Source organism: Centroberyx affinis, unplaced genomic scaffold (assembly GCF_046629955.1).
Source record: "Centroberyx affinis isolate AG114_WGS23_722 - 3 ecotype Tasmania unplaced genomic scaffold, CSIRO-AGI_Caff_v1 ptg001455l_1, whole genome shotgun sequence".
In the NCBI taxonomy this organism is placed as follows: Eukaryota; Metazoa; Chordata; class Actinopteri; order Beryciformes; family Berycidae; genus Centroberyx; species Centroberyx affinis.
Window position 1 is genome coordinate 218,058 of NW_027279928.1, and position 72,089 is coordinate 290,146.

The 72,089-nt window shown below is 41.1% G+C and overlaps 2 protein-coding genes and 1 long non-coding RNA gene across 4 annotated transcripts in view; 1 reads left to right on the forward strand and 2 right to left on the reverse strand.

The window, feature by feature from the left end:
* Positions 1 to 19,659, forward strand: part of sec24d (SEC24 homolog D, COPII coat complex component) — a 21,898-nt gene extending 2,239 nt beyond the window's left edge. The window contains exons 3-23 of the mRNA XM_071526762.1: positions 26 to 128; positions 665 to 801; positions 1,153 to 1,446; positions 1,620 to 1,741; positions 1,905 to 2,016; positions 2,488 to 2,615; positions 5,112 to 5,250; positions 5,435 to 5,550; positions 6,625 to 6,749; positions 8,875 to 9,066; positions 10,466 to 10,559; positions 11,742 to 11,858; positions 12,270 to 12,440; positions 13,088 to 13,184; positions 13,342 to 13,487; positions 13,709 to 13,847; positions 14,528 to 14,646; positions 14,846 to 15,025; positions 15,843 to 16,034; positions 16,357 to 16,446; positions 17,133 to 19,659. Coding sequence (XP_071382863.1) covers positions 26 to 128; positions 665 to 801; positions 1,153 to 1,446; positions 1,620 to 1,741; positions 1,905 to 2,016; positions 2,488 to 2,615; positions 5,112 to 5,250; positions 5,435 to 5,550; positions 6,625 to 6,749; positions 8,875 to 9,066; positions 10,466 to 10,559; positions 11,742 to 11,858; positions 12,270 to 12,440; positions 13,088 to 13,184; positions 13,342 to 13,487; positions 13,709 to 13,847; positions 14,528 to 14,646; positions 14,846 to 15,025; positions 15,843 to 16,034; positions 16,357 to 16,446; positions 17,133 to 17,273 — 2,954 coding nt within the window. The 3' untranslated portion in view covers positions 17,274 to 19,659. The remainder of the gene's footprint in view (positions 1 to 25; positions 129 to 664; positions 802 to 1,152; positions 1,447 to 1,619; positions 1,742 to 1,904; positions 2,017 to 2,487; positions 2,616 to 5,111; positions 5,251 to 5,434; positions 5,551 to 6,624; positions 6,750 to 8,874; positions 9,067 to 10,465; positions 10,560 to 11,741; positions 11,859 to 12,269; positions 12,441 to 13,087; positions 13,185 to 13,341; positions 13,488 to 13,708; positions 13,848 to 14,527; positions 14,647 to 14,845; positions 15,026 to 15,842; positions 16,035 to 16,356; positions 16,447 to 17,132) is intronic.
* Positions 19,660 to 23,186: 3,527 nt separating this feature from the next.
* kcnip4a (potassium voltage-gated channel interacting protein 4a) lies at positions 23,187 to 54,473 on the reverse strand. 2 transcript variants are annotated; one of them, XM_071526763.1, is made up of 8 exons: positions 54,362 to 54,473; positions 33,742 to 33,866; positions 26,559 to 26,628; positions 25,304 to 25,374; positions 23,826 to 23,933; positions 23,591 to 23,695; positions 23,414 to 23,476; positions 23,187 to 23,314 (listed from the first exon to the last, which is right to left on the reverse strand). In XM_071526763.1, exons 1-8 carry the CDS (start codon positions 54,471 to 54,473, stop codon positions 23,267 to 23,269), a joined length of 702 nt encoding a protein of 233 aa, XP_071382864.1. In that variant the 3' UTR covers positions 23,187 to 23,266. The 2 variants fall into 2 exon arrangements, with proteins under 2 accessions (XP_071382864.1, XP_071382865.1); XM_071526764.1 differs by lacking the exon at positions 54,362 to 54,473 and adding an exon at positions 42,675 to 42,732 and having other exon boundaries at positions 33,742 to 33,872.
* A 14,656-nt stretch (positions 54,474 to 69,129) lies between these two features.
* On the reverse strand, positions 69,130 to 71,248 carry LOC139650181 (uncharacterized). Its single transcript, XR_011695636.1, has 4 exons — positions 71,150 to 71,248; positions 69,643 to 69,698; positions 69,384 to 69,410; positions 69,130 to 69,185 (listed from the first exon to the last, which is right to left on the reverse strand). It is a non-coding gene; the product is annotated as an uncharacterized lncRNA (long non-coding RNA).
* Positions 71,249 to 72,089: the final 841 nt, after the last annotated feature.

Below are 72,089 nucleotides of genomic sequence, written 5' to 3' on the forward strand. Positions count from 1 at the left end.
TGTCTGACAATGTTACTTGTTGTAGGTATGATGAAATCACCAGTGTCGTCTGCCCCTGGTATGCCTCCACCACCAGTGTCCAGTCATTACAGTCCAAACGCCCAGCAGAATGGAGCTCATCCACAAAGGTAACAATCTCCACTCAAAAATGAGTGGAGACTTCAATTTTAAGTATTCTGCTCTCGTTGGACGATGCCTCACCAGTACTGGTGTGCGTTTTCACAGTGTTTTTTTAACAACTCCACAGAAACTGGTTAGCCTGACAGAACAGTTTTCTCTAAAATCAATCAACAAGCAAGGAGGTTATGAATGTGCAAGAAGTGTGGTTGAAATTACATTCCATAGTATTGTAAACAGAGTAAAAATGCATTTTATTATGTGGATAATGTTTCACTTTGTTAGGCTGCATAAAGAAAACTATAGCCTTCAAAGCTTCACAAACAACATACCATGGGAAACCACTGGAATTTGTGTCTCCTTACTGTTAAACTGAGTCATTGTCTTAATTACTGGCTGTGAATGAGCTAGCATTAGAGGCAACAGAGAAAAATTAAGGTCTAATCCAATGCTGCCTGGTAAAAGCAACTCTGAGTATTTTGCACTATGGCAGCATGAGACTACAGTACATAGTACCTGTGTTACTAGCTGTTGTTTCACCCCTCAGGTACCCAGCTCCCCCAGCTGCCTCTGCTGCCTATGGACAACCTCCACAGGCCCCATACCACACTATGGCCTCTCAGGCCCCGCCTCCAGCACAGCAGCTCACCAATCAGATGAGTGCTATGAACTTGGGCAACTATGGTAAGTTTGCTAATCACTGATTTATATGTGCAATCAGGCTTACAACAGGGTGTGGGATACATAACAGCAAACATAGTGCAGTCAAGTAGTCAGCCTTACTGATAATGTTTTCGTAGATGAGATGAGTTATAGTTTATGTGGATGCCTTTACTGTTTAATGAAGTACTGCTGGCAGTCTTTTCTACTTAATTAACAATCGTCTGTCAATGGATGCCATTGACTGGCTGTACAGCTGGTGTCTCAAGGACTAAAATGGTATCCTTTGCCCCTGGTGTCATTTGACAAAAAATGACAGTAAAAACTAAACAGAGCCATGATTAATATATTGCTTCCCCTTTCCGAAATGTGTAGCCCCAGGACCCATGCAGAGCCCTCCTCCCCCAACTAGTCCTGCAGCCCAGCAGCCTTTCCAGGTGCCGCCTCCCCCAGCCATGGGCCAGCCACAGATGCCTCCAGGCCCCCAGTCACCCCACATGCCCCCCCAGATGTCTCCACCACAGTCACCCCCAGGAAGCATGGCAATGGCAGGCCCCCCAATGGCAGGCATGGGCAGACCCTTCCCTGGGCCGCCTCCTCCAGGCGCTGGGGGTTTCCAGCAGCCTGGCCCTGGAGCTGCCGGTCCACCAGGTTACCCTCAGCCTCCAGGTAACGTGACCCTGTAACCCAAAAGAATTTGAACCCTCACCATGCAAACCCTAAACCCTCTGTACTGCTGGATAGGTTTTAGTCAACAAAACAGAGTTCTACACAAATATAGAACTTTAGACCATAGCTAATAATTAGCCAATAACTGCCAATACTTTCTGCTTTCTGTCCAGGTCAGTTTGGAGGCCAGATGGCTGGGCCCCAACCAGGCTTCCCCGGGGCCTTCCCTGGAGCAGCAGCCCAGATGGCTGGTCCACCTCAGAAGAAACTGGACCCTGACTCTATTCCCAGCATAGTGAGTAGACGACTAATCCTCCTGGGACAGCATACCTTCACATACCCACATACCAACATACTGCATATGTCATTCCACATTTTCTGCCCTGAAAAAGTAGCTTACTCAACAACTCTGAAGAAATCAGCTTGTAAGGCATAAATTTAACTCTCTTCTGTTTTAGACCCAGGTCATTGAGGATGACCAAGCAAAACGAGGAGGACAGCTCTACACCACAAACCTCAGAGGCCAGGTTCCACCTCTGGTCACCACCGACTTCACAGTACAGGACCAAGGTAACCTATGATAACATCACAACTTCCCTTCATGCACAAAATGTTTGTAGTAAATACTTTTCAGCAGCAGCTGCAGGTGAACCTCCATTCATTTCCCTTAAAACTGTATCTATATAAGTTTTCCTTGTAAAGAAGATTAAAACATTTGTCAAACAGCTTTAATTTCTACATACCTATACAGCCTTTGTTCTTGTTAAGCTGTGCGACATCAAGTTGAATCATTTCCATGTCGTTAACTCTGTAATTTATGGGCTTTCGCTCAAAGGGTAGACATTTCCTTAAGGATTAGTACTGTAGACTACTTCTAATAATCACATATTAATGAAAGAATTAATATTTAATGGTGATATTAACATTTACACAGGAACAAGTAGAGCTACAGTGCCCACTTATTTCTAAGAGAGCAATATTGGAAATGTTATCTATTACAACACTGAAGTCATCTACTCTTCCTTGTGCTTCTAATCCCAGGCAATGCCAGTCCCAGGTTCATGCGCTGCACCACCTACTCCTTACCCTGCACCGCTGATCTGGCCAAACAGTGCCAAGTGCCCCTGGCTACCATCATTAAACCCTTTGCCAGTTTGCCAAAGAACGAGGTAAGTCAGGGTTGTTACGTATAACATACAACTAATTTCCCCAACTAAACATTGGCAAGTCCAAAACATAGGAGGTTCCAATTAATTGCTCTGGAAAACTCCCAGAAAATAAATAGGCACCTGCTACATACATACAGGAAAAAAAAGAAAAAAGAAAAAGTAAAAGAAGGATATGGTGAATAGATTCCTGGAAGCTCAGCTGTGGTATCGAGTGCATTCTGACATGCTTTAAGTTAATTCAAACTCTTTCCAGGCAAGATAAATGCACAGTCACATTCTTCCCACACCAAAACATGTCTGTCCTGGGAGTGGTCACTACGTGTTTCTGACATTTTGTAAACCACATCCCTTTGCCATCTCAATTTTCACATCCTAACCTTATTTGAACACTTATGGGAGATTATGGGTTCATATGTTTTGTTTTGGTGTTTTTGTTTTGTTGTTTCCCTTTTTTTGGGTGGGCATGTCTTCCTGAAAATGTGTTTTGGTATATATATATTTTGCATATTTGTACATGGATGATTTTGAAGTTATAGGACCCCATGGGGTATTTATATACTATAGACTTGGGCTATGTCTTATATATATATATACCACTAACCAGAGGAAAAAAAATGTTTTGCTTGTTAGTAATATCAAAAGGATTTTGGATGTTTACGATTGTGGATGTTGAGGGAATCTTGAATGAGTGAGCTGTTGTATGGGATCATGGACACACCTCCAACACAGCTGTGGACTGTTATGCAATCATGGGCTGTATTTAAGCACTAATGTCACTTTATGATTGATATGTCTTGAGAAAGGTCCTTGTGACCGAAACGTCAACTCTTTTTAATAAATCAATGCAGAGGTGATAAGTGTGTGCGGGAATTGACTTTTTTTCTTTGGAATTGGATCTTCGGGGTATTTGGTTCCCTGCACCACAAAAAGAAACAAAGCAAGTGGTGTGCGTGTTGCCTTCAACTCATTTCATATACTGCTGGAACATAGAATAATTGCATTTCTTATGGAGGAATGGTATTCTATCCTTCCAGTATAGTTTCAGATATTTGTAAAATCTATATCAAGGTGCAGCTGCAGTTCTGGCAGTTGGTGAGTAGCCCAGTGCCGTATTAAGATGCTTATGATGATAATTCTTTTATTTTGGGCAGTTGCCTGTAGGATAGAGAGGGGGACATTTTACAGTTGCTTCTCTTATTTAAAAAAGAGCTAAGTGTTTAAATTGAAAGTTAAGCTGGGACACCATAGTATAGTAAGGGGCCTAAATGAAAGGCATGCTTGAGAGTAAAAAAGCATTAGTTCTCCTTGGATAGACATCTCTCCTTTACGTAACATCAATGCAAGTACTGTAAAAGTTTAATTGTCCTGCGGGTGACCTCCTTTTGGATCCTGTGTGGTCCAAGAATCTTGCCTTAGATATTCTCCCCCTCCACTCTCCTTGTCCCAGGCGCCAATAGGCCTTTTTAGGCAATGTTAGCTTTCTCTCCATCTCGCTTTGGGCTAATTAGCTAATGTCAGATCCACAGGGACTGTTGCAGATGAAAGGAGTTTATACAAAAAGACTCAAACTTAAGTGTATTGAATTCTCAGATTTGTTTTCATCCAGCACCTGCAACGTGGAGCGTTTTCCCACCAGTATGATACCATAATAGTAAAACCTCTTAGTCAATGCCAAAATGCTCTGCAAGAGAGCATGCTGTTGTGCTAGGATGTTATACGTGTTGTTTTATCATTTGACAGATTGGGTTCACTGCATTGGGTAAACGTTTTTTGGATATTGTAAACACTGAAGTCTCCCTTAGATGAACTGGTCTAATAATAAACCTGCTTGGCTGCCTTGTCTGCATGTGTTTTGTGGTAGATCAGTGCATTTGAATGGATAACAAACTAAGTAGAGAGAGTGCAAGTGTTTGTAATATTTTGTTTGCTTCATTTTGTTTGCTACATGTTCTGTGTCTTGTCTAGATAGCGTTAAGTCAGTCTCCAACATCTGTGGGTCTACATAATCACCACTTAGTGTGAAAAACTGTTCCATGCTACATTAAACAAAGGAGAAGCGTAGCATTTACAGTCCACCATGGATGAATGTTCTGTATATGAATGTGCAAAGCATATGGTTATCGTGTTATGGGATTATTATTGCTTAAGAGACAGCAGTGTTTATGTGGACATATGTGCTATTGTACCCGTTATGGATATGGATGAATGATGGACACATCATCATTGACGTAGGTACAAGTAAGCTATTGCATCGCTGAAAATATGGGAACTAAATTCAATCTTTGATTTACATGTTGTGTTAGGTGTGCTTTCCCTCTTCATGTCAACCCTGAGCTGTTGCAGTCTTTATCTTAGAGCTAAACAGTTAGAATAATCCATTGCCTTGTTAGAAACAGTTAGGTGAGATCTTTTCGAAATACAAGGGCCTGAATTGATATGGGAGTAGCTCTTGAGAACTTGACTCTAATGTTCTCTTTTGTGTTTACCCCTGCTCAGACTCCTCTGTATGTTGTGAACCACGGCGAGACGGGCCCCATCCGCTGCAATCGCTGCAAGGCCTACATGTGTCCCTACATGCAGTTCATTGACGGTGGTCGTCGCTACCAGTGTGGTTTCTGCAACTGCGTCAATGAAGGTACAGCAGTATGCAAGAGAAGCTGTCATGGCCTGAATATTTTAGCAGGCAGCAAAAAATGTGTCTCATCACTGAACTGAAGTGAACATGATCCCAAATACCACCAATGAACAACTGGCAATGAATGAATAAATGTGAACAGTTGTACTTCTATATTAAACTGTTTCTCTGTGTCTTACCCCAGTGCCAGTCTTCTATTTCCAACATCTTGACCACATGGGCCGGAGGGTGGACTTCTATGAGAGGCCTGAGCTGTCCCTGGGATCCTATGAGTTCTCAGCCACCATGGACTACTGCAAGGTATAAAACAACTACTACAGAACTGTTGTTGATTGCCAGTCAATACACATGATGCACAGTGGACTCAATTGATCAATGGAGACAAACAGTTTCCAAGCAGAATTTACACTTGGAGAATCTGGCACCAAGAGTGTCATGAAAGACTTTTGTCAGTTGAAATAGATAGTCCCCACCGGAGTCTGTCATGCCATGGACAAATATGGAGCAAGGATAAAAGTGATTAGCATCTACAGCATTGCATTAGTGATTGTCCTGAAGGGGCTCTCAGATCCCCTCACTTGGCAGCTATCGAGGTGAGGTGCTCACCTTTTGGCAGGCACCTTGCATTTTATTCAGCACCAGATGATTAGATTGCTGCTGAACGCAGGCCAGAAAGCGTTTAGCTCAGTTCTGTCGAAACCACCGAAAAGACAACGATGCCAATCTGTGTCCCCATGGAGGCTGTGGTTTTTGTTGGGGACAACACTGTAGGGTAAGAGAAAGCTGGCAAAGCAGTGACTCACTCCCTTGGCCTACTTGTGCTCTGTTTATTAATACTTGGAAACAGCCTCTGCAGGCCAGATATTAAACAAAAGCCTGCAAGGTGAGTCCCTTGTCATGGGCTGTAACCGTGGAAACATAACAATGTCTCATTGACTACCCCCCCGCACTGACTCCATCGCTATTGCCCTCCATTTCCTAGGAATGTATAGCCGTTACAAACGGTCTCCTCACAACTACACCAAATTATAAACAAGCTAAAATGGAAACACCGTATTTGAGAAGGAAGTGCAGAAACTGAAGGTAGGTTGGTTGACCCCAAGTTGGGGCCCTGTGTTGTTACGCTAAGATTTCAGAGATTAGGGGATAAAAGAGTTCAAAGAGGAAGAGAGAAATAATTATGTTGCTCACTCTTGACCAATGTATGCAGGATCAACTTTACTTTGTCAATTTACTCAGTTTTTATGTTTGTAATATTCTCATTTTATCTTGAAATGAGGTATTTTTATGCTGTAAGCCTACCAAGCCATCTCAACCTTGAAAGATATTAAAAACAGAGCACTGAATGCTTTCTACCTGCTGCCTTTCCCACAGAACAACAAGACTCCGAATCCTCCTGCCTACATCTTTATGATTGACGTGTCCTACTCCAACATCAAAAGTGGACTGGTCAAACTAATCTGTGACGAGCTGAAGACTCTGCTGGACAAGCTGCCCAGGTACACACACACACACACACAACCAGAAAAAACACACACATACAGTTAGGACTAAAAGATGCATAACTGGCACAAGCACACTCCATCTGCTAGGTGTTATGTATCCTCTATACCAACTTGCAGTGACTTAAAAGAAAATGACAAGAGCCTAGTGTCCACTAACAGAAACTCCCCTACAGCCTACATTAGATCTATGAAGATGGTTGTTGTCAGCACCCCGTCACTTGCAATGCTGGACACAGGTAAACCTGGGTGGTTTATCCAGGTTGCAGAGTGGCAGAATCTGCTTAAAATGTAACTGAATACTGTTAAAAAGCTGCCATATATGCCTTGCCAAATATGGAGTTCCCACATGTCTTAAGCTTAGAGGGGAAAAAACTTTAAGCCAAGTATTCAAGTATCTCATCGGTTGAAAATTCTTGCTCGAAGGTTTGCAGGGGGTGGGTATCGGGCAAGGAGGGTGCCAAGGCTGCCGAAAACGGAAAATATTATAGAGCAGACTCCCATCCCTGAAAGGCATCCAGAGCAAACAAAACAAAAAGCTCCGTGGTACAGATGGCCCTGGTTCCGTGGTAGCCAGTCCAGAAGTGAGTTTTTGATTTATCATGGAGGACTGGATAATATACTTCACCTGGACACTCCTGAAATACCTTGGAAACTTTCTTTTCTCCTCTCCGTGTCTTCAGCACCAGCAGCAATATGTCCATATTTGTCTGCAGCCATTACATCATTCCTCAAACACTTAGTTGTAGTGCACTCCAAATAAGCCCCCCCGCCCTCCCCCACTTGTGTTTTAAATCTGTCTTTTCCTCCTTGCTCTTTCTTTTTGGGGTACTAAATTGAAAACATGTTAGACACGCTCTACTTTAACATGGTTCAAGCAGTGCTGCAGTATTTGTCAATGTTGAACTCACTCAAGGAAAAGCAAGGGCTCAGAGAAAGTAAAAACAGATGTGGACTACTTCTCGCAGTGGCATTTTCTTTATCATCACAGCCATTTTTCAGCACTTCTGCCTGGTATGAGAATGAGCAATACAAACTCCTCCATTCCCCATCTGTTATTTGTAGCAGTACCTGTGAATAATATTCACAGAAGAGTCTTCCTTTGGGCTCACAGTTGACCAATGGCACATTTACTTCAAAGGCCATCTGATTTAAGCCACATTACATATTCCTTACTGCGTCTGTATGATTTAGGAAGAGAGACCTACAAACTCCAGTTAGCAGTGTCAGTAAGGAATGCTTTTAAATTATTGTCATGATGGCAAAGGGTTTTGATGTACGGTTTTCGTTCAACCGAGCTACCAGTTCCACAGGCCAATTTAGGGCGCTCTGGTAAATGTCAGGGTTGCTCACTTCCTTTCGTCTTTTTTTTTTTTTGGCCTTAATAGATCAAACTTCTGTCAACCATAAACACTGAGTGTGGGAGTGAGAGAAAAAGAAAGAGAAAAAAATCTAAAGATAGCAGTCATAATACTCAGCAGAAATGGGTATTATTGTTTGCTGCACCAACCAATATTTAGTTGGATCTCTTTAATCTCCAACAGTTACTTCCTTCCTCCTTTCTCTCATCCCCACTTCAGACACACACACACACACACACACACACACACTCTATAAACTATTCCATATTGGATGTTATTACACTCCTGGATGGATGTTTATGCTTGCCCGTTAGACATGGCGGGGTAATGGCCCTTTTAATTGGTGAAATAGTGCTTGGAAGTGATGCCCATCCCAAAGTTAAACCAGATTCCCCTCTTCTGTTTTCTTTTGCGCTAGAAAAGAGCCAGATTTAGTCTCTGAATGTTTCTAAACATCAGCTGCTATGCTTCAGTGATTTATAGAACGGGGAAGTTATCTTGGTAGTGCAAATATACAAAAGGTCCCGAACGCAGGCATGCAGTAGGGCCTCAGCTATGACTTCAGGGGTGCTGGACAGTGGAGTCTTGTAAACATGGCAGCTGGCACAAACAGAACTTTGACATCGCCGCCCGCGTGCCATAATATTTATCATCCTCTGTTGTAGAAAGCGCTGCATGCATGCAGCAGTGAAATCGCATTTAAACTGAATTGCCAGCTACATCATGGAACTTACAGATGCTTCTTCTCTACCGTTCCCCAGAGAGGAGGGTGCGGAGAGCTCAGCGGTAAAGGTCGGCTTTGTCACCTACAACAAGATCCTCCACTTCTACAATGTGAAGAGCGCCTTGGCCCAGCCCCAGATGATGGTGGTTTCAGACACGGCCGAGATGTTTGTCCCGCTACTCGATGGCTTCCTTGTCAACTACCAGGACTCAAGGGCCGTTATCTACAAGTAAGATCCAGTCGATCGTTGATTTGGGGAAGTATTGTTATTCTGAGATTCCCCGTTGTACAGTATGGGGAGAAGCAACCTGGCATGTTATCCCTCAAGCTCATCAAATTATCTGGGATCTCTGGGATCCAGCTATACAAAAATCAATTTATTGAATTTTGTCAGGCCAACAGAAATTGAATATCTGTTGGCTGGACACAGCTTAAATTGGCAGGCTACAGTACAATCCACATTGCTGCAGTTTAATATTAATCAAGTGCGTATTGACAGCTCTTTCTGACCTTTTGCCAAAGAAAAGGCTCTAAATCTTGTTTGCCTCAAACTGTCTCATTATTTTCCATCAAGCTAATAAATGTCAGGAATATTGTAAGAATGTTAAGGGGTGCTTCTGCGGAGATTTTTATGGAAAAAATGACCATTGATTTACACAAGCTTATCTATGTAGTTAGATAGTTGCAGATGGATCACGTCATTAGTTAATTCCAGCCTAGTTTAAGTTCTTTCAGTCCATGGCAGACTTCACATATTATTTGTTTCACATATTACATGTTCATTCTTTTTGGCATAATCCCTTATGATGATGTGGCACTCTGTCATCATCAGACAGGCTCTCCCATAGGCAGTTACATTGACACAGACACTATAAATAAATAGACTTAACTTAGAGAGAGCACACACTCTGGGGGGAATGAGTCTTATTGCGTCTGAACTTCCTCCCAGAGAGCTTTTCTGTCCTTCCTTTGGATGCTGGCTCTCAAAACTACACATTGGGTTTACTATTGAGGATTGGACACACAATTCTCCAAGGAGTTGTGTAAAAGTGTATTCCTCAGAGCCTGAGGAACCTGATGATAGCTTAGCTTGTCTGAAATCTCTCAGTATGCGCTGAATGTGCTGGATTTCAAAACACAGTTTGAAGATATAGCCTGTGGCTAGTTGCTGATTCTATCCTATTCTCATCATGCCACAGATTAATATAACATACTAGCCAATATTATGACATGCCATGATATACTACACTATGAGATACTGTGCTACAACGCTATATGTATGTATGTTATTCATCATGTCACAGTTTCTTCATCACTGAGACATACAATATGTGAACATGGATTTGAAATATATCAAATAATATCAATAAATGTACCATATTTCACCCTCTTCCATGGCCAAGCACTTGCTACAAAAATTCTGCACGAGAAAGACAAGAATACTGAAACAATAATGCACTCTTTGGGTTTTACCCGGATACATTTCAACCAAACATGGCCATGTGAAGGCATTCAACAAGGCAGTGAGGGAAATGGGACACATCCGTGGGGCATCAACACAGATACTGCCAGTCTGCTGGCCGTGTGACATGGTGACCCAGCCATAACCCTGTCCCTCTTCTCTCCAGCCTCCTGGACCAGATCCCTGACATGTTTGCAGACACCAACGAGAGTGAGACGGTCTTTGTTCCTGTCATCCAGGCCGGAGTGGAGGCTCTTAAGGTTAGCCAAGGGTGACATCTGTCAACATGGAATGGGAGATTAGCGGCCCACTGCAACCTGCTTGAGGCGGACGTGCTGCCACTGTAGCCCTGGATATAAACTAACATGTACATGTATGAATGAGTCACACAGGCAGAAAGGTCAAAGGTCATTAGCTGAACCCAACCTAAATTTTTGCTTCATATTTGACAAGCTGGAAGTAGAATTCTACAGAATCTGCAGACACTAACAAGTCTGTTTTAAGTCACATGACACGACTAGTCCCTGCACCATTTTTTTATTACTATACTAGTGGATTGAAATACCACATGCAACTGAGTGGCACAATCCACTTGAATTTTGGGAAGTGTTTACTATTTTTAAACTTTTATTTGATATAATTAATGCAATTTATCCATTTTATTGTTAAATAAAATAAGGCCGACAAAGATTTGAAGCAGTTTATTTGAAGCAGAGAAATCGTGCGCCAAACAAAGAGGATGTAGCACAGCCCAAACAAATAAAGGCATATTTAGCTGAAAGGCCAACTAATTTCTAAATCTAAAATCTAATCTAAAAAAAATTGTTCTCCATCCCACAGCACATAAAACAGAGTGCTTTCATGTGTCAACGGATTTGAGATATATTGCCTTTGCTAACTTTGGCATTGACTTGTTAAGTCATTCAACCTGTCAACTCAGTGACTCAGCAAGTTTCCTTTTTTTTCTCCTCCTCCTGATATGTTAGTGTTTACTTTGAAGTCTGACTGAAACTTTCCCAGTGATATGAGGTCAATGTTTTGGCGTGAAGCAAAGGAAAAATTCACACGCAGCTTGCAACTGGAAACAGTTTTGCAAAAATACACACAAGCTCACAGTCAATTACTTATTTATCTTCTTTATTTATTTGTTCATGTCTGTTCATGTTCAAATTTTTATTTATTGCTACATCTTTATCTTGTAAAGCACTTTGTAACATTGTTTTGATGAGTGCTAGGTTATTATTACTACATTACATTATTTGGATCATCTGCACAATTTGAATTTTGCTCTGACCTCATGAGTTCACTGTAAAGCTAGAAACAAAACAGAGGGAGTCACGTCAGGAAAGAACATGCTACACACCTTAGTGAGATTTTTGTGCATGCTATTGAGATTTTTTTTTTTAGATCTTTTTTCTCTCTCATCCTTCTCTCCGCTGCAGGCAGCAGAGTCTAGCGGAAAGCTCTTTATCTTCCACTCCTCCATCCCCACCGCTGAGGCTCCTGGGAAACTGAAGAACAGAGACGACAAAAAGCTGGTCAACACCGAGAAAGAGAAAGTGAGTGGCTTTTTGTGTCGAGCGAACTTATTCATCACATGCTGAACTGCAATTACAGACTGCAGCCAGTTGTAAAATGAGTGAAACCAGAGTGCAGGGTTGGGTTCAGTTCTCTTACAATCAATACAGGGATTGGATTTTATTTAACATTTTGAAAACTGCAAATCTTTCTCTGTAAAAATGTTTTCATGTCACATTGATACAGGCAATTATTGGATTGAATGCTCTGAACATTAGTTTTGAATTCATTAAATTGAAAGTGAAATATCTACAACTCTGCAGCGGAGAGTGTTTGTGTGAGACGACTGGAGTGTGTTGCAGGGTTCTATCTTGAAGCTTTGTTTGAAATTTGAGACAGTTATTGCAGGAGACTGCTGTCTTACCCAGCTGATTTGTCTGTGTTTTCCATAGACCCTGTTCCAGCCCCAGAAAGGTGTGTACGAGCAGCTGTCTAAGGAGTGTGTGGCCCAGGGCTGCTGTGTGGATCTCTTCCTCTTCCCCAGCCAGTACCTGGACATGGCCACCATGGCTGATGTGCCCTCGCACACTGGAGGCTCCGTCTACAAGTACAACAACTTCCAGGTATAACATTCAACAGAACACTGCAAGTAGACACGTGCAGTATATGGATATTGTGACAAGCTTCTCAACAAGTACAGCCGATCTATGTTTACAGCTCTTGATTGATGTCCTTACAATGAAAATTCATGATTGAAGAGACATAGACCGGGACATTTATGGGATAATACCAGCTAGTTCATAATGACGCTGGCACATTACTCACAGTCCAATATAGCACTGTCCCATAGGAATGGTGCAACAAGTCGTGGGAAAAAGCAGCAAACAGTACAAAACACCAGATGGTAAGGCAATACTGTACTGATACATCACGTATGGCCTAGGCCTGCAGTGAAATACTATGGGTAACAGTACACACACATGCATTTAGCACAAAACAGGAACTTCCATGAAGAGCTACAAGATTATATATCTCATTAAAATAATCACATAATGTAATTCATTGTAGTTTAAATATTCCATTTATTGTAATTTACTTTTGCCCAAACAGCCATTTGAGTGCATCATCTCTGCTGGTGTTAGATGAGATTACTTGTAAAAGGATAAAAGTGGGACCAAGTGTCTCTGGAGTGGAGCAGTGACAACACTGCCCCCTGGTGGTTAAATCATATATACATGTGTTAGTGACTCAATGTACTTGATGTGGTCAGGTGGAGACAGATGGGGAGCATTTCCTGAGAGACCTGAGGAAAGATGTGGAGAAGCCCATCGGTTTTGACGCCATCATGCGTGTTCGTACCAGCACAGGTACAGAATAGCACAGGAGATCGCATTTGGTGTGCTATTACCCAGGAATACAGTGTTCAATTTCCACATATCTCTCTGCAAATCACGTGATTCTCTCAAAGCATACACTGATAATAAGTCATGTGGAAGTCACATTACTGTGTGTGTCCTCTCTCAGGCTTCAGAGCCACAGACTTCTTCGGAGCCATTCATATGAACAACACCACAGATGTAGAGATGGCGGCCATGGATTGTGACAAGGCTGTGACCGTGGAGTTCAAGCATGACGACACGCTCAGTGAGGAGGCTGGAGCGCTCATACAGGTGCCAACCCCTGACACACACACACACACACCATAGTTATTTGAAAAGCTGTGGTTACTGTGGGTGGTATTTTGGGGTATTACTCCTTTATTCTGTGCTGCCTTTTAAAAATGTGCCTTATTTGACCGAAAAATGAAGATAAATCAGCTGGGTATTCCTAGCTGATAGCAGTTAAATCCCCAGAGTCTTACAATGACTTATCTTTGCACTCCATTTCCCAGTGTGCCTTGCTGTACACCTCCATCAGCGGGCAGCGACGTCTGCGCATCCACAACCTCAGTCTGAACTGCAGCTCCCAGTTGTCGGAGCTCTACAAGAGCTGTGAGACCGACTCACTCATCAACTTCTTTGCCAAATCAGGTGACTGTCATTTCACACTCGACTGCATTGAAACACATTGAAACAGTCTATTCCACACTTATGGATTTATATTTTTTAGAAGATTAACAAATTGCATGCAATTTAGACTGAAACCATGAAAACATGAAATTGTAGAATGGTTCTGAACTTTTGTTTCACTAATCCCAAATATGGAGAAAAAAAACCTTTCTCCCATGATGATTAAACAGGCCATTATTTCAAGAGGCAGTCATCCTGTACAGTCAGCACTCTTTATACGGGGGTGTAATATATTGCAGACGTACCTGGCTGATGTACTGCGGCATCAATTTGACCTTTGCTGAATTTACCCCATGCATCACCTGATAATCTAGTCATGCTCAGTTAAATGTACTCATCGGCTTATGAGTAAAAGAAGAATGACTCATGGAAATAAGGACCACATGTCTCCCATAAAGTACAGATGACATTGAGCCTCTTTCTGTAATTACTGACCTTCAGTTGCCTTCCCCTCACTCTTCTCTTTCATCGGTCCCGCTACTCTCCAGCTCCCTCATGCTCTCTTTGTGCCCCAGACTCACTTTCTCATCTTCCACCCTCTCTGTTTTATTCCCCTCCTTATCCATATCTCTCAATTAGGGCCCTCCATTTCTCTCCTCCCTCTCCTCTCCTTTAATTAACCTTTTCTCATGCCCACTCAGCTTACCGTGCCATGTTGAACCAGCCTCTGAAGAATGTGAGGGAGATCCTGGTCAACCAGACCGCCCATATGCTGGCCTGCTACAGGAAGAACTGTGCCAGCCCCTCTGCTGCCAGCCAGGTCAGTGCAGGACCGGTCCTGGACTGGGCAACATGGAAGCTTTTTTTGTGATTTTAGGCTTCACTATGAGATACAATTATGTATATACTCCATGGTGTGCATAGTATGTGGGACACAATAAATGAGGGATTATGGGTTGGAGTGTTTGTGTAGGTGAAGATTCAATAATACATCCATTCTATGTTCTTACATCTTGTAGCTGATCCTGCCTGATGCCATGAAGGTGTTCCCAGTCTACATGAACAGCCTGATGAAATCTGCTCCCTTGGTGAGCAGCACAGAGCTCTCCACAGACGACCGGGCCCACCATAGGCTGTCCGTCATGGCCATGGGGGTGGAGGACACCCAGCTGCTGCTCTACCCACGCCTCATCCCACTGGTGAGGCACTACTTTCACACATATAGAGGGGAATGTGTGTGTACTTACCTTGTGTGTGTAATTAAAGAAAAAATCCACCCTAAAACTTGGTAACACCTTTTAAAAAAACAGACATTGGTGACGCATCTTGCATTCCTGGGTATGTTTTTCTTATTCCCATAGAAAACTGGCCAAACTTAGATGACCTGATATCACGGCCAGATATTTCCAGCACAGCTACAATGAAGTTTGATTGAACAATTTTTAGTATCATTTTAATTTTAATCTAAAACTTTCAATGTTCAAAGTCAGGTTTTGGTGTCAGTCCCTCAGAATCAAAGAACAAAGGATTCTTTCTAGACTCACTATTTTGTACCGACATTCAACAACCATACAGGGAGAAATACATAATAGAAGAAGCAGAGATGGAGAATTTCTCCACTGACAGTAGCCTCAATAGACCATAATTCACTGCAGCCACAAGACGTGTGTTTTGAGTAAGGGGTACGGCCACAATCATAGACAGGCCCCAGTGTTCACAAACTAATGGGCTAGCTGGCTTTATTTATATGCCCAAGTTCATGCCCCTTCTCTGGGGGTTGTTGAAAGGCATTCTGGGAAAGTGGGTACACCAAAAAAGTAAATTAAAACACAAAATAACCCCCGGAACACATAAAACATCACAAATTGATGATATCTTACAGTATAAGAGAATCAGAGGGTGGATTTTTGCTTTAATGACACCAAGTTGAAATGCTTTGTGAACTCTCCCACCTCAGGCATTTTTTAGAATTCTCTTAAATCCATACTCATTCCATTTCCAAAATCTTTCTTCCAGCACAACTTGGACGTTAGCAGTGAGGCGCTGCCCGCTCCGGTGCGCTGCTCGGAGGAGCGGCTGACAGACGCTGGCATGTTCCTGCTGGAGAACGGCCACTCCATGTTCTTGTGGCTGGGCCAAGCGAGCCCACCAGAACTCATCCAGAGCATCTTTAACCTGCCTTCCCTCGCCCACCTGCAAGGACACATGGTCAGACTTTATCAGCACTTTTGACCTAGAGCGTTTAGGTTTCTCATTTTCATGCCAAGGGATGAAACGGTAACAATTTGTATAGATATTAACAGGTATGGAACTGCAAGTCCAGTGTTGTGAAATAAATCCCTTAACTACCACCATAACATAATTTATTCTCTTGGAATAGCGCGACTTCTGACAACACCACAGTTGTAGGATTCACAGCTTCACCTGATTAGATATGAATATATGATTACTGCTCATGTGATGAACCTGTATCAGTGGATTGTATTTGATAAACCCAAATCTTACAACGTTGTGATTGTGTTTTTTCCAGTGTGCTCTACCAGAGCTGGATAACGCCCAATCAAAGAAGATCCGTTCCATCATCGATGTCCTGCTTGAAAAGAGGCCCAACTCCATGAAGGTAAGAGATCTAGATCCAGGTGCTGTAACACACTCCCAAAACCCCATACCATACACCAGAAGCTTGGCATTTTCACTGTAGTAATATATCATGTGAGCAGCTGCTACAGGGTAATTACTTAAAACACAAAGAAAATCTGAATCATTTTACACTAGAGGAAACGCTTGGAATTTTTTGTAGTAACTGCAAGGGGGAACAAACTGAAGCGAACTGCCAAGCAGCTTTTCCTGATCTCTGCCTCCACCTAGTGGAGCTAGTAAATAAATACATTGCCCCACAACCAAACCTAACACACACAACCTCGCTTAATCTTTTGATTGCCATGTTGCCATATAAACCAGCTGATGAAAATACATGCCCAAGAGTACTATTAATTTCACATTTGAATGGATGAGTAGATAAATGCTTTTAGCTTATCACAGTTTGTAAAGGTATAGAGCATAATTTCTTGAAGACTAATGGTATGATCTTTATTGAACTCTTTGAAATTGGTTGACTACATATATTTGAAATTTGAATCATCATTAGTCACAACAATGTTTCGGTGCATTGTTTTGGAATACAAAGTCAAGGTGTGTGCGGGACACAATCGGTAAACATTACTTCCCTATTAACTGCATTGGGATTGGGAGCAGGGTTTGATGTTATACCTTGCTTTATATCTTTTTTTTCCTGCCCCCTCTCAGCTCCAAATCGTGAGGCAGAAGGACAAGCCTGAGATGCTGTTCCGTCAGTTCCTGGTGGAGGATAAGGGTCTCTACGGTGGTGCTTCCTACATGGACTTCCTCTGCTACGTCCACCGGGAGATCAGGCAGCTCCTTACTTAACCCCCCCACCTCCCATCCCCAACCCCTGTTCTCAGTGTCCCCTTCCTGAGACACGGGGCATCCAGTGGACCACGCACACGTCTCACAGGGTCGGTCTCAACAGGCTCCCATTGATTCTACAGCGTTTGACTGCATATAGGACAAGGAAGGCCCAAAGAAAGAAACTCCTTTCACGTGTTTTTACGAAGGTAGAAGAGGGAACAAGGAACCAGGGAGAGCCTTTTGAGATGCAACCTCGAGAGTCCAAAGCTGCCTTTCCAACATGCCTTTGCCACCCCTTATTACACGTAGTTATATGGGACTCTGGTGTGATCTTCAAATAACCCCTTGCACGCTTGAGGAACCTCCAAGTAGAATTTAATGGACAATGTGCATAAAGTATTTTAGTCTTGCTGCAACACACCCAGCGTTTCTTGTTCAGACTTGCTGTGTATCGGACTGTGGAGTCGGCCAGTAGAATGACATCCATCCACGAGGCTCAAATACCTTTAAGCACACGGCCCATTGGTATAAGCAATACAACATAACTCCACTGTGCATTCTATTGAGTGAAGCATTTCTCCCATGTCACCTTGTAGATTTGCAGGGATTGGACATGACAAAGAGGTTAAAAAAAAAACAAGGGGTTATTTGTGGGCCATGTTGTACTTTTATGCTTTTAAACTCGATGAAGCTTGCTAGCCTCCGTTGAACATGACTTTCTCCCAAGAAACTAGATATATCAGAAGTCTCAGTAACTCTCTTGCTCAAAGAAAATGATACTATATTTAGAAGATTTCACTATCCTTGGGTTTGTACATATTATCATACCACCACCAAGTCTTTGGTTCATTTAGTGGAACATTTTCTATTTAAATTCACATTTAACAGTGTCTTCTTGGACACCCAAATATTGTAATAAAAATAAATTGTGAGGTGAATTTTCATTCTTAAGAATAGCGCGTCTCAGCACCAGATAATTGTTTATCTAGTAGAAACAAAGGCTAGAATAAAAGCCTCTGGTTACCAGGACTGAAAATTGGTGCTAGGGTTTAAAATGTATGGCTTATTACATTTAAGAATGATCCAATGTATTCAGTTTACACAGGCACCAAAAAAACCCCAAACATTTTTGACTGTATGTGGCAGAGATTTGACATCCACAGTGTGCAGTGACACAGAAAAACCTTTGTTTTGGTGTCTGAACATAAAATGAATAACAGAACTGTGTCACTTTACTTTGACCAGATCACAAGGTCTGACTCATGCCTGTCCGGATGAAGAACATTGCCAAAAGTAAAACATTTCTTTCTCTACAACAGTCAGGATTGGTCCTACACAGGATTAGGGGACATTTAGCATATTTAAATGTTAAAAGAGAGAGAGTATGGAGGATGAATGGTCTGCCAATGATGCTAAGAGGGTCCAGATTTGCCAAAAGGGGAAATTCTGAAAGGGTGGTAAATCAGGGACAGATGGAAGGCCTTTCCCTGGACTAGGGTCACTTTTACAAAAAAATTATCAGACAGCAAGAGATAATCAGCAAGAGATGTTTGTGGTCTGACAGTGACCTTGTTGGAAAGGTGATTAGTTTTGAGAAATACCATCCAAACATCCCTGACCTGCCACCTTACCAGAGGTTTGTCTTTAATAAAATGAGCTTACAGGTGAGCGGAAGACAAAGTCCAAGTCAGCCATATTTTTTATGAATGAGGTGCCAGCTGACATTCAGTGCAATTGAAAGTCATTTCATTGCGAAATGATCAGATATGATTAGAAGATCAGATTTTGTCAGCTGGCCTTTAGTATAAAAGGAAGCCAAATTAATGTTCAGCAGCCCAAATTCAGAAACAGCTTGTTGACTAAAATGGGAAATGACTATAATCTGCAAAAATATTTATCTGTAATGAGATTAAACATTCCAATCATAGGTTGAAGTACAGTTATAGCATCATACTGTATGCCTTGCTTTTGTTTTTTTCTTTTTTATAGAGGTTCTTGCTCATGTAATTCATGTATTTGATAAAAATTGTATGATGTTCTACATGTGTGGCCTACAAAAAAATGAGTGTTTGTACATGAAATGGGCAACTTTTGTGTTTGCAAAATATTACCATCTGCCTTAAGTTGATATAGTAGTTGTTAGACGTATTTGTCCTAGAGCTGTATGACCCAGATTTCAATCTATTTGGTTTGTATGCAAACTTATCTCAGGTAATTTGAGTACCTTACAATTTTCGGTGCCGAGTCGGCAGCAGCGATTTAAGTGTAACTGGAAAGACTTCCGTGGAAAGACTTACTCAAGTCTATGGCTGTGTTTTGAATGGACTAGTGGAAATCCATGGGCTTGGTGTGCCATGTACATTTTAATCCAAACCCAATACAAACCTTTGAATTAAATTCTTAACTGTAACCTTTGTTACTCCTTGATTGTTTTGTTTTTTTCCTGGACACTCAACATTACCACGACACCTACAGTGCTTATACAAGTGCAGGAAATTCCCCTCCCAGAAAGCCCATATTATTTGAAGTGTAATTTCAATGTGTGGTGTGCAGTATACAGGTTCAAAATGAGTTGGAATATTTCAATCTTTTAAGGTTATTGCATTGTTATCTGTTAAATTATATATGGAAAATTGAATTTCTTGGCATGTCTAAACACCTTGGATATCAAACAATTCAACACAGACACGTAACATTCTGACCTGTTTATTGTTGCTCTCTTATAAAATGCACTCAACCTAAAATGCACAATGACACAACTGTACATCAGAAACACCCCGAGAGGCCTGTTATCCTAATACATCTGTAGAGCCGTGGCCCCCTCCTATCTAATTCACATAGTTCCTTGCAAACCAAACCTACTGCATCTAAGGTAGCACTATCCAGAATTTACACATTCAACATGCTGATTGCTGGTCACCCTCTCATTTGTACACAATCTACTGCAGGGCATCCAATATGCAGACTCTATTTTGGATGATTCAGTGGTGAAAAAACATGGGTCTTAGATCCATTTATCTGTTTATAACCTAAAGGAACATTTGCATAAACCCTTTCCCTTCAGTATATGTAGACGGCAAAAGCAAACAGAAATTTGATCACGTCTTCTTGTGAGTGTACAATACAAATTTTGAAGGTACAACATGTTTTTCTGATCCTGGTGGTGAAAAGGATTTGGGGTGTGATCCACTTCCCACCATGAGGGGGCGCCACATAACTGTTCTTTAGCCATATCCATGTGGTGAATCTGCACAAAATGCTTTTTGATCCAGAATATGATCTGCTTTTGGTGCAGAATAAACAACTTTTAAATTAATCATTGAATACAAACTGAAACATACAACAAAGATATATACAATTGGTTTGTCTGAGCAGTCATTTAGTCCAATGTCAGGGTGAAGGTTAGTTTTAGTCCAACCAAATTAATTAATTTCACCACATGCACTTCATGCTGCCTTGATGTGATGCTAATGTTAGATTTAATGTGCAGCAAGAGGACAAAGGAGGTTCTGCTAAAAATGTTCTCTCTCTGAGCTGACATTAACCAATGTTGTCGTAACTCATTATGTAACTATAAGTTATGGTAATAACATTTATAAAGTTTGAAGGACTTCAAATTTCATGAACTTATTAGGGTTCTGACCATGCCAAAATTTCAAGATTACGGTACAATGAAAAACTTGCTGAGAAAAATGTTGGTTAATGTTTTTCATCCTTATCCTCTATTGTGTGTTAGGACAGACAGAAAGGCAAAGTCTCAAAGTCTTTAGCTGGCCATAATTAGCTCCAACTGGGCCAATTTACACAGATCTGGAAGATTGAGGTGAAAAACTCATGTCAGTTATTCTCGCATCTTTTTTCAGAGCTTATTGACTTGGGAACGTTAGATCTTACTTGCTGAAGAAATGTAAAATTGCTTTATTACTCTCAGAAATCAGTATTCATATCCAATAGTGAGGTACACAAACACAAATCAAGGAAAGATGGCAGGTGTGATGTGTTTCTTCGTTGAAATACACACTTTACCTTCAATAACATGAGTGAAAGGAATACAATTAAGTAAATTACATCTTCTTCATTACTAAATTGATGGATGACCAACATGCCTGATTGGGGGGAGACAAGAGCTGTGTGTTTGTGACTGTAACTCATATGTAATAAAACAAGTAAAATAACTCTTTACTCTCCGCAGAGAGTAATATTGTAACATGTTATTACTTTGAATGAAAAGTAACATGATGAATTATTCTGCCAAATGCTGCAAAATAAGTATTCACTAAATATCACCCAATTCTCAAGAATAAGGCAGCTTTATAATAAGTTAAGTCTCTGGCTGGTTTGATGGATGCTACTAGTACCCAAGTCATTGTAAAAAAAACCAAAAAACATAATACAGCCACAGTTAGATAGCCTGAAGCAGCAGAACAGAGTGAAACACTCAGTAACTTACTTACATCATGTCCACATTACTCTCAATGGTCCAGTAGTTTCCAGCAAGCGAGAGGGGAAGTCAGCTCAGTGAGACTTCAACCCAGCATGCCTTGTGTTTGCTCACATTTCAGGACAATCAATGGTTTAATCACAGACAGCAGGGACCAGTCAGGCTGAACAGGTGGAGGCGGACTGGACCGAAGCCCAAAGCCAGAGGAAAGGGGGGAGAACAGCAGAAAGCATATTTACCAACAACAACCAAAAGGATGAGTAGAATACACAGTTACAACATTTGTATCGACAACCGAACCCCATCACCCTTTCTCCTTAAAAACAGTGAAATACATAAACAAATCTGAAGACCTGAAATTCACCCGAGGGGGAATCTGTGTGTAATACTGTACAACTGACAACCTTTTGTACAATGACCATAATACCATATAAATAAAGTCAGTGTAAACTCCAAAATAGTGCTTCAAAACAAATGAAAACATATTGATAGATGGTTTACATCATGTCTTCACAGGGAATATACATATATAGGATTAAATGAAATACATTAAAAGCAGCATTTATCTTATGACAAAGATATCCTCTTCTAACCTTATACTCATGGTAAGCTACCTGTGTGCTTCTGTTGACAAACCATCAATATTATGGTCCAAGTTGACATCAATACAATCCTTGTGTTGTCTCATTCTAGTTGGCAAGTAAACATGAACAAAGTTGAAAAGTTTCTCATAGAGTTCTTATCTATAGCATTATCTATAGTATATACAATTTTAAAAATGGTACAATGTACGTTTTTCTTTTCTAAACGTTTCCTTCGGAGAGCAAAGGAAAGACCACAAAGGTTCACTAAGTTGTGGTAAGAACACTCTGGAATAGTGAGCCAGTTTGCACTAAAAAGTACCTTGAATGTAAAAAGCGACGGATGTGATATATTATCTCAGATATTTTGTAGATATACTATGTTGTTTGATGTATAAAGTCACAGTGATTTTACTCTTCAATAAATAAAACAAGTCAAAGGTGCAACCCAAGATAGAAGAAATCAGAAACCAAAACCTTTAAACCTACTGTCCAAACTCTGAATTTGATCTGAAACTCTTATTTTCCACGTGTTGATGATGTCAGAGGCGAACACAGTCTGCAGTACTCAGTGTTCAGCAAACAGAAAGAGACTCCCGAGACAGATGGTGAAACTCAACCTTAATGTTAAGCTGTTTTTTTTTCCCCATTTAGAGAATTCAACCAAGCCACTGGATAAAGCCGCCCAGCAGCAAAAACCTTCTCTCTCTCCACCATTTATGAAAAAATAAAATTCCCACCTAACAAGTGAAAAGTCATTTCTTCAAGTGAAATGACAACTTATTTGATAAAATATTCAAGTGGCGAGTAATTCCAGAGTGTTCAAACCATAATGCCTGCTCCTACTTGTGTCCCACTGCGATGGACAATATTCTATCAATGGTGGAAAGTCGTTAAGTCTGCATAGCACACTGTATGAGTCCAAGTCAGGGATCAGGCCCAGCTAAGGATGAGGGTCTTTTCCAAGGCTTCCATTGTCAGCCAACAAGTTAAATTACATTTTCAAAGAGGTGCATTGATCTCATGATATTTTCATCCTGTGGACACAAAAAAAAAATTTTTTTTTCAATGATGAATTGAGAAACCCAGCTTGCATGCACATGAAAATACACATACTGATAAGATATCCAACTCACATTTTGGCAGCAGTCAATAAACTCATCTATGGTTACCACTCCATCCTTATTCTTATCCATCTTCTGTTGGAGACAGAGGGAGATTGGAGGAAAAAGTAGTATAAAAAAACAAGAAACAAGGTAATTTGAGCCGTTTTACTTAGATTGGGATATAAGTGCTGGCAGCCGCCGACTTGCCTGAAAGAATATTTCCACGTGCTGACGAGGCGTCTCCTCTTTGAGGATGGGGTACGTGCATTTTCCCATCATGTCATAGATGGCCTTCATGATGTCTAGCATTTCCTAGGAGATACAAAAAAAAAAAGGCTACTATGAATCTAGTACTTCTTTATGGTATCCGTCAAGGTAGATATTTAGGTATTTCAGTGATCATCTCATGACATTCTACACTTTCAGAGTTTAGGGTCAATACCTCTTTAGTAATATATCCATCCTTATTGATATCATACAGGTTGAAAGCCCAGTTGAGCTTCTCCTGGATAGTGCCTCGCAGGAGGATAGAAAGGCCCATGACGAAATCCTGCAGTGGAAAACAAGATTCACTGAGCAGATCAACTAATTATCAGATAAACAAGCAGAATGACAAACACCTTTATCCAACAAGTATGTTATATGTATGAAGTGATTAATATGATTCATATAGATCCACATTTCCGCAAGGATATTATGTCAGGCGTTAAGTAGAGGCAGATGATGAAGCAGCAAGAGTGCTGACATTATAAATCAAAAATACTTCATTAATCAAATGATTAGCGAAGTCATAAACTCAGTCAGTCCTCAGGGAATTGCAGTGCTTTTCAACAGAGCTTGGTGTGGAGAGATGACAGCTTTTCTGTCCTAATAAGCAAAATTATGCTTCTCATAAATATTAACCACATGTTAATAGCAATCTCAAGTACACTTGCTTGGGATAAATTAAAATTAGTGGGGTTGCAGGTTATCTAATGCCTTGGGGTGGATGAAGTGTTGAACTTGGCAAACATAAAGTTTGATATACTTTTGTACTTTTTCCAATGCTGGCCAGGCCCATTTCATTTGAAATTGTTGAAATTCCCAAAACACAAGCACTAATACTTGAGACATAAAGGGCCATTTTATTACTCGTAGCATTATACTGTAGCACTGGGGCTTACACAGAAAACCCAAATGTAGTTGATAAAACAAGGGCTGCTATAGATCGCATGACCATATAGCAGTAGCTGTGGCGAGAGTATGACCATGGAAGTACTTCTCTGCAAGCAAGTTAGCAGTTTTGAAAGGCGATCCACTTACTGTTTAACCATTTGACAGTAAGGTTCAACTGATATAGGGTTTCGAAGGCTGCTAATGACACTTTTAGTCAGAAGTTGCCGATAGCTGATATTTTGTGCCTTCAAATTTGACAATTTTCATGCCAAAAACTTATAAAGATTCAGCGGAAAAGCCTTTGAAACAGCATTGAGACCATCGTGGGACACTAAAACTCTCCACTGAAAACCATATTAATGAAATTCTTTCAGGTGGGTTAACTACTCTTTAGGGCAGTGTTCAGTGGTAGGGGAACTGGGATACATTACTGATTTTAAATGAAGACTGGATTTACAAAAAACATCATTGAACAGCTAAATTAAAAAACAGAATGTGCAGAACAAGAAAGTTACATTTCACTGAAGGACTGTTTTTATGCTGCTGTAGTCATGCTGTAGAACATGCATCATATCGGAGTTGGATGACATTAGAGGGCTGATATCCAATATTCAATAAGAGGTAAATATTGGCCTGATATATGGGCAGACCAATAATATCTCGGTCTAACTCTATTTGACAGTACTAAAAGTGCTGTGAAAAAAAATATCAGATCTGACAACAACCATGTGACCAACAGTTCCCAATCACAGCTCTTCAGCTTACCTCAAAACTCACCGACCCGTTGTGATCCGTGTCAAAGGCATTGAACAGGAAATGTGCATATGTCGATGCATCTGGGAAGAAAGCCACAAACACACACACACACATAATCAAACAGTACCTGTCTTGACACAATGACTCAATTTACACCAACATTTAAACCCATCAGTGTTGCAAAAAAAGAAACTGGTTCAAAGGGGAATGTTGTAGCTTCTGTTTTTCCACGGCAACAGAATAACAAGGCGGTAAGAGTTTTTAATGCTTTGTCATTGTTTCCAGTGTAGAACGCTCTTAGATCTGCTCTGGTCTATCTTTGCTCAGGTAAATCAAAGCACCTTCATGTGTGTCTTTCTTGTTCCTCGGGTAGAATAGCAATCCTTACATAATGATGAGAGCCAAAAGGGAATAACTCTCGGCTGTATAAATATGAAGCGTTTTCTCTCCTCTTCCCTCTCTCTCTCTCTGCATTTTCTTTGATGCAACTTTTAAGTGTTGAGTATTCATCTGATTGAGTGTGTTTTTTTGTAAAAATGGAAGAAAGAAAAATTGTGTCAGTCCAACACGCAGGAGAAATAAGAAGCAAACTGCAGATCGGTGAGAGTGTCAACACAGATCAAATGGAAAACAAAAGAACAATCTACAATGCAAAGCTAGTTCCTAAACTGTTTTGTCAGTTTACACAGTGCCTCTATTCAGTGCAGCTCATTTTGATTGAGACACAGTGTCTACGGATGGCTTTAGAAATCGGTGTCTGTGTCCCAAAATCCTACAGGAATGACAACACTACAGGACCCTTGGGCAGCCTGAAATATGAATGCACCATGCGCCATGGACAGTCCAAGAAACCAAATCCTCGAATTTAGTTTCAAATATTCAACAAAAAAAGCGATCTTGCAAGCATTTTAACAGGAGAAGTTACACACTTGCTCTCTGCACATGAAGACACTGCTGGAGGAAGTGTGAATTTCATAACAGCCATTATTCATAGAACAAATTAGCTTGAGGCCAAATGCTGCTGCCACGAAGCTCCCTTAACAAGTGCAAGGTTGCCCATGCGGTGTTGTGGTTTAAATAACACTTTGGATATCCACCAAAGCTACACATAGAACATGAACTATGATTTAAAGCTACTGGCACTTAATCCGACATAAAAGGCGTTTTGTGTGACTTGAAAGTGCCACGTTATGTTGAAGCGGTGGAAGGCAACACAAGATGAAAGTGGAGTGTGCGTCTCATGAATAAGAACATGGCGACGAACCTCCTTGCGGGAAAAACTGCGAGTAGATTTCTTTAAAGGTTTCCTCATTGACGACTCCACTGGGGCATTCCTGAGAAAGAGATGGAAGTGCACAGGTCATTAGGATTCAACAGCCTTCCACACCTTACATTAGCAAGCCAACCTTTACTTCTTTAACTCATTTAGGAAGAATAATACCATAAAGATGAAGCAGCTCATTTGGTTTAACAGTGGCAACATTTTAATAAAAGATGTTTATTATTCTAGTTAGCGCTCGGTCGCTCGTAGGATTTCTCAGACGGTGTGTAACAGATGAAGATTCCTGTTCATCATATTCCAAAAAGAAAAAAAAAGAAAACCTGCAATCCAAGCCACCACAGATATCTTGTCTAAAGCCATTCACACTCACTCACCCACCTGTGGTTGTCTGGTTGCATTCAATGGAAGAGACTGAATATGTTTATATAACACTTCAAAGAAGCATGCTTTTGTCTCATTTAAAAAGAAAAAACCCAAAGCAAAGACTTGGCGGATGACCTTGCACGGTGCAGCCTGGTGATATGTCTTCGCACCCTGGCAGGATATTGCATTTTGGAAAGGGCATTTTTCTGATCTCCAGACCAGGAGGCACAGGGACTTCTTTCTCTGGGTTTTAAAGGAATTAACACTCAGCAAGGCTGTTTTTAACCAATTTGAAATATGGAAAATACTGTATATGGGAGCACTAAATGTTCATTAAAATGCTGCACTGCTACTGGGCAATTAATATGATAATACACTGAAACAGGGTGTGTGCGCGAACAAGCTAGCCAGAAAATCAAAATCTCTAAATCAAATAGACTCTAACAAAGGATCTGTCATTTTCTGTGTATTTAGTTAAAAACAAACCCTTTTTTGTGTGCTTTAACAATGCATGTGGCAGTATTGCTGATAACAAGACTGACGTGTTGTGTTAAAAAGTAACGAAAACTAAATGCAAAGATTTGTTGAAAGAGACAATCCTTTTGAGGAGTGTAATTTAATGTCTGTGGGATAAAAGTGACTTGTAAAAACACTTACTGGAAAACAGATGCCCACTCTGAGGATATGCATCTCTCAATGTAATTCATAGTATAGGAAGAGAGATAAAAGTACAAAAGAACAAATAGGAAGACTCATGAGCAAACAAAATTACAATCAATGGTGATCATGGGGAACAGGTTTTGTTTTAGATGAAGCAACAGAGCTATTGTATGGTACATCCATCTCAGGCGCTTTATCAAGGCTGAATGAAGTCTTAGAGAAAGATCCAGCAGCTTGTCAAAATGAACTGAGTCATTTCAGAATGAAAGAATAGCTTGTTGTGAGTTTCAATATGCAGCATTAATGTTCCTCATCTCCAATACCTCTTTACATTGCACAGTAATGTATGCATAGTGAGGCATAGCTATAGGAAATACCAATAAGGTTATGAAGCTAGGATTTCTGGACAGCTTACCCTACTGTGCTTATTCGTTATAAAGATAGCCTCAAATTTTTGATGTACACCTTTGTCAAATGATAAAGTACAGTTAATAGCAATCTGTCATCGTCAATGTTTTTATGTTTGTTTGATTTGAGATGCTTTGTTTTTTTAAAGAACTGAAAGGCCAGGGAGATTGCTGATTTGGAGTGTTATATGGTGAAGAGGTCACATTATATTCAAACATTATTATAAAGGTAACTATGTAAACCCAACTGGTGACTGACTGCTGCAGCAGAGTCGATGGTGAAGCTCACCGGATACACAAATCATATTTAAAAATCCAGAAATTAGGTGTCTTCAGAAGTTTGTTATCTATATCTATCCTGGCTGTGTTTTTATCAGGTCACTCCAGTCTTTACAGCCAGTGATTTGCTCCATTTTCTCTGAGCTGATGGGGCTGGCACGAGCGAGAGAGGAACACTTTCCCCAGTGTGAGAGAGCCAGTAGGCATCATGGGACACCCGGGGTTCCTTGTTATTGTGGCCATGTTTGATTTTGATTAGCCGCTTTGGAAAACACAGAGCTGAAACAAAACAGTAGAACCTTGTTGTCTTGCTTGTGTTTCACGCTAAGAAGATGCTTCTGGGTTGGCTGCATGGGTCCCTTGACGCTCTTCTGCTGTTGTCTCACGAACCCAGTTTCATATCTAGTGAGGTGGGGTCAAGAATGTCTCAATTTGCCTTAAAGTTTGGGGAAGTTAGGGAAACAGAATGAGCACAAGTCTGTCTCAGCCTATTACTTTGGCGGTTTGTGACCTGATTCTATGGAGATGAAGTGTAAGAGTCTGTGGAGTGTGTCGCGAGATTCACCTTGGACCAGTGTACAGATCCAAATTATGTAGACCGGGAAAAATGATATGCTTTGTAGGAAGGCTGAGTAGCATCTTAATGATAGACATTGTGGCATGGATATTGACCATTTCAATTGCAAATCTTACCAGTGTTTCCCACACATAGACTTTACTTGGGTGGGCCCCCCAGGTATATTAACAGCCGCCAAAGTATATTTGGCAACCCATTTTAGCATTTTTAATTTTTATTTTTTTATCCGTCCGAGAGAGCGACGCCATCCGTGGTCGATTAATTAGTGGACAATCTCCCCTCGCTCTACCCCTCCAGGGTTTCCCACACATCCAGATTAATATTGAAAAATATTTTCAAAGAAGGAAAAGGACTCGTCCTGAGGAGGAGCAGGGACGGTCTGGACCAGAGGAGCTGCTGAGCAGTAAGACAGAGTAGATAATAATGTCAAAGGCTAGTAATTTAACGATGTAATTTAAGATACAGGTGAAACTGACAGCACAGAGAGATGTAGCAGGGCAGAGGGGCAGAAAAGCAGATTTCTCTCTAAAAGGGGTCTCATTTCTATTCTTCACCTTTTAGACAAAAGCAAGCAACAAACAGAACAGTGTAGCACTGTTTATATACTGTTAAGTACAAAGTACGTTAGATATATACAGGTTAGTTATTGTTTGACAAATGGAACTATTTAAATGGGGTACATTAGATAATTTTTCAGGGATCCTTTCTTGATATTAGCCTATATATTGACAACATAAGAGAATACAAGAATATAAAGGCAACCCCCCCCCCCGCCCGTTGCCAACCCACCTACCACCACAAATACATTCGAATTCTGTGGGAAACACTGCTTACAATTCAAATAGGCAGAGCCATTTGTAAATGTTAGATGTTGTTATTGACAATTATAGATTGATTTAGAAGGATTTTGGACAATGATTTTGATGTTGTTATTGTGAACAAACAGAACCACAGCAGCTGCAACACAAAATTGAAGCCTCTCAATTTCCCCCTAAAAGCCTTTGAGTATGTTTCTACAAAGATTGGGAGAAGACCTTCAACATCAAACACATGCACACTTAAAAAAGAAAAACAAGAAAACAAGGTTGCTGTTGCTGTATCTACATTTGACACAGACAGTATTTCTTTGTGTTTGGTTGAGCTTCGGTTAATTAGAGGATTGTTTGTGTTAAACAATGCTGCATTGAATGGGTTGTCAAAAGGCCTCCAACCTTTTGTTGAAGTAGTGCAAAACAGTGTCACGTAATTATGTACTTAAAGTGGGGAGGTAGAGACATTTAAAACATCTAATTTCACCTCTCTTCTGCCGGGAGTCTGCGTGCGTGTGTGTGTGTGTGTATACAGATGAGCAATTACAGCTGTCAACACTAATAGAACACACAGTAAGTGGGATGGTAATATAGACTGGCTGTGTTTCTAACCTTGGTAATTCATCCACAAATCTGAAGGAAAATGAAAGGTCAAAGAAGATTAATGACTGTTGAACCAAGACTCACACTGAAGGTGGAATTGCCATCATATCTTGTCCTTTCAGCCTCATGTCCACACAGGCAAAGGAGATGAGTTTTCAATTGAGAATCAAGCCAATGTGTGAAAATTGCCTACTTATCACATCACATGCAGCGCCTTGCAATTCAATTTCAAGTTGAGTAAAATAGTTACAGTACATCTCACTTGATAATGATGGTCATTTGCTCACTATGTTTGGTAGCAAAGCAGCTCTGTGTTAAAGGGATAGTTCGGTTTTTGGGGAATTTGGCTATTTTTCCTACTTTCCCAGAGTGAGATGAACTCATGGATTCCATTTTCATGTCTAATTCCAAATAAGAAAAAATCCATTTGACTGGTCCTCCAACTTGGCACTCTTCACCTAACCCTAACCCACCAATATAATACTTCCATGGTTCCTACCTCAACCACTTGAACGCTCTGAGGTGGGAAGTAGGAAATTCCAACTGGGAAGTTTCCCAGTTGTCTTGAATGCACCATTACGTTCTGTTTCTGCTTTTTTCTCATGAGACTGCAGTTTTGTAAACTCAAAACTTTCAGGAGCCATCTATCTAACCACGACATTAAAAAAATGGCATCTTCAAGGTCGTCTGACTCTGGTTAAGTAGGAAAAATAGCTAAATCCCCCAAAAACTGAACTATCCTTGTAAGAACCAATCAGGATAGACTTTGATTTCACCCAGCTGAGGTTGAGAACCTCATTCACTAACTGTTTCTTATATAGCTGTGTTTTCATCAAAAGCCGTCATTTTCAACTAATAGACCTCATGTTCATGTTCATTTCCATTTCCATAGTTGAGAAGAGCAATTTCAAGCTAAAAACTTTTTTTTATTTAGAAAAATGAATAGTTGTTAATGAATAGTGTTTGATGAATAGGCCCATTCTCCTTGTGTGGAGCGTTGGTAGACGCTTAAATTACCTTGTGAGGGAAACAAACTGACAATTAGTGAGCAGGTAAAGGTTCAGCTAGAGGACACATGGATGTTGATGGACACACTGGCTTTTGCAAGGATCAAATTTTTGTCCTTTTCTGTTACGGCACAGACTCTCTCACCACCCTGCTACTTTTTTTTAAATCACATATGGTCCAGCTCAAGGTAGATGAGGTGGAAAAACAGCTATACAAAGCAGATATGGAAAATAGAATATAGGATAAATACTTAAAGTAGGATAGAAAAAAAGATAAAGAAACAACTCCAAAAACAGTAGAGTTCATATCAAAACCGAAATAATCTACAAGTAAAAGGAATTTTGAGTTTATCTCAAAATTTCTAAGGAAAAGTATGTGGCACTGGCCGAGAAATAAACAAGTAAATATTCCTATTACAAGTGTATGGTCTGATTCATTTTAGGTTTGACACCATGAAACTCAACCTGATACAAAACAGAGAGCCCATCTGTCTTTGGCATGGAATGGCAACCCAAAACAAAACTGAAGGAATGGTAAAAGAGCAAGTGCAATATGAGCATCCAGATGTCCTGTTTTAAGTGGGATTATTGTGTTGATCAATAACAAATGAGGGTGTAATATTTCCAATTGTCCTTGGATGTTATTCCATTTTGCACATTATTCACTGCCAGTCTTATTTAAGGGAGTGAGAGGTGAGAAAATATTTGTATTCATTTTATATGCTTCTGAAATGAGCTCATCCATGATAATGAAATCACAAATACAATTTGAGAAATGCAAAAACCAACCAGGCATGAAATTCCTTTCCGAGACTCATGGAGGGATGGCGAAATAAACCGTATGGGGAAATAAACCTCTGAGCAGGGGCATCATCACTGATGGAATGGAAACTGTGAGATCTTAATCTTGTGCCCGAGGCGATGCCCTCGCCTGTGAACTGTGAGAGCCCGGCAGATTTAGTCAGACGTGAGAACAATATAGTGTCATTTCCAGGAGTGTGAGGTCAAGGGATTTAATAAATAATGGGATCCTGTCATACCGCTAAGATTTTGTGCCACACTTGAGGGTGACCTCTGTTCAAATTACTGCTTCCCTTCGAGCTGGACAGTAAGACCCAGGACCACAGGTCTTGTTTTGGCTTTTGCGATCTAAAACAAAGCTCCACTTCGACCGCTCGTGTTACAAGTGGACGACCGGTGAAGTTTGTTGTGAAGACAGACGACCTCATCCCGCCACCCGCAGCCGCTAACGCTGAAGCCATTTGATTTGCTTCCAAACCCTAGACACCAAGGACAAAGGGCCAAATTTCTCATAATGGGAACCGTGCCAGCCTCTATTTGTCTGGCTGGCCTTAAAAAGCTTGCCTGTATTCAGCCAGTGCCACCGGGTTGGGGTAAGACACAGATGAGCTTTTTGACCCGGGCAGTTAAAAAATGAGCTACAGTATAGACTCAGTGATGGACAAAAGCCATTTAGTAGCAGTAATTTGAGGGCCGTGACGCTCTTTGTCCAATTGGACTGCTGCCCGATCAGTATCCATCCCACTACACAGTAGTGAGGGGGAACTTCAGATGAGCATTAACGGGAATCAAAATCTATCCTTAGCAGAAGATAAAAGAAAAATACAAAACCTGAAATGAGGAAGAATTGGGAAGCTTATATGATATTGTCTCCCACATGGATAGTGGAATTCAGGCAAATTAAAGGCCTCATTAGAGCACATCTTACCTCACACACTCTGTCTCCAGTGCCAACAGAGGGCTAATGGCCAGGCTTTGTGGGGCCTTTGTGGGCTCAACAGGAAACTGAAGCCCCATGGGTATTCCAGTGTCATAAGACGAGAGCCGCCACTCTCTCTACGCTTCTCCCTTTCGTCGCCAGACAATTTGGGTTGAGTTAATTCTGGGTCATCTCATTACGCCTCACACCAGAGGTGACAGTGAAGCGAGGCGCGTTTATATGGGCCACTCTCGAGAACTTTGTGTGACCTGGATTGCTCATCAGTAATCTTCATGGATGTGTTTGAGGTATGACCCAATTATCCTGTGAAGAATGTACTAAAACGTAACCTACAATTCAATTTTATATGGTAAGTTGATGTGGTAACATTTACCACGATATGCAGATGATTCAGCAAAATTGCATTCCTCTGAGGCTAGCGCTGGATCCTCTCAATTATTATTTTATCACTACACAAGCAGAGCGGGGAATCAAATAGTGACAAGAGAACTAAATGGAAGTGGAGCTATTTGAGGAGTGTCAAGTAGTGTAGAACAGTAGACAAGATTTCAACACCGCTGCAAACCGCAGGCTGTGGTAAAAAAGAATAAATCAAATATAATCAAAGGGAGATGTTCTTTTTTGATGTCCATGAGAGACATGTTCTTTTTAAGAGAGATCAAAGACCAGAGATGTACATTATGTAAGGTGCTGAGGTGCGCGACGGGCTGGTCACTTACGTTCTTGAAGCCGCGGTAAAGGATCTGTAGCTCCTTGCGAGAGAAACGCGTCTGGGCCTCTAGTTGCTCCAGGCCCTCGGGGCGATGGCGGACTGCAGATAGTTCAAGCTCATCCTCGACGCTGTCTGGAGGAGAGGAGGAGGAGGAACGTCAGATTTGCACAGATGCCGTTAACACTTTCTGCAGATTAGCAGTAACCCAGGCTAGAGTTTAAGATATCCTTTACACGCTATACTCTCCAAATAAACCTCCAAACATAGGCGATAGCTAAGCAAATACTTCTCCAGACACTTTAATTTAGCACATTCATGTCGCTTTTCTACTGGAATTGTCACATTTTGTCCCGAAATAGCCACAGATTCTATAGGTATCCTTCAAAACAAAAACCCATTCAAGCGGATCCATTGCGAAGTCTTTTTTCCTCCTTTCCTCAGGTCCTTTTATCTGCAAATGTTACTTCACAAAACCAAGCAAAAATGTGAGCGCTCAACCTCTTTTCTACACCAAATATGACTGCAGAGGTAATTAGTGTTATCGAGACCCCAGAACACGGCCCGTCTGGCAGAGAGCCTCTTCAAGATGGGGGCCACTGAACCCCGTGAAACTTTTTAATGGGCCTGTAACAATGGCAGCCGCTGTCTGGGCGCTGTCAGCGGCGGCAGTGTCCTCGGAGCCCAGCGTTTGACTTGTCTTGTTGGCACTGGCCCTCTCATACACCTGAAGTGCCACACAGTCTCTAAATGCCTCATTAGCTCCCAGGGTCTTATTGTGGCCCGCAGCCAAAAGGCCACATCTCCTATCAGCCCACGATTAACCTGCTGCACTGGAGCTAGAAATGTGTGTGTGAGTATGAGTGTGAGATGTTAATTGATATATCATACAGAGTTGAAATGGCTCTTTGACCTCATACATTGCCCTCTTTATTAGGATTTACTCCATAAGTCAAAGGTTTAGACCTTTGTAATCAGTAGATTGTTGTTTATCTGTCTTGTTTAACTTCAGACATCCAATCTGACTTTACACCAAATGAGCATGATGACAAAACTATTCTGCAACATACAAATATATTCTTTCAATTGTGCACAACTGTTGGCATTACCTTAATACATGAAATTAAAAACATTTCAACAGCAAATATACGCACATGCAAATTTGATAGACTGAGCAGGCCTAGGTCTGGCATTTCAATGCTTCTCAGGAATCAAAACATTTCCCCTTGACTGAACATACTCCATTCCTGAGTAATTAAGATAAGCACAGATTTACTGCTTACATTACTGTAAAGCTACAGTCTAGTTAACTGCTGAGGGTTTGGGAAAGATGATGGACTGCAGAAAACGCTCTGATCTACATGTAGTATTGCATCATGAGCCAGATATCCGAGATGAAGGACTTAACACATTCACCAAACATCTGGAGCCTCATTTATCAAAGCGTGTGTAGAAGAAGTTCTATATGTGTGTGTAAGACCAAGGAAACTGTTATTTATCAAACGTGCGTACGCACAGCTGTACACAATCAACCATGATAAACCCCACACATCCCATATGTTTTGGACATGCCCTAAGCGGACTATTTACAGTAAACAACCATCCCTTTATAAGGCCATCGTACATGTATGTTTAATTGTTGCAGAGAACATGAATTAATAATTGCGTACGCATGGTCAGGACTAGGTGTAAATTCACAGACTGTTGACAAATGAGGCCCCTGGTGTCTACACCCTTTCTATTCCCACAGCTGCAAAACTAAAAGATTCATTTTGAAGATACATAAGACATGACTAAATAAATACGTACATTTCATGAATCTTTAAAACGAATGTTAGTTTTGCAGTTGTGGCTTAAATCAGGCCTGAGCAATGACGTGCAGCTAAACCCCTTATTTAAGTGTATGCCCCCAGACAAAGAAATGACAGAAGAGACACAGAAAGGAGAGAAAGCATCTTAAAAACAACAAAATCACCAGAGCGAGAGCGAGAGAGGGAGAGAGAGAGAGAGAGAGAGAGAGAGAGAGAGCGCCTTGGAAGAGAGCCACTTGCTTTGATTACTGGCGGATGGCTTTTTGGCAGTGGAGCATGGAAAGAGCCTCATGAGTCGAGCTCTCACCCCGCGCTTGTGGCCATTCTGAGGGTAACCTAGGAAATACAGCATTGAGTCTTACAGTTACCCAGGCAACTAGAAGCTTCAGTACATTCTAGTAGACTGGACATGAAGATGCAGTGCGGGAGGGAAGGGTGTGTTGAGGTTGATATGGACTTAAGGCTTGTATAGCTGTTTATTCAGGACAACAACACATGCAATAGTATTATCATTTGGAGTTTAAGCTTCACTAGGCAACTTTGCACGTTGGCAGCTCTAAATGGCAGCAAAAGATAACTGTTTGAATTTTGTGGACTTCAAAACCCAGGAATCATTCAATGTGATGTTATTGAACTGTACACAAGCACACGCAGCTGACCAGTCTGGGATTGCTTTATGTCAAGGGATACCAAAGAGAGGCAAAAGGTCTAGTGTTGGTGAGTCCAGCTTTCACACTGCTGTTTAGGAGACAGTTTGGGATTTCTCTCTTTAGTTTTGTGTCGTCACTTTCAGTGGGTGGAAAGGTATATATACCTGACACCAGAATTTAATTTGGGCAAATAGGACGAATCTGCGGGGTCTCAATTAAGGGGGATGGGAAGCTCTTCACTGTTGCAGCCCCACTTCATGATTTAGGCTGATAGGACGGGTGTAAATTTTTACATAAAAATCTTGCCTAGTGCAGTTTTAATCATTGTATTGAAGCCTGTGTGTCACATATATTATCTGCAAATTGCTGTTAACTAATTTACAAATGCACTACACCAGCTATGCAGGTACTTATTGGCCAACTTACTACCAGTCTGTCTACATTTACTAGTCTGTCTACATTTACCAGTCTGTCTACATGGTTTGGATGGAAATCTATGAGTGGGAGACGAGTATATACCTCTGCCTCTTTGTGTATACTAACTTCAGTGTTAACTCAATATGGCATCACTCCAATTCAGGAGCAACTGGTTCACTGGGCTGCATTACTTATTAATATCATGTGTCCCACTACATTGTAGGTCATCAGTGTAAAAGACTTTGAATATGATATGGCGCCTATGACCTCACGTCAGGATGCAATTCAATATCTCATCATGTGTCAACTCTTTTCACACACAGCCAAGCATATCGCTTAACGAAAGCTCAAGTGTACTTTGCTCCTGCCACTTTAACTAACGCAGTACGGTGCATGACTGCTGAACTACAGCGCTCTATTCAAGGAGTGAATGCATGACCGCTATAGCAACTAATAAAAACACAACACACTATCTAATGCTGTACTTGGTGCCACTTCAAGAACGTGAAAGTCATTAAGTAATAAGTTTAGAGCCTCGCCTAAAAGCGCTCAAACCCATTTCCCCTCCTGCTCCAGGCTGTTCTGAAAAATTTAGTGTGAGGTTTGATGGCAGGAGTGGGCGTTCAGACAGGCTCTTGAGTGCTGCAACCCATTTGTCAATCACGCCAACACTTAATTAATCTCAAGGCTGCTATGCCAGGTAGAAATAATAGCATAGGTAGAGCTCACGGCGTGTTTATGACGAGTCACACAAATGTCAAGACGGCAGATGGGATGAAGTAGAGGGAGAAGCCTCGCTGAACCCGGACTATAAAGGATGTGGTGGGAACAAATCCATCATCAAACAGAGGTTTTGAAGCTGCGTCACCCATCTCCTAGCAACCCCATCTGGCATCATCAAGGAGAGCTGGTTGTGTGCAAATACTGGCTAGACATATAACCAGGCAAGAAAAAAAGATACCTGAAAGCAGTGTTATAAGTAAAAATTAAAGGTCTGATAAGTAAGATTTGTTTCCAAATGTAGGTTACTGTGACACAGTAAACTCCTGTCTTTAGCCCCAGTCTCTACTCCAAAACACTATGAGCTGTAGCTTGAAAACAGTTAGTTTAGTTAACCTAAACAAACAGCTGTTTTTTCACATTAGCTAGCTAACTAGCCAACAAGCTAATTTAGCAAAGCACCAGATGCTAATGTTAACATGCAACTATTAGTCACTGCTAGCGTTAACGTTTGCTCCTACTAGATGTGTTAGCTTGTGCGCAAATCAGAAGTGTTTACAAAAAGACAGCGATGGTTTACTGCTGAGCTTACATTTTCTAAACACAAAATTGATCACATGAATCACTGGAGAAATGGTCATTTCCCCGTCAAAAACAACACAGAAATTAACCAGGTCTTTTCAAGTTCTTTTGAGACGGTCAAGTTGCATGTTTAGAGAGAAAATCAGCTTTTCTCAGCCACTGTTGCCCAAGAGCTGGAGACCTTGGCTATGGCTGACGGAGACTGTGTTACATCACCTGAAAGTTTAATAACAGTATGCCTGTAGTGCCCATTTCCAGGTTGTCCTGGTGGCTTATTTGGCTAAGGTGCACACCGTCTAACTGCAACATCCTGGGCTTAAGTCTGGCCAGAGGAGCTTTGTCATTCCTCTCTCTTTCCTCCTGTCTCTCTTCACTGTAAACTGTCAAACAAAGCAGAGAGCCGGAAAAGTAATCTTAAAACGTCTATTTCCATTTTCCAAGGTAAATTCATTATTTGTTCAAATCGTTATACAACTATTAGTTTGCTGCTGTGCCAATAGATTACCTCAAACAACAAGCTGAATGAAAATAGAAAGACAATTTATAAAATGTAAATAAATACACCGATAAATTGATAGCTCTTTTAAAAATGCTGTATTTCAATGTTGATTTTTTTTTCAAAGTTTTAAAAAGGTAATGCTGGGAGATGAAATGTGTGTGCCACATCACACAGGCACATTTGTGCTTAATGGCTGTCTGGAATAAAGTAGCCTTGATTTAGTCCAAAAGTTGTAAATTGCCTTTAAGAGACAAAGAATTAAATTTTCCTTTTGCTCTTCTGCTACTTTCTCTGTGGATTAACACATGATTTGTAAACATTTCAACATAAAACAGTGAAGCCACACAATTTTATGGGGACAACAGCGTCTACAAGAGCACTGCATCTATCCAGAATGCCTACATTGTATGGAGAAATAGATGGGCCGGTCTCAAAGTCCAGACCTTGGCAAAAACAGCCATCTATCAGTGTCCAGCTCTACCAAAGTTGGCCTGTGGTGAAGTTTTTTTTTTATCACCTCAAGATCTTGCCAAGCGTTTTTACAGCTAGGTGGTGTGGACCCCGGACAGGCATAAAAAGTTACAAAGTCAAAATCTCCCTTGGTCGCAGCCATTGGGCCTCACAGTGGGCTCGCTTAAACAGAGCGCAGACACAGAGCAGATGGTTGAAAGCTCAGATCTGGCTCACTTTACACAATAACCAACTTCATGGTGCACAACAAATGTCTCGCCAATGACTGACACTGGTGATTCTTTTAAATCATGCTGTTATATAACGGATTTAAAGCCAGCTCACATTGCCCTCTGTAATGAGACAATGACTTTGAGATTTTGGGGCTCTCATCCATTCTTGTTACCCATCTGACACACACCTTGCTTCCTGGGTGAAAAGGAGAAGACTGAGTGTCTTCACTGAGGTTGAACTAGACAGATGCTGCTTCTGGTGCCTAGAGATATTGGTCTTGACAGCAAGATGCCTTTATTTGGAGGCATTACTGTACAGCAAAGGCATATTTTGTACCTGGGAGCTCAAGGACATTTTGGGGGGCTACAATACAGGCTTATTCTTTAGCACCTGACCAATAAATGAGTTTGGGATGCAATGCAAATATTAACATTGAAGTAAAATAAGATTTATTTGCTGAAATAGACTTTTACTGATAATATTTCTTCACAATGCTTATTCAAATTTAGATTTTGAAGTAAATATTAATGATTGGGGGCTTATTTCTTTCCATTTGAGCAACAAACTTGTTTGTTTCTATATAAATTAGTATCAGAACTGATGAGGCCCTGAGGCATTGAGATTTATCACAATGCATAGGCAGTGATAAAAATGTATGGTTTTAATAAAATTTAATTGCAATCCTGATATGTCTGCCCAGCACAGGTATGAAGACATTATTTGTAAACATTTCATCTGTACTATTTGCTCTTCAAATAATTAAAAGCATGAGTGCTGGTGATAAGCTGCACAAACACAAAGGCAATAAAATATGTTCTGTAAAGTGGAATAATGTGGAGCATGAGTGACACTGGCCTTAATCAGACAGGAAAAGAGCATGCAGTCTGGATTAATGTTTGCCCTTTTTGTTTCCTTATCGACTAAATGGACAGGATGTGTGAAAACATAGAGGACAGCTTGTGCTGTGAGTTAGCAGGAATCCCAGTCCCTTTACTCACCACAGTCAAAGTTAATCATTGTGTCATGCTGGTATTGCGTCACTTGTCACCGATTTACTAAACCAGCAGTGTTGTTGTCCTGAAGTATCAAACATCAAGCAAACATGGGGACACTGTAAAGGGGTCTAAACATTTTACGTTACTGATTCAATCATTGCGTGCACACACAAAGTCATGCCATACTTTTGCCTTCTTTGAAAGGAAAAACACTAACCTTGTACCTAACAGCTTGTAGACTGACCCGCTGCTGCTGTAATGGCAACTTGTAGTTGAATGTACAGCTCATCAGAAATGTAATTCATATAGCCAGTCTGAGTAACAAAGCTGCCCTCTGGCAATACAAGGGAATGAGATTGAATGCCCCATGTGGGTTATAAGCAAAAAAAAATGCCTCGGCACAACATAATTACCTTGGGACACACGGGAACTAGTGTTGTAGGCTATAGCCATAAAAATGCTCTGCTAGCCAGTATCTTCTTGGCTTTGTCAAAGAATTGACAAAGCCACAAAAATACACACTGAAACTTTGAAAAACGAATGTTATATTACTCATAAAACGAGGCTGAACAGATCAATCATGGCCCAACTGCTTAATTCCTTCAAAATCAATTGGATCTATGAAGCGAAAAAGACGGGTGAATAAATATTTGATAAATCTATATCATGTACAAACTAAAAGCTCTTTAGTTAACCGTGGATGGCTGCTCAAAATCAATAAATCTTAAGTCAAATTTTGTGCTGAAACATACAGTTTGATGAATTTTGCTGCTGTGCTTGCAGCTCCTTTGTTCTGTATAAAGATGTAGGTAATGCACAGAGGTAACAGCTGGCCTGGGGGACCATGCAAGACTGCTGAATTTACTAAGTGCAAAAGTACTCCACTGTGTTTGACACACAAATGAAACTAATTACTTAAACCGATCTCCAGCGGGGAAGAAAATTAGCCTAAGTCTAGGTTTAATCTGTGTCTGTGAAACCGGCTTCAAGCACATTCTTATCTCAGCTATTATGCATGCTAAGGACTTGACTACCTGATAGCGTGCATCACACTGTGCATGTTACTTCCTCATTGTCTCTCTCTCCCTCTCTCACCCATTAATTACTACCAGTCGTTTCACCCAATGTTATCAGACTATGAACGAACCAAAGAACGTAACAGGATTAGTTCAAGAAATACAGTATAAGTGTATGACTTAAATGTCTATGATACTGGGTCCCAAGTGTCTCTTCCCAAGAGCTACTGCTTGTGTGTGACAAGGTCTTAGCCCTCTTGTGCAATTTAGCTTCAGCTCCTCTCCTTTGTTTTAGCACCACGGCGCCAAGGAGGCGGGACGCACAAAAGTAGGCCACGGCTCAGTGGGAGCACAACTTATCTTCTGACAGTCCGCATGATAGTGTTACGGGCAGCTGCGTCCCGGTTGTGAGCCTAGAGCTTTACTGGTGGTCTGAAGATCTCGGACCACGCTTGGACAGTGGTTCTGCTTTACAGTTAATGGCCTGACTTAGTCTAATTGACTGAGTCTCAGTGACCTCGCTGGGTTTAACTTCCCAAGGTTTAAATAATGAAAAAGCTGGAGCAGACTTTTGAAGAAATTACTGTACAAGCACCCACCTACCACTCTCCCCTTAGTTTTTCCATGACACAGATGATGGCTGCGCTTCTCAAGATGCGGGAAAGCACTATTACACTACTAGAAATAAGAGACATTGACATTTTTTTTTTTCCATTTTACACTACCAGGTAGTTCATTAATAGAACTGGCTCATCCTTATTCCAAGGAAAAAGGGTAACTGAGCTATGAATAACCTGACTGACAGAGATTCGATTCAAACACGATTAGATATCATTAGTCGTCTTGATGGCCAAAAGTTCTAAAAAGACTGTCTGTTGTCTTAAATGGCAATTATGTGCCTATTTATGGAAGATTGCAAACGGACAAAGACTTGACACTTGATTGACAAAATATAAACAGACCACTGCACTTGTCAAGAGTCTATTCCATTAAAAAGCTATAAACATAAACAGCATACTTAAGTTTGTAAATATTTGATGCTACAGTTACTTTGTAGTCAAGATTTAGCAAATGTGGTCACTTAGGCTTACAAATGTATCTTTCAGGCACTCAGAAGACGCTATAAATTTTCACCAAAGAACCGATCAGGCTTTTTAGGTCCGATTACGTATTTTCTAACAGCGTGATAGGCTGATCCCATTGATTTTTACTCAGCATTTTACACAGACAAAAGGACATCATGAAAATGTGAAGAGCGAGCATAAACAGTAAAATTTCAATATGACACTGTGTTTAACAAATTGTTGTTATGGTTACATGACATTGCTGGCCTAACCATGTGTAATTAAATCAGAGTTTTTATCCAAACATTGTTACTACATGTTAGTGTGGCCTTGATGACTAAGGTGCTTATTCACCTCTCTTCACCAGTGGCACATGAAAAAGTTTTTCATTAAGGCAGCATAGGCTATGCTTTCTGTTCAATACATTAAACTGTTTCTAATCATACTGGACACATGTTTTTACATACGTTTCCTATTTTATTTATTTTCATCATATGTCATATGTTGGGCAGCTTTTGTTTTGTTTTGATCAGACAGTTGAAACAGTGCTCAGTTGATCCCATATGACCTGTTTAAATGTTGTTTAAATGTTGTTTAAATATAATTGGTGGCCGATTGATCAGTGCATCCCTAATTTGGACCATTTAACTGACCTCAATGCACATTTCATCAGTTGAACTGACCCAACCTGAGGCTTCCCACCAATTAGCTCTCACTGCTCATGACACACAACAGCCTGCTGTCGCTGACACACTAACCCCGGAGCCAAACTCAACACTGATCTTATCTTGACCTCAGCTCACTCCTAATATAGTCCGTTCTGGGTCTTGGCAAGGCAACAGAGAACCACGAACCACCAACCTCATGGTATCATGTTCATCACAAGACTACACTGTGTCTGTAATTGTCCATTTAAGGGCAAAATATGTAAACATTAGTCACAACATGTATGGATGATCACTATGGCAGACAATAGCAGTATTGGTTATAAATGATCATGAGTGGAAGAGTTACTTTCAGGCTCCTAGCTTGTGAGAGCAGTAAGCAATATCCCAGTGTCACAACAGAGCAATAAGTATTTGAAGGACCCTATATCTCAGCAGAAACAATATAACTGGAATTTTGATTCTTGGGCTCCAATTTAATTTTATCATAACTCTGTGCACGTTATCAGTGAAGTCATCTTCAAGGACTTCAATAGACCTAAGAACGTCCCGACACTTGCTCATACATGAGTCCTTGGATGCATTATAACTTGGCTGACATTATCCTGTGGACCATCTCACAGCTACACGTTTTTGGCCGAGATATTAATGATGAAAAAGATAAGTGCATCTTTCCTATGATGTCACATACATGTCCTTCGAACTGATGTATTTAACACTGGGAGCTATAGAAGTAATATTTTGACATTGATGCTTTCCTCATCCCTAGGTATTAAACTTGATGGTTCCAAGGTGTCATGAATCTCTCCTGCAAATCTACCAGATGGTATCAAAGTTAAAATGAGAACACCTCTGCCTCCGTCAGTAGGAGAGATTTACACTAGAGTATCACACAGTAATATACTGCAATTGCCCTTAGGAGTCATATAAATGATAACTTAACCTGTGCATTAACCTTAACCTGGCAACTCATCCTGTACCTTCATCTGCAACACATAAATAGCTGGTGGCCTTCACTCCTTGGCAGGGAAACATCTGACTGCAGGTGCACATTTTAAATCTCAACTTCCTGTGATCTAACAGCTGGAAAGAGGTAATCAATGACATGTGAATTGGCTTTCAAAATACTAATAGAATTTAATCAAAATTACATTTTGCTCCTTGAATAATAAGAACCAAACAAGGTCATACAGTGCTGACATTAATAATTGATAGTTGTGAAAAAACATTCTTTTTCACAAGATATTAAAGTGGAGACTGATTGGTGACATGTTAAGCTGACTGATCAATACACCTTTCGATTTTGATTTCAAAACCCCCGACTCTCTGAAGGTCAATTCATTATTGAAAGTTACAGAATTGATCCACCTATGGAAATGGATATAAATGACATTTATTGAAACTCTACATATGGTCAATAAAGCTAATAACGGGGGCAAAGCCTCTGGGCAAACTAAATCTAAGCCAATCAGTAAGAGCCAGGTAGCTCTGGGAGACTTTGCATTTCAATTTTGCACTCTAAAGTACAATATTTGTTCTGTCAGGCTGGGGACAGCAAGTTCACTTCAACACCTCATTCCAGTGTACGAGTCCCAAAGCCCTGTGTTGTTTTTGACTGAAACAGGGACACACTGAGACTCCCTTGGCAGCGAGCAATTAACTGAAATTACACAGTGAAATAGGGGACGGAATGAAGATGAGCAAAGTTTGGCAGTCCGGCTGATGGTGGATTTTATCCTCGCTGGCAGGTTTCCTGTAAAATGACTGGTGTGAGATCGAATTGACCTGCTCTCCCAAAGTTACACCAACACTGTTGGCACACCTGATGTCCCAGCAGAATACTTAAATTGGCAATTGATGGGTCATGCAGCTATTTTGATTTAGTGCTTGCTTAATGACCCACGCAACAGCACATCTGCTACAGCAGCATTTGGAGGTGAGCCCTTTTTAAAACTCCAAACATAAGGAGAATAACTTCACGTAATGCAAGGGCATCTACAGTGAGGTGCAAATTATTGTGCAATCCGTTGCATTTATAAATACGACACAAGCCACCAGGTCAGGAGAATGCTTCGTTCGTGCTTTACTGGAATGGGAATTTGTGGACATACAGAAACTCTGAAACTCTGCCTGAAGCATTTCATATTGAAGAGGAAGGCATTGCTTAATTAGTCTAGGTTAAGAATCCTTTGCCTGGGGGCGTCCTGGTGACTCAGTGGTCTAAGGCGCGTACCATGTAAATGCAACGTCCTGGGTTGGAATTCGGGCCGAAGACCTTTGTCACATGTCACCCCCCTCTCTCTCCCAATCTTTCCTGTTACTCTCTCTCTACTTTGAACTATCAAATAAAGCTGAAAATGCCCCCCCAAAAATATTTAAAGGATCCTTTGTCCCAGGTTCCCAGCTTCACTTGCCCACTGCAAAATTTCAATTTCACTGTCAGTCTAATCATCAGAATACACTATGGAACAGAGAAAATGAGTTTCAAACATGCAAGCTTTTCACACTGGAACACAGCTTACTCCAATTTGCAAAAAAGCAAGTCTCTAAGCTTCTAAATTAACTAATACCCATTATGAAACCCATGGAAATATACCAATTGATATCAAATTAGCAAACTGCAGAAAAGGTGAATGAAAGTGCAACATTAATATTCTGCTGGCATCTCCAGATCTGCCTCGAGGGAGAGGAGTCATTTTCAAAAGGTAAAACATCTAGCGCCCTTTGGCTATATTGCAATAGCTGACAGTTTGCCTTTCCTGAGATGTAATGAATGCCTTGTGGCACCTTCACAGCTCCAAATATTTGCAAATGTTCCAACACAAATTATAGCACCCATCCAAATATCGGAGCTGCCAACAATGGACATCTCTCCGATTACTTCTTTGCTTTTGCATGTGTTGTGCAGATCCATGTCGATAGGAGAAAAGTAATTCAAAACACACTCTCCACTCTGTGATGAGAAAGGCTCATTTTATATCAGATAAATCACAGGGAAGATGAGGGAGGAGGATATGGATCAGCCATTTGTTCCCATTTGGGGAGTCCAAATACAAATGGGCCCTAAGATTGGAATCCAGGAGAGCGATATGTCATCGCTGTTATTTAATAAAGCAGGCTCCAGTTCCATATGGCTGGCGGGAAAAATGGCAGTGAAATCGACTTGGGTAGAAAGACAGGGTCATTGCATAGCCTCTCTGTAAACCAAGGCCACTTGGGTAAATTATTGAGACAACAAATTCCAAATGTTTGTGAACAAAAGAACACCGTTTTGCATTTGAAATCTTTCTGTTGAGATATGAATTCATTTGTTTTGGGAAATGACAGCCAGTGAAAAAGGTAGTTCCAAGTAAATTTGTGAAGGAAGAGACGAGGGAGACTGGGAATAGATTTGTGTAAACAGCCAAATGGTTAAACTCAGATATGGACTAAGGTCTTGATTATTCTCTGTAGGTTAGCACAAACTAATGCAAGACAGATGGCAAAGTAGAACAAACTAGATCTTTACTGGCCTAATAATGCTTTGGCCAGAGGTTTCTGCCATCAGTGCAAATCTGCTACAGTATGTTGGCTTGTGCACTGAGAGTCGTTAGAATAAGTTGAAACAAGCAAATTCCCCAGATTGAATATAGGAAAATTGTTGGGCACTATATAAAATGTCAATGTCTTCATGTCTCAGAAGCCCATTTTTCAGCCTTAGAGGGATGTCAAATAAAATGCTGTCCTTTGCCGTTATGGGCTGAGTGTGAGTGACTGCGCTGGAGCGCTGGGGACCAGCTGCCAAGATTCTTTATGAAGGAGAGCATGCTCTCATGCCAGCCATAATGACACACCATCAGAGGGCCGAGGCATTTGTTGGAAACTGGGGAAAAGTGCAGTCTATGCTTTTAATTACAATAATTTATCACTTGGAAGTGTTTCGATAATACAGTCTTTCTAAAAGGAAACCTTGCTCCTGCACAGAAGGAAAGGCCCTCTGACATTTCTGCTCCGAGGGGAATCATTTTAAAGTTTATAAAAAAAGAAGGGAGGAGGGAAGCGAGACGACATCTCAGAAATTAATCACACTTCCGCTTCAAAGTTAAGAAATCTCATAACAAAAAGCTAAAAAAGATACCCAACAAGGAGGGGATGTCTGTGACTCACTTCCTACGAGTCACGGATAGGAAAGCACATTAATGAATGGCAGTTTATGTAATATAATCACTTGAAAATGACAATGAAGCGAATATGATGAACTCATACAGTGGCCAAAGATGCCAATTCCAACCCTTTGAACCACACTTCAATTATCTCTATATAGTTCAGCCAAGATACAAACAGAATGTCAAAGCTCGGGGAAATAGTGTCTCAATTAATTAAAATAACTGACGTCTATGTCCACATGTCAACTGTCTGAGATCTGAGACTGTGTAAAAAGTGGTCAACTGAGTCAAATTGTGGTGAGTTCAAGGTGCCGTCCCACTGAAAACAGCAACAGTGAAGCACAACTGGCTTGGAGGGTTGATTACTACTGTAACCCTGAGGCTTTTGCTCACTATTCTATAATGAAAAGTCCCCAGCCAGTTTTGTGGCAGAATGATTTATGTCCTGTGAACTTCAAAGGCACCGGCCAATTTCACTAAAAGGAGTAAAGTGATTTGTGTGATAGGAATCAAATTGTAAGCATTTCTATTGTCTGAAGCAGTGTGGCCCAACCAAGCTCATGGGTAGCATTGGCTTTACAACTGATGATGCGTGGCACTTTGTCATATATCCAGTTCAATAAAGCTTCCTTTGTCATTGGTGAGCTCCTTTATCAGACTCGAAGCAAATTAAAACTTAGCTATGTGCAGCTAATGGTTTCAATATATCATACTATATGAGTCACTGGTAATGGGATTGGTTCACCATAGGCACAAGTCAGCACTTTCCATCTCTGTGTCCCAGTTCTCCTTACATAGTGCAACCCACTGATGTAAAAGTTCGCTGAGAGCACGGGCTATTTTCACCACATTTCTTTTCATCAGTTATTTTGTTTTCAATCAATAGAGGGAATGCACTCTTGCAGTTCGGGTAAAGAGTGAGAAATAAAAGGAGCCAAAAACATCAATCTAAACTCGTAAGACACGGTATATGCAGACTTCACAAAGGCAACTTTCTAACAAAACAACGTTTTTTTCATCTATGGAAGTCTGAAAACACTATGAAGCCCGGAACACTGAAGGCGATCCATCTGGAAAAAAACAACAGCTAAAATCTCTCATTTAGCTTTAATGTCTGCAGGAATTTCTGCATTATGCATGAGAAACTACGTCCTTGGCTTAATTATGGAAAGTGTTGTTGCTGGATTCATGTGGCGATATGCTTATTCATTTAGCTGCCTAATTAAAGTCATGAAAGTGCTGAATGAGCACATATTGCTTGTATTGCTTTGATTGAAAAATGAATAGCAGATGAGTTACATGAAGCCGCACGTGTGCAGCTTCAAAGCTCTCGAAACAGAGATGGTGAAGTTTCAAGAAAAGATGTTTTTCTTTTGCACCAACACTTTTTAAGACACTTTAATTATGCAATATTTTGCCTTTAATAAGATCCTCGCGGTCTGCATAGCCAAATACTGTTGTGGCTCACAGCACTGAGGTTCTGAATTAATGAATATCCCAACAACTCAACAAGCATATTCATGCACATGTCTTCTAATAATGTCATGTCCTGGGATATCACAAGACCTCTGGCGCCCCATTGCTTTAATGACATTGTAAATTGTGTTGCGTCTCCCCACTGCTGGGGAGCAGTGGTCATTCAATGAAATACATCTTAATAGAACACAATCGGCCTCAAGCTCACTCTTTCACAGGGAGACTGAAGAACTGCAAAATATTAGATCCACGGCTCATCATCATCTGTCATTCTCTCTCTATCAGAATTGATTATCTGTGATGTTTTCATCAAAATTGATTGCTTGAGTTAAACTTGTCCTTTACTTTCCTAACCCAAATTGACAGGGAGAGTTCTCTTACTTTCAAAGAGCTCCCCCACCATGCCCTTCACCTCTTTGATTACAGTTAAAGACACCAGATGGACCCATAACTTAGGACGTTCAATCAGGTTGGGTCAGACATGACACCGCTCTAAATAGGCATCATGGAAAATAACCAAAGGGTAGCTGGGCCAGTTGATTGCTGTCCTCTAACTGGATTGGAAAGTGGCCAAACTATGACAGTGGTTGATGGGGGGTTGCTTACAAACTGGCTTGCATTTATTCCCTGTTTTAGTAACTCAATCAAAGTTGCTTGTATGTATGTATAGGAATTAGATGATACACTTCCCTGATGGACATGGCCAATTACCTTAATTGGACACATCTTAAATGCCATCATCTGAAATAATGAAAAGATGCTAAACAGTCCTGCTGACTCAACGTTGATGGATGTGTGACTCAACAAAAAACAACCCCATAAAGATGCAGTGCAGTTTACACCACACCCATAAAACAGTGTGCGTACTTGAAATACACACACTTCTGCACTTAACAAAATGAAGAACACGCTTCAATATTTTACAGTGTTTCAAATCTCCCACTGGTGGCCTTCTTCAAACAACACCACAATGACCTGTACAGGAAATCTATACATAAGGACCGGTCTGACTAGCACAGTCAGCCTCGGGCCATGAAAAATAATTGCGATTCTTATACTGTAGGCCTGTTTTATCACTGTACCGTGGTGATGTGATAATCGATGACAGGCATGTCAGAACTGCTACATCACACCTGAATGCCACCAAACAACAGTAAAGGTCATTCATAATTTGACATCATAAGAAATCAACGGCCATGTTTGATGTTCAGAACTGTGAGCTACGAACTCAAAGTTTTACCCTCTAGTTTTGACCTGTCATTGGTTTTGCCCTCCAGTGATGCTTGAAGTGCTGGATGACAGAGAACCGGAGAAGTCCCAAAAGCTCTGACCTCCCGTCATTTTGAATTTCAACTGTCGACTACAGCGAGGACTGTTTACTGCATCTGATAGCAACCAGCAAAGTGAAGCTTGGCTAAGGGTGGCCCCGACTCCAGAACTGAGCATTTCAAAGCATAAAATTAATTATGATGATTAGGCTGGGGCGGCTTTAGCCTAGAGGGGTTAGAAAAGCGAGCTTGTGACCGGAATGCTGCCTGTTTGAATATCCGGCTGGGAAAATGTGGGCGGGGGAAGTGAAGTCAGGCTCTCTTCCCTTAACAACTACAGCCAAGGCGCCCTTGAGCCAGGCACAATCTCTAACTGCTTAAGTGTAGCTGCTGAGTAGCCAGCAGTAGAAGACTGCGGTTGTACTGAGCAATGACAAGCTGTTAATGTGTGTGACTGTGTGAATTTGAGAGAAGGCGTTGCTGGAAAAGAGCATGCAGTACTTGAGAAAACAAAACGTACAATTAGTACAATATGTCCACCTGCCTTCTACCATTAATGGAAGGTACCAGGTACTGATTATGGTATAATCAGTATGCGATTGTAGTAGTGATTATGTATACTGATAATGTAACTGTAGTAGTGCCTACATCCCCTTCAAAAAACACATTTTGTGGTTCAACTCAGGCAGGATGCACCAACCAGCTCCTGTTCATTACTGCCTACACTACAAGTTTAGAGAGGAGACAATTAGGTGATAAGTCTGGGGATTAATCCCATGTTTCACACCAGCAAAACTCACCCGGGTCAATGCTGACACTAACTCTCTCTGTGGCTGGGCCATAAATCCCCAACAATGACGCAGGGAGAAGACAAAAACCTTGTTAGATGGTTATCTGCACTAAGACACTCTCAGTGCTCTCGCCTGGTAATGGCGAACGGCAAGTCCAAATTGACACAGCATTCCGTCCCTGTTCGTGTAATGAAGTACATACGTGTGTGTGTGTGTGTGTAGGGGGGAGTGTAGGGGGGAGTGTACCATTGAACCATAGTAGAAATATTTATCATCCTCTGACACACTGATTAGTCTGTACCCTATGAGGCTTCGCTCAGCACTACGCACTAATGGCTCTGTGCGAATGTGCGTAGAAATATATGTGTGAAAAGCATCAGTGTGTGTGTGAGAGAGAGAGAAAGACAAAGAAAGAAAGAGCTTACGTATGGGTGAGTGCCACGCTGCTGTGCATTGTGCCTGTGCCTGTGTGCTTGGTTATGCTACAAAGCGTCCAACTAAGTCAGTCTTGGACATGTACAACCAAAGTACTGCAGGAAAACAAAGGCCAAACATAAGTTTTTTTTCCTGTTTTTTTTTTAACCTTTATTTATTCAGGGGAAGTTTCACTGAGAGCAATGCTCTCTTTTTCAGGAACGCCTTGATCACATTCACACACACCTGGAAGCTGACCAGTACAACCACAGTCTGATCTGCTGGCCACTGAGCAGGTTGGGGTTAAGGGCCTTGCTCAAGGGCACCTCAGTGGTGGTAATGAGGGAGGGCACTGCTTTTCACTTTCCCCACCCAGATTTATCCTGCCGGTCCAGGGGATTGAACCGACGACCTTCCGGTCACAAGCTCGCTTCTCTAACCTTTAGGCCACCACTGCCAAAAGTAATTGAATCCCCAACAAGAGGGCTCAGCAGCTGATCCATCAGTTAGCCAACTGCAGTGAAATCCTAATACTGGCCGTGGGATAGTGGGCGAAAGTACATGCATCAGTTCTGGTACCTTTACAATTAAACGGAGACTGGCGAATCACACGCTATCAGGATTCAACTCACATTCACAGTATGGCGGTGTGGTGATTGTGCAAGGTCTGATGCAACGATCTTGTAATATTTCTCCCAACACGGAGGCATGCCACTGGCAGAGAGAGGCTGTGAGAATTTTTTTTTTTTTTCCCAAGTCTCAACGCCTTACAATCTGTGCAGTAGCAGTGATCAGAGTTGGTAGTTACTGCAATGTCGCATCGTGCACATTCCCTACAGAGCAGAAATGACCATATCCAGTCGCAATGTGTGGCCTACTGTGAATTAAAATATTCTACTTGGTCTTGACAGTTGCACAAAGTGTATACTTTCTTGGCTGCTGCAAGTTGATGCTGCAAGTTGATGCTACAGTAAAGTGTGGTAGACCTGTGCATCATATATCAAGAGCTCCCTCTCAGCATGCATTCTCTATGGTGCCAAGTTGAAATATGCAGAGTTTCTTTGGATGATTCCATGTTATGAGCTAACCTGCAAGTCACAGGACAACCATGTAGATGGGTTTTGGATGTGCAGGCATAATATGTATGCTCACATAATATGGACACATACAGCAGTAACGTAGAATTTAAAGTGTGCTTGTGACCGAAAGGTTGCCAGTTCAAATCTACAGTCCAGCTGAGCAATTCAAGGTGGGGGGAAATGAATGAGTAACACTCTCCCTTCCTTCAGCATGTGCCACCTAGGTGCTCTTAAGCCAGGCACTTATCCCCCAACTGCTCCAGTGGCAAACAGTTGGAGACTGTGGTTGCACTAAGCAGCTCCCAACTGCGAACATGTCCAGCTGTATGAGTGAAGCAGAGCGTGTGGCTTCAGCAAAACACTTTCTCTAAAGGTTAAATAAAAATAAAGTTAAAACAAACACTTTGTTACTGCAAAAGGTGACAGATGCAAAAGGTGTTTCTTGTTTTTTGATCACTGGATCTCTATAAAAAATCTATTTTTCAAGATAATTATCCTGCTTATTTCAAACAATGCCTTTGTCAAAGGGTTTTTCCAGACGTTTTCTTTCATGACCCCTTCTCAAAAATTGAATGAATGCGCTTGGCCTGAGACAATTACAGGGTTTAAATCTCCCCATCTTCTCCTGAACATGATTTGAAACAAATGCAGGACGTCAATACCTTTATTGACTGGTTGTCAGGTGGACCATAAGCTCAGAAAGCAGATATTCTGTAGGCAATTACACTCTGTGTGAAACTCCTGTGAGGAATACAGATCACATCAGTGAGCGGATGACGCTCGCCACACCGGCTTTGATGTCTTTCTCACCGTGCCACGGCAACGGATCGATACGATGACGACTGCATTTGAAAATGTAGAGGGGGGAAGTGAGTTTCAGCTGACCGCTGTGCAGTGAAGCACGTAAACTGCCACACTGTGCACGAGGTCCACAATTTAAGCATGATTCATCAAATGAAAACATCATTCCCATGTGCCCTCCAAAAAACTGCCAAGGGCCAATCCAGAGACATGAACAAATCCATCTAAACATTCCCCTTTAGGTCGGGTCAGCTTTTTCCAACCACCCTCTAACACACATATCATTTTTCTATTTACTTATCATCTCTCTGAATAGGAATCAGCATTGGGGACGTTTGATTGATCATCTTAATTAAGAGATAAAGCATGTTTACCAAACAGAACTCTGATGGATGGGCTGGATTTAAACGCAAACTGCTTACTATGCTGCTCTACTTTACTTAATGAGACAACTGCGGTAGGGCCAAGCTAAACAGTTTATTTAGGCCTGACACATTCTGTGCCCGGTGAGCCTGGCTGTGCCCTAACTTAGTAGCACATGATTGGGAACGGTTTCCCTTGAGTGCGCAAACACATGCATATGCAGAGGACCTGGAGTAATAATTTAGACCTCTTATGATTGCATTCGGAGCAAAGAGGCAAGGTGGAGGGAAGTGTATGCAGACAAAGTAAACTTGTGCAATCAGGCACACACCCACACACACACACACACACACACACACACACACACACACACACAGACACTTGAATATATGCACAGGTACACACACACACACACACTCGCCAAAGGCACTCTTTTCAAAGGCTTGCGCAATAACATAAGCATCTCTACCACTGATAAAAGTTTTCATACCAAACAAATTCATATCTACTTGTTCATACACGTATGCACACACACACACACACACACACTGTATTTACACAAAGGCAGAGGAACCACACCCACAATCCTCAGTGGAAAAGAGAAGCCTAACTCAGAGGGAGTTCAAAATGACAGAGGCACTTCTCTCATAACCACAAAGCTCCTCAGGTCTCTGAACCAAAAATTCAATCATAACTCTCATGCTCTCAAGCCTCTCGATCTCTCTGAGCGGCCCCCGCCACTTTCTCCTTAGTTCTGCTCAAGCTCTTCCTCCCTTCACATCACATCTCTCTTTTCCTCACACTTCAGTCACATCTTCTGGTTTCATAATTTCATCTCATACAATAAGACAGTCCGTTTGCATTTCTGAGTCAATCCCGCTTTGGTATGGTGAACTCAATTAACTTGCCAAGTTTTGCAATTGCTGTCTGAGAAACTTAACGTCTGTGTCAAAGGAGAACTGGCAACAAAAGAGTAACCTTGTTATATCAAAGCGACAGAAAGGCTGGAAATCGATGGGAAATGATTTGATCTGAAAAAAAAGAATTACAATGACAGCAATTTTCATAAGCTGTTGCATCTCTATCAGCAAGTAATTCTGGTTCCAGATGTCATCTCTATCTTTCTCCCTTAGTTTTTTCCCTCTCCCTCTGTTTCTATCTCTTTCTCCATCTCTCCACCAGTGTCTTACCCTCTGAGAAGTTGATGAGCCCTAGCAGGTGCAGCAGCTTGATCGAAGCGCACACCAGCACCACGATGCCCACCGTCTGCAGCCCCTCTGTCTCCCAGATCGCGTTCAGCATTGCTCCGCCCTCGGCCCACTCCGCGCCACCATACCCCGACCCGAACCCGGAGCCCGAGCCCGAGCCGGTCTCCTCGCCCTCGGGACCGCCGCCGATGCCGGCCGTGCCACCCGTGCCACCCGCCCCCGTGCTCCAGTTCCCCAGCACCCACTCCACCGCCACGCCGGCCCACACGCACGAGCCGGGCGCCCCCCGGCACCCGCCTGCCACCCGCTCGCTCCCTAAATCCAGTCTGGGTAAAGTTGGGATGGGACGGGGTTAGAAGCCGGACCGGTGGTACGATGAATGATAGTCGGCCTCAGGTTTGTGAAGATCCTGAAGTCATTAACGTTCTGTCTGATCTCGAGGGGTCAGCAAGAATTTAGAAAAGCTGATTCAGAGAGGAAGAAAGTCCGGATGTGCGACAGAATGGATGCTGATCTCAATTCTTCTTTTTCTTTCCTCTCCTCCCAAATGAAGAGACATGTGAGAGCCGGAAAAGCAGGGAGAGCGAACTCTGCTCTTCTCTGACAGTTTGTGGCTCTCTCTCTCTCGCTCTTTCAGGCACGCTGCCTCACTGCGAAGTAAAGGGAGGGAAGATGAGAGGGAGTGGATATGAGTGAGGGAGTGAGAGGGAGGGGATATGGGACAGAGGGGAGGGAGGTGTGGTGCGAGAGGATGCACAGCCTCTCAAGCTGTGCATGCACACACTGATTTACTTACTGAATCTCTGTCACTAACAGTAACAGAATGTGTCATTGTATGTTAATGTTATGGCAGTGTTGAGTGAGTGTGTGTGTGTTTAGGCACCATTAAAAATAAAGTCATGTTATTTAGTAATGAAAAGGTCTGCATCCTCCAAAATCTATTTTCACAGGCTGCAGGACTGATTGCAGAGCAAGATGATGTGAAAAAGAGAAAACACATCCATTCCATATAAAAAGTATGACAAGGTATGAAAAGCAGAATGGACAGCCACAACAATAGCTTGCACAATTATGCTTAGTGGCAATTTATCTAATGTAAAAACATTCTTATAGGGGGCTCATTGTAATTCATATGATATGAGTTCAATAAATCTTTTATGCTGTCCAAACTGCTGCTGAGAAGAGGCTTTCTTTCAACGGGAAATGCTGCAAATTCCCAATATTCATAATTACCTTTATTTCTATGGTATTTTTCCAAAAGTAAAGTTTTTGCAAAGTGCCCTGAAAAAAAATGCAGGCGCTTAAAAATCCCGGGCCAAAGTGATTGCTGATTTTTTCCTCTCTAGACCTCTTGGGCAGCGTCATATTGGTCTATCCATACGAGTCTTGGTGGGTGGGTCCGTTTGTCTAAGCAGTCTTTACACACACACCACGTAAAGACGTGGAGAGTGGGGTGAAAAACCCTATCGATCATGCCGGGTCATTAAATGTAACTGATTGTGTTCAGGGAGCCAGTTCCTTCAAAAGGAATTCAATGTCACTGAGATGTAGCGGAGGGGTCAAGAGTACAACTACAGGACAAGTGAGTGAGTGAGTGAGTGAGTGAGTGAGTGAGTGAGTGAGTGAGTGAGTGAGTGAGTGAGTGAGAGAGAGAGAGAGAGAGAGTCTTTCATGTGGTCAGTGTTTATAGTAAAGCAGTGGAGACACTACCATCTACTGGCCCTGTGGAGACTGTCATTGTCATTATCATCCACTAGAGGTGATTCACTTCCTCTCACAGTTTCATCACACGTACAATAACTATCTGAAATACCGACATTTCATTTATAGAAAAGGTCCTTTAATTTATCAATTACTGCACTCAACATCAAACATGAACAGCCCATTAAGTGCAAGCTCAAAATATACCAACACGCCTTTTGAAATTTCATTTGAAACTACATAATCAGGATTTCAAAGACTCAGAGAGACCATTCTTTTAAAATGATTTCTCCGCCTCTATTCTTTCTACAGTGAAGTCAGCCATACATCACTGACGTAAAGGAACAAAGCCACCTTAATTACAATCAACACGAGAGTATATTATTTCGGTGCCGTGAAAGAAACGGTGACTCACCGCCTAATCAATTGCTCAATGATAAATGTCCAATAACAATCAGGCCTGCGTTTCATAAAAGCAAGAAGTGAAGCGGTTTATTCCAGTGATGGATAATCTCACTTTCTACACATGCATTCATTTACATTCAATCCATCTGCTTTCGCTCCTTTCTGAACAACAAAGAGTGAAAAATGAAGGACACACATTTTTTTTTTATCTTTTGGCCACATGAATAATTTAGTAGGATGCTGTTTGAAAAAGAAAATAATGTTCACCAGACACATCCTAGTTAATCTGAATGGCCCTCGGCCTTGTGATGACTCATTGGTGTGTGAGTCTCATCTACAGAATGTGAAAATACCCACTGTGACAATAATGCTGCATAGGACCTGGTGAAATATGATGGGGGCTCATCTCAAGGATCATCTTTGTGTTGTTGCAGTGAGGAGACAGAGAGAGAGAGAGAGAGAGAGCGAGAGAGAGAGAGTGTGTGCGCTGTTCTTAAAATAGATTTGATGTAAATAAAGTACATGTTTTTATACAATAATGTAAAGAAATACTCCTTGTTGGGAAATGAGCTTGTTGATCAGCTTACTGTTGTGTGACAGAGGTAGCAGTAATTCCTCTGTGTGTCCATTTTTTTTCATGAATGTTTTTATTTTTATGAATGTTAATGCTTATACACATGGGTTCCTACAACTTTTATTCTCACAGACCCCCAAATAAATAAAGTAAACATAATTTCCAGATATTTAGTACAGAGTTGCCCAGTTGTAATAATGAGAGAAACCTTTGGTAAAAATTGTTACTCTCACACATTATCTTATTATGCTAACTTAACTTAATATTGTGAAATTAAACTATTTTTCATTTTGCTAGGAACCCCCTTAAATCCCTTCAAGGATCCCTGCTTAGTTGTACAGTACATGCTGGCTTTGCATTAACTCAAAAGCACTGCAAGGCACTAAATACGTTCTTGCTGCACAATGGTAAGTTGATCAAACACCTTGTTTGCCAAAATACTAGCTTTGGTATTCATTCAATACAAATAAACTCCCATGTGGAAGAATTGTGGATTTGGCCCAAAGAGTGGACCTTCTAACTGTTTTTCCAACAGAAACTTAATCGGGCACACACAAATATTGGATGCACCACTGTCTCATGGGCTGCAACATCAAACTCACAGCAGCGCTGCCAGCATGCGGGCACTGGCACTACATCAGTGAAGCCACCATCACATTACAAAGCCAATCACATTCAAGCCACATATACAGTGGCCAGTGGCTTCACTTTGCTGAGTTACAGCCAAAATTCCCAAAGCCAGGGGGAAGCATTGCCTCTGGCCTTTCCCTGAGATGGCTTGGCTCTCCAAACGGTCCCTGATAGACTGATGGTTAATAAAACATGTAGGAATGATGAACCAATCATACACTCTCCCAACACAGAGATACTGTATCCAACCGATACATTATTGAAGCCATGAGCATGGAGTAAGGAGGGAGGTGATATATGAGAGAGAGAGAGAGAGAAAGAGTGGGGGAAGGGTTGCTGTGTTGTTGTGCCATGGACCATCAGTCCAGCCACTACAACAGCCATGATTCTATCAGACCCACTGACAGGTAAATTTTACACCCCACATTTCCTTCCATTAACGTCACACAAAGTGTGAACAATCACAGCTGTGATGTTGTTACAGAAGGCTCTGTCTGAAAGATGTAGAGCCTGACAAATCAGCACTTACGGACCCGAGAGGGCTATTTTGTTTTGACGGAAGATCAGATCAATAAAAGGATGCGTCTTGGACTTAAATCGGAGGAAAGTGTTGAAAGTTGCTGTGCTGTAAACAAAGTTTTGAGAAATTGCCCTTCAAGGTTTTCAGAGGGTTTGCCCTTTCAGTGATGGTCTATAGCAGGCATGCTTTTAGAACAATGGCAACACAAAAATAATCTTTGCCATCGGTAGAGCTACATTGCTCTAGCTACTCCTTGCTGAATTTTGGGTTAATGCAGCTATAAACCAATAATATTTAAAGATAAAAATGGGATTTATTCAGCAGTATAGGATTTTGGTTTAGACTTCAACCTTAAAGCTGCACTAGGCAATATTGCTCGCTGGCGGCCCTACATGGCACTGAGAGGTAACCGCTTGAATTTTGAAGACAATTCAATACACTTACAATATTTAGAACGGTGGAGATAAAATTTTCTCGCAGCCATTGTTGTCCAGCTTTCTCTGGACGGAGCACTCGCTCGCTGCTGTTTTGTACTTCTCTCTTAAGTTTCGATTGCTCACCTCCTGTGCACAAAAAATATTTCCCTGCACACCAAAATATAATTTGGGAATCTACAGCATTTAAATTAGGAGGGATGGGATGCTCTGTTGCAGCCCCATTTTTTGATTTAGGCTGATAAGATGGGTGTATTTTTACATAACCTAGTGTCGCTTTAAATGACAGTGTAAACTTGTTTTTTTCCATTACCAAAAAAATATGAAAACAAACAGATGAGGATTATTTTACATTACAGACATTTAAGCAAGGCCTATGATTGATTAATTAATCTTAGAAAACACTCAAAAGTTCAGCATGACAGAAGGTAGCATTCAACTTTAATCAGTAAGCGGATGTATGAGATGCAGCAGATGTATGCATTAGAAAACTCAAAATGGTAAAATTGCCTGTTGGCAGTTCTGCTGTAGTGTTAGTATGTTCTACATTGTTGGACATGCTGTGATGAACTTCCTCAGAAACAACAAAAAGGAATATGAATGACGGAAATGCGTTAATAAGGACAAAAACAGACCATTTAATGGATAAGGAATCCTTTGGGGAACTTTTGATGACTACACAAAAACATCCAGTCACTTCATGACAGCTTACGCCACCCAAATCACCACATGCCATCATGTCTCCAGTGAAGGGTTTCACAAAGCCCCCGTCCATCCTCTGTAACCTCTATCCGGTGACATCTCCAACAGGGACTCAGTCTGAAATGTCAGGCCGTATTGAGGCTGGGCACGTCCGATTTCTCAGTCGAAATTCCTTATCGGTGTAGCGAACAGGATAAGTCTGAGTGACAAACCTGGAGGCCTTTTGTTCATCTTCCTCTGTAGACCAATAGACATTGATTTTGGGGAAAGATTACATATTTTTACTCGCTCATGGCCGCCACCTGCCCCACCTCTTCCCTTCCCCAGTAGTCGCAAGGGGAGGATCTTATCGCTCCTTGTCTGGGCGGACTGGACACAGAGGACACAGCCAGCAGTAGAGGTCAATGAATCAATGTCCCCAACACTGGCTGCATTATGCCTTGTCATGAAAGGCATAACAACAGTACAAATGGAAAGAAGAGGCAAGTAACTGAAAATCCATCTATAAATATGCAAATAATGTCACTGTGGTCCCGACAGACTTCGTCTCCAATGCTTTAATCCATCGCCTCTGTACACTAGCTAATGGTATGAGGACATTTTAATAATTCCCTTCCAAATCCCTTGGACTATTAGGGAAACCATTCTGGAACAGTAAATCGTGATAAAATCAAGTTAAACACCACAGGTGGAAAAGTAATTTAAGTGTTTTCTTGTGAATGTAACCAATTTCTGTTGTTTATTAGCTTTCTCTACATTCATAGTGGCAAAGCGTGCTAACCAAACAACCCCCGGGAGAACAAAATTTCCATTAGCTATTGGACAGCTGTTATCTTTCTGGAGGCACACCGCGAGCTACCGTGAAAGTACAGGACCGAGAGAGGGGGGAGTGGGTTTCATTGTAACCGTCATCAATCAAAGCGGCGCCGATCGGTGGACGTGCAAAGAGGCGAAGATGAGATCGTCCCGCTGTTTACAGATCAGCTCAGGGTACAAGTGGGTGATATAATTAGGTGACACCTGCAGCGATTTGCTCAGGCATGCAAAGCAGCATTAGTGGTTGTGTTGTGTTTTCGAAGGCACATTAAAATGAGCCTGTCATGTTTACTGAAGCGGCGCCTGTGAAGGGGAAGGCAATTATGAGCTATGAACCGAGGCAACCCTCAGTGAAGCTGCATGTGCAATCAACCATGGAGTGGCATGGGGTGACTCCGATATTGAGGACTTACTTTGTGGACTCTGGATAACACAGGCTCATGCTGCCAGGTACGTCTGTCTGTACGCATGCATACACAGGAATATGCAACTCTCCACCTCTCACCCCCTGCCACACACACTCAAACAGAGACGATTGATCCTTAGGGAAGAAATGGGCAACTTTGCAGATTCTGTGCTGAAGTCTTTGCAATCACAGTTGGAGGTCCAATAATCACACACGCTTGCTTTCTTTATGCTGATCATTTTCCCATCAGAATCAATGGTGCCCAGTGGAGCTGGTCGTCCAGCATTCATTCATAAATTTAAGAATGTCTCAGGTGAAAGACCAATTCTTAAATCTGCTGGCATGCTTTTTTCAGTGTGTCCACTCAAAAATTATTCCCATTAACCCCGCGGCTTCTCTCGAGAAGTGTTAACATCCATTAATGACTGTCATTCATTTTCACCAGACATGCCAGTCCTCCCTGTACAACAGGATCAGCAGATTTTATCAACGTCCCAATCCATTCCAGACGATTGGTCTCACTGTAAATGGGAAAAGTCAATGGCATTGTCTGCAAATGGACAGTGCCACAAAGCTGAGGGCAGTGTGCTGGAGCTGATAACATTGACCTGCTTTTCCATGTGTCTTAGCCATATTCGCTCTGGCATGGCTATCTGACAGCTCACTATGGACAACATGCGCAGGGAAAGAGGAAGACATGAGTCGCATCTGAAGGGCCAGGTTTGTCCTCTGATTAACGGTGTGTTGCCCTTCAGCAGCAAAGTGCCAATCAAACTAAACTTAAAGCGTGAAGGTCAGTGGAGACCACGCATTAGCAGGAAAAGTAAAAAGAAAGAAGACAGGGGGAGGGGGGGGACATAAAATGTCAGACAGAATACAGGACGGCTGGAGCCACTGTCCAGAGGATGAGATATGACGAGCATAGTTCATCGGCATGAAATGGACGCTGAGAAGAAATCAATACAGGTGGTTATCTCTTGAAGGAATCATGAGTGTGGCTGGGAAATGGTCGAAGCAGTGTGGAAGAAAGTGTGTGTGTGTGTGTGTGTGTGTGTGTGTGTCACCACAAAAATAGAGACTGTTGTTCTTAAGGTTAGAGTTAGGGGTTAGGGAGTGAATGTAAGTCAAGGCATCAATACAAATGCCATGTCCAAATGGACTGTGAAATGAATCATACACAAAGTCTTATCTACTTAAGTAGGCCTAATAAGTTGATGGCACAAGGGCAAGTGGAAACAACCTCAAGAAATAATGACAACAAGTCTAAGTCTATTCTCTAAAACTCACCAAAATTTGTCAGCAATTCCCTAAAAATCCCTTGTTGCTTTACAAGTGCAGCAACTCCACATAAAATCGTTGAAAACAGACACGGACATTTGGCTCGCCGACATTTATGAGCCGCTATAATGTATTATAGATCATCGTGCAGAGGCATTACAGAGACTGTGAAACCAATTCAATGATAGTGTTAATAGGTCCTCTGAAATCTACACTTCTACATGCTTTGGGGAGAGCATAAAGCTGCTTTTATAGGTACACCACTTCATCGTATCCTGATTCACTATTAGGAAAGCAGAAAAGAGATAATTTGCTTTCACCCTCGGAAATCTCATAAAGGAAGTAATGAAAAATATTTAGTCTGCATCAAGTGGACCGCTCCACTTGATATTCCAAGCAAGGGGCATTCCTGCAGGCATATTGTAATATTATTTAGGTTTTAATAATCTCTCACTACTTGATATTCTAGTACTTTATACCTTCTCATTCCTGGTTAATTGTGTGGAGACGTCCCTTGCCATAAAAATGTTAAATGTAAAAACAGATTTATTGGAGCTCTTTTGTGCAATGATCTACAAAATGGATCAGATATCAGCAGCAGACCAAAGTGCAGCACATCAAGGCTTTAACAGTCCCTAAGAGAAACGCGTAGAGTAAAAAAAAAAGACATATTCAAGATAATAAATGGCACCCCTTGACTGACTTAAATCCAGAGGGAACACTATTGCCCTCTTATTGCATTAGCACAAAATCAAAAGCATCGTAGGGATTAATATCATTCCAGTAAGTCGAATTAAAACTAATGGAACCCCGCGGAAGAGATTGCAGAATTTATGGTCAAGAGATTTCCTGAAATTAAAAGCACAAATGCAGATAAAAGGGCGTGAAAACATTGAACAAACTAATTCAATATGTAATCATTGTCCTTAAAAAACATGTTACGCAACTTGCAAGGCATGCCATATAATACAAGCTGGTACACATTTAATTAACCCCTTCTGAACATTAATCATCATGGATTGGTGCATTATTGCACTCACCCAATGATAACCCCAATAAATAACACTCATCCAGCCCCTGTCCTCTATTCCAGGTTTCCACACAGGCGCTCATTCTAGTTTAATAGCACTGAGGACAATTACATAAAATCTTGTGTACTGGTAAACGCTTGTGACAAGAAATGCCACCCTGGTTTAATGTGTGGCAAACACTCATGCATAGCATAATGGGAGGTGACAAAATTATGTGTTGGGAATTATGCGCAAATACAGAAACACAGGAAACACTAACGGCAAAAAACTGTTCAGTAACTAGAAGGGCACTCGGAGAGCGCAGAGCTCCACCAAGGTTCGTGCTATTCTTGCTTGTTCGTGAGTCGGATCCAGAACCGCTCATGTGACTGCAGGGCCTTGGGATTAAAACTGGCTGAGCAGTGACAGAAAGGTTGCTGGTTCAGTATCTCATGCCAAAGTCCATTCTTTCTATGCTGCCCTTGAGCAAGGCAGATAAGGCAACCATGCCTGAACATCGGATGCCTTAACCAAGTGCATGGAAATAAGGAAAAAACTGTTTTCATGTTGTGAGATATGTAGTGAGACTGATTTGTCTGAGGTCAAGGACAAGATAGTGCCTTCAAAGTCACATTTTCTTTGTAAAAGTCACTTCTGGTCACAAGCTGATATGCAGCTCTTGATAATTGGACAAAATAAAGGGATGTAAAATAGATTTCTTCCTCTCAGTCAAGATTCCAAAAATGCCTACTGCAATAACATGAGCTTAGGCTGAGAGAAAATGGGACATGGGTTGAGTCTGGAGAGTATTTCCGAGCCAACACAGACAGGCACAGATCATTGAACCCAGCCAAGTTGAATCCGAATGCTTGTCTGCACAGGAAACAGAAGCTTGATTCTATCACCGCCAATGTCCGATGTATAAATTGTTTATTAAGGCCAAAGTTACCTGAGTACTGAAGCAGAAGTTCAAAGCTGCCCACTTTTGGTTTGAAGTGCTTCACTTCAAAGACAGACATTATTTTGTGCTTTGTTCCTTTGACAATTGATGTTTATTAAGTCAGTTAGCTTGATAATCAATTGAGTGGCCTCTCAAATGACCTGGGTAAGATTTAAATAAATGCACAGCTCAAACAGCCAGCACCAGGTGAGTCTTACTACTCAGGTTCCACTGTCAGCACTGTGGTTTTACTGTGTGCAGCATTGGGACTTTCAACTCACAGCAAAATGTGTTTCAATAAAGGGAGAGCAAGCTGCCCTATTAAAAGTGTGTCTGTAGAGACAGCCTAAAACAAATTACAGCACAGCAGGCGTGGATTCTGAAAATCACACTAACTGTTAGCTCTCTTATTACTGTCGTGATGGATGATACAGCAAACTAATGCCTGTGGAAAGACTGCTTACCACTGCTTAATTCAGTAGAAAGCTCTGTGGCACAACAATATGACTGTCATTCTACTTGCCTGATAGTCTAGGCCATTATCAAAAATGATAATAAATTGTTGAGCCTTCATGTTTCTTTATTTTACAATATCCTCTAATTTGTTCAGAATCTAATAAGCATGCCGAACACTAGCAGTATGAACATGAATAAGAATTACAAATATTTTAAAAATGAAGACAAAAAATGAAAATGGATGGGTTTGAGTCCTCACTCTATTCGGAGATAAAAGCACAAAGCATGTTTCTAATAACAGAACAATTCCAAGAGTGCAATATTCATGAAATAGAGGTTGATGATACTGGAAATTTGATTAAATGTTGAAAAGAACCATGGCATGAAACCCTTGGAATGGGCCAAATGCATGAAATCCACTGAATAGGCTAATAAATATGAAAATTATAAATGAAGCAGCAAAACTACTTGTTTGCACAAGGTTTTGGATGATTATCAACATTAAATTAATCATTTTCTATCTGCTTTAAGTAATAGCTATGAAGTGGGGAAAGAAAACACTATTTGACAGAGGTGGGCCCTGGTTGTGATTGTATCTTCTCTTCAGACTCCAGACTGGACTATCCTGTCAGCAGCTATGTGACTGGTCCAGGCTGGCGGTAAGCTTTGCCTCCCTCTGCTGGCACATGTGGTAATTCTCATAAGCGCCATGCACTTGAATGAAAGGGAACATGGTGCAAACTGTCCAGGCTCAATCTTAAATCCAAACATAGTCAAATGGCAGCTTTGCTACTGAAAACCAAAGGATGCGATTAGATATTTTTCATTCCCAACTTGAAAATGACCTCTTGATATCAGAACAAACAGCGAAACATGAGCCTTTAATAATGCTATGAAGCCGAGTTTCTGTTGGTAATGTTTGTGCAAACTGATGTAGACCAATGTTTTGAGTTGGGATGGATTAAAACCTTTGGAAATAACATTTTCCACTTACAAATCAAACTATGCAAGAATGTATATACCACAAACTGTATATACCACAGTTAAACTATCCTGGCTTAGTGCTTTATTTAAATAACTATTCGGTGGGTTCTCTGGCACAATAGTCCTTTTAAAGTCCGAACCAGAGTTGGCTAGGCTGTTACATTGTATTGGTCTGGTTCATTTTACATTGCCTAATATCAAATGGACCTATTGGACAGATATTTTTTCGAGAAAAAAATCAAACTAGAAAGGCACTCGGAGGGCATTTTCACATTATAATACACCTTGTCATTGAACGCCCCTGTAGTATTCTGGGAACTTTTAATTTGACGACGTAATCCTCTGCGATGTGTTGGGCATACTGCCGCTCTGGGGCAGTCGGTAGGCTTCACTGTAGCTAGTGAGATTTCAAGGCTTAAAATATTGTGTATGAGGAAGGGTCAAATAACTTGGGAAAAATATCAACCAGACAGAAGAACTCCCTTGTCAACAATATGCATGCATTAGGTGAGTGTGCATTAGTTTTTGTAAAAATATTGACCGAGGTGGCAGGTGTGCCATTTTGCACTTAAGAAAACATAGCATCTCCTTACCAACCGTGGAGAAAAAAAGAGAAAAGAATATTGTTACCGACTCCATGGTTGCTACTGGCTAGGCGATTACAATACAGACCAAGCTAGGGTTGGTAAACTCTTTCCTCTTTGCTGTAATTTGGCTAAAAACAACCTGCCATGAACAAACAAAACATTGTGCAAGAAATTATCCGCACCAGAGTCTGAATGGAAGAAGACCGAGACCGCCGTTTTTCTGGTCCTGGTCCAAACAACATGTTCCAAACAGCAAAAAGCCTTGTGACTACAAGCTGCTTCATGACAGCTGGCAGAATAATTAACCTTGTTTTAGTCCCCATGATGCAAAAGATTAAGCCTCTTCATGCTATTTCTTTGAACTAGAGAACATGTGTCAATAACACACAAATAACCAAGCTTCCCTAAATCACACATACTGTACATACACAAAGACATCTGCTTGGTGAATATCATTGCTATGAAGCGAACACATTTTTACTCCACTGTGCATTCACAATGGAAAATATTAGGTTCCTCATCGCATCAAAACCATCTGCTTTCTGAGATAAATTGGAATTAATGTGGAAATACTGGTGAATAATATTCTTCCCAGGAGGCGAGTATTGTTGAAGCCACATGTAGCTCAGGCTTTTGTTCAAAACATCGCGTATGCTTCCCTCAACCATTAGCCTGGATCCACTTATATTCTTGCTCAAAAACGCATTCATTTATATACTTGATAATGGAAAACCATTTGCCATGTTGAATCATATATTTACATTACACCACTGTACCACAGACTGCTTGGGAAAAACAAATGCCAACTCAATGGGAGAAGGGCCCATATATAGTCTCACCGATAAACAACGCCATCACTTCAGCTGAGATTTAGAAGAGCAAAACCTGCAACAATGGGAGGATAATGTGTGACAGACAAGTCTTAAGGAATAGCTCTACAAACAAACAAGACCACACAGGGGCCCAGATGGCTTGACTGAACGGAGTGACAGGTGAAAGACTGGTGGCATGAAGAGCGCCCTCTGTCTGATGAAGCTGCATGTAAACATTGCTCTGATCCAAAATTATTTGGTACAGAGCAATGTTTACATGCAACATGGGTGGAGGTAAAACAGTCATCATAAATAATCTCAATAATACATCACCATTTTGGATTGTGTGTGCTAAAGAATCTGAGCATATCTAACACGTTTAAGTGGAATCAGTCCATAAAAATCTGGGAAAAAGGAAGAGTGGCTAGCTGACATTACAAAATATCTTTTTAAGAAGAAGGGGGCAAAAAGTTATAAAACAATGCCATCAGAAAAAAACTACTTGGAGCTATGATTAGAATGTTAAGTGCAATTTACAAGTCACATGATGATGCCCAAAGGAGAAATGTATCACAACTCCTATCCCTCTGAGGCCACTTTTATTCCTAAAGGGTATCCTCAAAACGAAGGTGTGCTAGAAAATACATTTATAAGTAATGTGAAAAGTAGTCTTCCTCCACCCACAAAGTTGCAGGTAATAAGTTTGGAAGCACAAGCCATCCTGTACAAGGGAGTGTGGTTTTAACCATTTCTAACCATTACGTAAAACATCATTACCGATATCTGGTTGATGGAAGCCACACCTTTGGCAGGAGGCAACGATCTGTAAAAAACTGCCATATCAGACGCCGTTCCTGTCAGCTGTCACGTCGCGGTGAGCTGGTGGCACACCACTGTCACTCACTGTCACACCGCCAAAGACGAGCCACAGAGACTGGAAAGAGACATTTGCGTCCGGCTGTGTCGCAAGTCTATTTTTAACCCGAGCCATCAAGTGGGAGAGTATCACACAGGCATGAGCAGTCCTTTGAATCCCAGTTTTATCTTTTCTGCTTTTCAGAAAGATGTGTTTTCAGGAAAATTCCAATAACCCTCATTCTACCAACTGGGGTACCAGCAGATCCCAGAGGTATACTTTTTGTCATATCTCACAGGTGCTTTATTCTATCATTCAAATTTTTCCAATTCTTGGGGTCCCCAGGGACCCCAGTCGGTAGTCCTTGTATGTTAAATATGTTGATAGGATGAGGGATAAACAAAAAAGTGTCTGAAATTCAAGGAGAAACCTTATTGACACTGTATTAGCAATCTTTTTGGCATCTTCATATTCTGCTGCAAAGCCATTGATCAGAATAACGTCAAATATTTGTGCACTCACTCGCATGTAAATAATAAATCATTGAGCCTTGAACAAACTCGAGACCGGCTCTCTCAGGTGGTTTTATTTACATGTCCTTGAGAACTCACGGGGAGAAACAATCCGATAAGCCATCACCACACTTCCTGCATGTTTACAGCTTGTTTGGCTCACTGGATGATGGGAGATCGATGGCTCCTCCTGTATGTAAGCTAGGCTTGATGAAAACACAATTACAGTACATCTGATATGTGTCCTCTGATCATCTATCTGTTTGGCCCAGTGCTTAGATAAGCAAGCTTATGCCCACTCTTCAACTACTGTTGAAGTATTTTTGAACAAGACACGTATTCTGCTACTGCTCCAGTTCAGCTGCTCAATGGCACGGCAGACTGTTATGACGTAAGTCTGAAGCGGAGTATTGTTGAAAAAGAGCACATGAGCTCAACCAATATAACTTGGGTAAATCAGAGGTTAAAGAACCGTCAGCCAAAGTTTCAGACACTGACATATAGAGCTGAACAGTTAATTAAAAAAAAAAATAGAAATTGCAATATGAACTTCTGCAATTTCCAAATCGCAGAGGCTGCAATTAAAAAATGAACTAATAAAACTTTTCTTTTTTTTCATTTTTATATTGAAGCTTCACATAGCCGATATTCAAGGTCTTTTAAATCTGACCATTTTTGTGCCCAAACATTCAGTGTTTCCCCGAGAATTGCCTTCTCGTCGGGATGGAAAAGCCTCTGAAGCAGCATCATGGGACACTAAAACTCTCCACTGAAACCCAGACTGATGAAATTCTTTTAGTGTTAGCAGCTCTTTAAGGCGGAGAGACCCACCACACCTACTGAATGGAAGGGTATGTAAAGATTACTACCTTTACATGAAGAATTAATTTACAAAAAAACATTATTAAGCAGTGAAATGAAAAAAATAAATGATCAGGGAGGAATCTTCATCATTATCGACAGTTGACAACATGACTGGCTAATATCAGAAAATGTAATAAAAGGCCAATATTGGCCCGATGTATCGGTCTAACCCAAGTACTTTAACTCTCAGACTATATTTTAGTGCTCAATATGAGTAAATAGAGTGAGAAATTATTCATATTGGACTTACAGCATCTGAAGGTCGTCCAGGAACCACAGGCGTCGGTTTCTCCCTTCTCCCTGGCTTATTTCCATTTATCTGCAAAGATAATTTCTGAATTAATTATTAACAGAAGCATATGGACTTGCTATTATATTCTAGAGTCATACAGAAGAAAAAAAAACACTCCACAACACTGCACATATTCTTTTAGCAGACGTAAACAGCCGCACCAGGCAAACACATGATTAGCCTGGGCAGATACTGCTAATCAAAGGCTTGGTGTCATTACAGTACCTCAGTAGGCTTTGGAGGAGGCTTGGGCTATGGAGAGGAGAAGAGAAGAGGAGACACTGTGAGACCTGAGTGTGTTTTGTGTAACAGGCTGTATTTTCATCTGTGGTATGGTGTTTGCAATCCTCTGAAATGTTGTGTTTCCGGTAAATATAGGGATTTGTCGGTTTTTTGGGCTATTTATACTGTACAGTTACAAGAATTACAAGAAGAATCAAGTGAATCAATGTTGTGTATTTGATGGTTCAGTGTTTCTTCTCACCGGCTTGGGTTTCTGTTTGGCAGCCGGCTTCACCAAACACTGCTCCATCCTGCCTGCTAACACAACAACACAGGGAGAAAATAAAGTGTAAAGCAGGACGAACCACAGAATCCACAGATTGGCAGAGAGCAGAGATTGGTTTGAAGTCGGGGCGACGATGGGATCCTAAAGGTCAGAGAGGCTGGCTTGTGACCGTTAAGCAGTGGTGGAAAGTAACTAAGTACATTTACTCAAGTACTGTACTTAAGTACAGTTCTGAGGTACTTTTTTTATGCTACTTTGTACTTATACTCCACTACATTTTAGAGGGAAATATTGTACTTTTTACTCCATTACATTTATTTCACAGCTATAGTTACTAGTTACTTTTCAGATCAATATTTTATATTTAAAACATTTGATCATCTTTATAAAATAACTATAAAATAGCATTGTTATAGATTATACAAGTATAGCTAAAATGTTAAGATTAGCTTCACGTTGACAACTTTAAAATGCTGCACATGTATGTCAATAAATCAGTATTAATATTCCAATAATTTGTGAAAAATATAACTCTCTAAATGAGGACAGTTTGCATAATGAGTATGTTTACTTTGATACTCTAAGTACATTTTGCTGCCAATACTTATGTACTTTTACTTAAGTAAGATTTTGAATGCAGGACTTTTACTTGTAATGGAGTATCTTTACATTGTTGTATTGCTACTTTTACTTAAGTAAAAGATCTCAGTACTTCTTCCACCACTGCCATTAAGGTTGCCAGTTTGAATCCCTGAGCCGCCTGGAAAAACCTGGCAAAGTGTTTGACTGAAGTCCTTGAGCAAGGCACTTAAAAAGGAAAAATCCACCCTAAAACCTTGTAACACTGTTGGAGGTTGAGGGAAAGTGGGTTCACGAAAAACGTAAATTACAACACTTCATTTGTTCAAAATAACTGCTTTGGACTGTATTGAACATCTCAGATTGATGATACACATCAGAGAATCAAAGGGTGGATTTTTCCTTTAACCCCCAGCTGCTCCAGTAGTCACCAGCAGCAGACTGGTTGTACTGGGCAGCTAACAGGTGTGAATATGTGGAGCTACAGGTGAAGCAGGACACTGCTGGGAAAAAACACGAGTAAATAAAGTTAAACTATTCCTTCTCCTTTCACCTCTGCAAGATATTAGTATATCCTATGCTTCTGCAACTGATCAAACTAATTATACATTCTTTAGGAGTGGAAAAGGCTCAATTATTATAAAGACAGGACAAGTATTATAAAGACATATTAAGTAACAGTGGGCACTTGTGTTACTCCATTTAGAGAAGTACCACAATACACATTTCCTAAAACAATACACTCTACAGTAACCAACATTGTTCCAGTATATCCTATATGCTGAAATACAAGAAAGAGGCTCGACTCGCCATTTAAAGGGACAGTGAACTAAAGCGTCCGTGTAACTACATCTGCTTTCACAAAAACTAACCCAGCTGGTGTCAGACTGAGCGGTTCACCTACCGGAGGCTTGGCGACAGGTCAAAGGTACTTTATACTCAATTTAAACTGTTTAAATCAGACCGGGGCAAACGGCTCCTTCGCTAGCAAAACATTCCCAGGAGTTTTAACCACACCCGCACCGCGCGCCCCGGCGCGTCAACACCAACATCTGCACTCATGCTGCGTTCAAGTGCTCCTCAGAAGCTCGTATTTCCCACCATTACATCAGGTGATTTTGGTTAGAAATTATAACCAATTATTTTTTGTATTCTGTTTTTTGGTGGCTGTCATTTTATTTATTTATTTATTTAATCAAGAATGTATAGGACAAATTGTGCATCATGATTGTAATAAATGTTTGAGTTTTTCAAAGTCTCAATGAAATTAAATGAATAAATACTTTCACCAACCCCGTTTGCTAATTCTCCATATCATAACATACACCTAACGTGCAACAAGAAATGCCAAACAATTGACAATTTTTGTATATTTTTATATCAAAGTCTCATTACCTTTACTTACTGGAAAATATATTTGTTTACTGCTTACATAGCCTACTTCATGGTGTACCAGTAGGTGTACATAAAAAGTCCTACAAATTTATGAACAATCCCCCCTTCCCTCCTGTAATATAACACTAACAGCATGCCAAACAATAACGTCTAACTTATATAATAAAATAAGCCTACATCACTTTCACCATGAGGTTTCCATGCTTTCCACCCCCTAAATGTCACATCTCAGCAACGCGGGTATTCCCATTTTCAATTCCAGCTTTTCCAGTATCTACCACTAAGTTCATGTGCGCTCTTCAACCGAGGTCAACCCTTGATCCTGATATTTCCGACAGCACGTAAAGGCAGCATCAGTTACGAGTCGAGCAACGCATCCTAAACAAACCAAAACACGCCCTGCAAGCTTCTGTGTCTCAAACCTTCCCTTTGTAAGGAATTTGTTGCAT

Coding starts and splice junctions, on each gene's coding strand:
- kcnip4a (XM_071526763.1), bottom strand. CDS start 54,473: ATGCTGAACGCGATCTGGGAGACAGAGGGGCTGCAGACGGTGGGCATC. Junction 25,375..26,558: donor GCAGTTTTTCCCGCAAGGAG/GTTCGTCGCCAT, acceptor CTTTCTTCCCAG/ATGCATCGACATATGCACAT. Junction 23,934..25,303: donor ACGGGTCGGTGAGTTTTGAG/GTAAGCTGAAGA, acceptor TTTCCACTGCAG/GATTTCGTCATGGGCCTTTC.